Raw genomic sequence first — 72,089 nt, 5'->3', positions numbered from 1 at the left:
TGTGAATATTACTTGCCACTTGTCAGCCTGGATACTGTCCAGATCTTGTTGCATTTGGACATGGACTGCTTCAGTATCTGAGGAGCCACAAATGTTGCTGAATATTGTGCAATCATTGGCGAACATCCCCACTTCTGACCTTAGAATAGAAGGAAGGTCATTGATCAAGCAGCCCTGAAGATGTATGGGCCTAGGCCACTGCCCGAGGGACTCCTACAGACTTGTCCTGGAGCTGAGTTGACTGACCTTTATCAACCATGACCATCTTCCTATGTGTCAGGTATGATTCTAAGCAGCAGGGAGTTTCCCTCTGATACCCATTGATTCCAGTTTTGCTAAGGGCCCTTGATACCACACTTGGTCGAAGGCAGCCTTGATTTAAAGGGCTATCTCTCTCACCCCACCATTGTAATTCAGCTCTATTGTCCATGTTTGAACCAAGGTAATGAGATCAGGAGCTGAGTGGCCCTGGTGGAGCCCAAACTGGGCGACATTGACCAGGGTATTGCTGGGCAGGTGCTGCTTGAAAGCACTGAGATCTTCCACCACTTTACTGATGATCGAGAGTAGACTGATGGGGTGGTAATTGGCCGGATTGGATTTGTTCTGCTTTTTATATACAGGAGATACTTGGGGTAATTTTCCATGTAATCGGGGAAATGTAATTGTTGTAACGGTATTGGAACAGCTTGGTGAGGGCAGTGACAAGGTCTGGAGAATAACATTTCAGTACTATTGCCAGAATGTTGTCAGAGTATGTACCCTCTGGGGTATCCAGTGTCTCCAACTGAATCTGGATATCGTGTGGACTGAACCAAATTGGCTGATGACTGGTAACTGAATTGTTGAGGGCCACTGGAGGAGGCCGAGATGGATCATCCACTCAGCACTTCTGACTGAAGATTGTTGCGAATGCGTGAATATTATCTTTTGCACTGAAGTGCTGGGCTTTTCCATCATTAAGGATGGGGATACTTGTGGAATCTCCTACTCCGATGACTTGTTTAATTGTCCATAACTATTCTCAACTAGAAGTGGAAGGACTGCAGAGACCTGAACCGTTGCTTGTGGAATCACTTAGCCTGTCTGTCACTTACGGCTTGTGCTGTTTGGTGCACAAGCAGTCGTGGTTGGTGGCTTCATCAGGCAGACACCTCATTTTCAGGTATGCCCGGTGCTGCTCCAGCCCTCCTGCACACTCCATTGAATCAAGGTTGATCCTCTGTCTTGATGGTAATTGTTGTGAGGGGGATATGCCAGGCCATGAGGTTGTGCTGGAGTACAGTTCTGCTGCTATTGATGCCCCACAACACGTTATGGAAACCCAGATTTGAGCTGCTAGATTTGTTTGAAGTCTGTTCTATTTAGCACGGTGATAGTGCCACTCAGAATTATGGAGGTTATTCTCAATGTGAAGGTGTGACTTTATCTCCACAATGACTCTGCAGTGGTCACTCTTACCCGATACTGTCATGGACAGATACTTCTGCAGCTGGCAGATTAGTAAGGCTGTGGTCAAATATGGCTTTTCCCTCTTGTGGGTTCCTTCACCACCTGCCATAGACCCAGTATATCAGTTATATCCTTTAGGACACGGCCAGCTCAATCCGTACTGCTGCAGCTGAGCTACTCTTGATGGTGGACATTGAAATCCCTCACCCAGAGTACGTTTTGTGCCCTTGCCACCCTCAGAGCTTCCTCCAAGTGTTGATCAGCATAGAGGAGTACTGACTCATCAGTTGGGAGAGGCTGGTACATGGTAATCAGCAGGAGGTTGCCTTTCCCATGTGTAAACTAACACTATGAGTCATCATGGGATACAGAGACACTGTTGAGGACTCCCAGAGCAATTCCCTTCCAACTGTATCCCACTGTGCCGCCATTTCTGTTGTGTCTGTCCTGCTGGTGAGACAGGAGATACCTTGGGAAGGTGATGGGGTGTCAGGGACATAGTCATACTCACAGATTCATACCTTAAATACAATGTCAGGCTGTTGCTTCACAAGTCTGTTTATTTTTATTCACTGTTTCCTGCCAGCTGTCCCATTCTAGAAACATGGCCATACATTAGCCCCAATCCACTAAGATTTGATTTTGGAAACTGGACTTGGAGCTTGACCAAACCATTTCTAAAAATCCACGTGTTTTACATCCATTGCTTCTCTTTCATTTGTCTCCCAGTCTGTTTCTCAAACGTAATTCCCATTTCATAACATAATTTGACAAGCTATAACAGTTCACTCTTATAACCTTTGTGAACATTATCTTCAGAAACCCATCAACTCCTGTCTTAAGCTGCTCAGCTCCACATCATAACGCACAGGAGCGTAGTCTCTGTACCAACAGAAATACAGCACGATCTATATTAGTCCCACTTTCCAACACCACGCACATAGCCTGGAATGTTATGACACTTCCAAGTGCTCGACCAAGTACTTTTAACGGTTGAGATGTACCTCTCAGGAAGTACATTCCAGACCTCAACACGCTCTGGGTGAAAAAAATGTAATCTTTAAATCCTGTCTGAACCTCAAACCCTTCACTTTAAAAGTGTGCTCCCTTGTTCTTGACCCTCTGACTAAAAGGAACAGTTGCTGTCTGTCCACCCTGTCCATGCCCCTTGTTAACTTATCCTACTGAATCACATCTCCCTCAGCCTCTCTGTCCAAAGTAAACAACCCGAGCTTATCCAGCCTCTCTCCACAGCTGATATGCTCCATCCCAGGGAACATCCTGGTGAATCTCCTCTGCAATCACTCCAGTACAATCACATCCTTCCTGTAATGAGGCTCCCAGAACGACATACAGTACTCCATCATGGACTAAACCAAGCCCTGTATAACACTTATAATCTACTCCCTGATTATTAAACGCTCCACCCAAGGTTCAATTCTTAAATAGTGCATTACCCTGTTCAGTCACATTCAGGGATGTGTGGAGAAACACCCTCTGAGCTCCCTAGTGTGCTGCCAATCATTGTGTATCACAACTCCCACCTCTCCACCCACCACCCCCCCTTCCCCCCGCCTCCAGATTCACATCTATACCATTTATGAATGCTACAAACAATAAGGGACACAGCACTGATCTGTGGTACACCAGGGGACACTGGTCTCCAATCACACAAACAGCCTTCTCCCACCACCATCAGCCTCCTGACACTAAGACAATTTTCGCTGTAACGTTTCAAGTTATCCTTGATACTGTGAGAATTTACTTTTTTTTTCAGTTTCCCATGCGGAACTTTGTCAAAGACTTTGCATCAAAACTAAATTAGCGACCTCCTCAAACTAATTGAATCAACTCCATTAGTGTGACTTCACTCTGATAAAGTCATGATGATTATCCCTGATCAAGCCTTGCCATTCTGATTGGAGTTCAATTTTCTCCTTCTCTATTTTCTCCAGTAGTTTCCCGAACAGTGATTTAATACTCGCTCGTCTATAGTTTCCTGGTCTATCTCTACCACCCTTACTGTGAAGTGCAATCATAATAGCTGTTCTCCAGTCCTCTGGCACCTCCCCTATTGTCAGATTCTAATTAAAATTTCCAGTCAGCGTCTTTCCTCCCTTGACTCCAACAGTATCCAGACCTGCAGATTGGTCCAATTTTATACCAGACAAAGACTCAAACCGCCGCTCATATTTTACATCAATCTTTTTTTTTCAAGAGCTTTCCAGTACATCTTCTCGAATTTTGTTCCTGCATCCTCCTTCTCCCAAGTAAAACAGCTGTGATGTTTACATGTAACAATCTATCAATGTTCTCCGGGTTGACACACTGATTGCCCCTTTGGTTTCTAATGGAGACTAACTGTTTGCTGATTATTCTGTTCTACTTGTCCGTGTAGAATATCATGGGATTCTCCCTCATCTCTCCTGCTTGCACTTCTTCATGTCCCTCGGTTGTTCTCTCCCCTCTATGTTTCTAAGTTTCACTAAAATCACCTCTCATCTTTTAAAACTCGAGATCACAGGCTGAGTTTCCACATCAGACAATCTTGCCATTTTAGGGATTAATCTGGAGAATACCTTTTGCAGTTCGTCTGTAGTATATGTTGCTTATGTTTAGATTACATTGCATTACAGTGCAGTAAACAGGCCCTTCGGCCTAACAAGTCAACGCCGACCCGCCTAAGCGCAACCCAACCATACCCCTACATTTACACCTTACCTAACACTACGGGCAATTTAACATGGCCAATTCACCTGACATGCACATTTTGGACTGTGGGAGGAAACCGGAACACCCGGAGGAAACCCATGCAGACACGGGGAGAATGTGCAAACTCCACACAGTCAGTCACCTGAGGCGGGAGTTGAACCCGTGTCTCTGGCGCTGTGAGGTAGCAGTGCTAACCACTGTGCCACTGTGCCGCCCAATTCCTATCACTTTAACTTTTCTTATGATGTTAGTGGGAGAGTTCTTAAAAAAGATCCTCTTGAATATCCAACTATACGTTATCCATTATCTCCTCATTGCCTACGTCCACAAGAATCATCTTCAAACCATTCCAGAAAATGTTTGCCACTTATGGTTTTCGTTTCATCGATGCATTATCATCCTCCCCAGTTTTCCCATTACCTTCTATATATCCAGTAACACGTTCTTTATAATCGAGCCAACAGACACCCGACCGCGGATTACAAGTTACTGATCTGTAGTTCACCACTCTCCATCTTCATCCTTTCTTAAACTGTTGGATAATATTTGTAACCTTTGCCTTATCCAGATTGGCTAAATATCTTTCGGGAATGTATTGGAAAACAACGTGATAATCTACGATGCAATCAATACGTCAATTGCTGCTTCCTCTGAAATTCTTGTATGAAGTACATCTGATCTGTCAGATTTATAAATACTCAATCCAGCTTTCTTTTCAAAGATGACCTCAACACTGATAAGAATGATCTCAGACTTTACTTCCACAAGTCCCATGGTCACTTGTTATTTCTGGGAGAATTTCTGGATATTCTGCCTTGAAGATAGACACAAAGAAACTGTTTCTTTTCCCTGTGATTTCTCTGTTGTCTTCAATAAATTATTCTGTCCACACACCCACTGTTCCACATTTGACCTTGTTTTTATTTTTGTTTCATACACTGATGTAGTTTTTTTTAGCAGTCTTTATATTTTTCTTTTGTTTGTATGCTTTTTCGCTGTTTGCTTTTCTTTTCTTTATCATCCGTTGCTGGGTCCTATATTTCTCCGAATCCACTGGCTTACTACAGTACTTGACATTTTTCTAAGCTGATTCCTGTGATCTAATAGATAGTTGAAGGTGAGGCTGAAAGGGTTAGGTCGAAGAGGCGGGTGGACCACATTGATCGGAAGGAAGATGAACACATAGGAACGTTCAAAAGGGGGGAGGATGCTGAGTTGGAAGATTGGACTGGGATAAGGTGGAGTTAGGGTAAATGGGGAAACTGGTGAAACCTACATTAATCCCCTGTGGTTGGAGGGTCCCAAGGTAGAAGAAGAACCTTTCTTCATCCATGCTTCGGGTGGTTAGGGTTTGGTGATGGAGGAGGCCCAGGACTCTCACGTCCTTGGCAGAGTGGAAAGGGGAGTTAAAGTGTTCAGCCACAAGGTGTTGGAGTTGGTCAATGTGGCTCTCCCAGATATGTTCTCTGAAATGATCCACCTGCCTTACCAATGTAGAGAAGACCACACTGGCTTTAATGTATGTAGTAGATGAGGCGTTCTGTCTCCCTTCATCATCTTTCACTTTCAACCCCACCTTCATCTACCTATCGCATTCTGAGCTAACTCCCTCCTGCCACACCGCCTTCTCATTTATCTCTCAGCCCCGTTCATCATCAGCCTCATTCCTGATGAAGGGCTTATGCCCAAAACGTTAATTCTCCTGCTCCTAGTACGCTGCCTGACTGTGCTTTTCCAGGACCACACTCTTCGACTCTGATCTTCCAGCACCACACTCTTCGACTCTGATCTTCCAGCACCACACTCTTCGACCCTGATCTTCCAGCACCACACTCCTCGACTCTGATCTCCAGCACCACACTCCTCGACTCTGATCTCCAGCAGCTGCAGTGCCCACTTTCTCCTCACACCTTCAGGTCCTGCATGATTCAGATTGATGACAGTTACTTCAAATAAAACAAAAACTACCGTGTACTCAAACAGCATAAAAGAAAACCAATGCATTGTGGTCACTGTTCCCAAAAGGTCCTTTACAGCAAAGTTTTCAATTAGTTCTTTTGATCATCCAACACCAATTCCGAAATAACCTGATCTCTAGCTCAGTGCTCGACAAAATGTTAATGCCGCCATCAAACACATGCTCGTAAAATCCATTTTTCCCAGCATGAGCATTCAGTTGGGTTAACACAGTTTAGATATAATGTAAACAGGACATTATTACTGCAGTACCCACAAATGTGTATATCTCATTTCCCGTTTTTAAACATGTCCAGCATTTGTATTGCAGCTTTCACTTTGATATATAACTCCCATCAATGTTTCCTTCTCCTTGCTGTTTTTGCACTCCACCTTACTAGATTCTGGAGAATCTGAGCGATATGGGATTTGGGGAGATTAATGGTAAAGATCATCTCGCCACATCATTTATGATCTTCTTAAGCATCATTGTGACATTTTCTCCAGATTTCCCGTTATGCTAGTGGGGTAGAGAAGGACAATGATCGTTCATAAATGCTCTGTATTCCTCAGAGAGCTGAGACTGCTCTAACCTGGGTGGGAACATTACAGCAGGCTGGGAAAGCATTGCTGCTGCTGTACAGGATCTTAGTGATACCACATCTGGAGTAGTGTGTACAGATTTAGTCTCTTCAATGAAGAAAGGATGTTGTTATATTGGAAGCAGCTCAGAGATGGTTCCCTCAGCTGATTCCTGCAATGAAGATGACAGGAAGGAGTCAACAACTGAAGAGAATTACACAGATAGTGGGGTAATCCATTCCGTTCTCCAGCCTGTTACACAGGAACAACAGGAGGATATTCAGGCCTTCGAGCCTGTTACACCAGAAGAGGACGACACTGTTCAGCCCCTCGAGCCTGATATATATTCGAGGCCAATCAGCCCCTCGAATCTATAACACTGGCCCCAGAGTAGGCCATGCTGCACCAGTATCCTATTACACAGCAACAGGATCAGCCCATTCAGCCTCCTCAAGTCCGTAACAGAGGAACTGGAAGTGGTCACACAGTGACTGGAGATTGTTACACTGGGATAACAGGAGGCCATTCAGACCCACCGAGTCTGTTGCAAGGGAAATGTGTTAGGATAAAAACTATCTGAGACTTTTTTCATGAGAAAGGAAGAGGTAATTCAGACACGTGTCTGTTGTATGGGAACAAGACAAGACCAATCGCTCCCTCGGTCCCATCTCTGGGATACATGAGGAGACCGTTCAGTATCTTCACCTATTATGGAGAAATATGAGAAGACCCATCAACCCCTCAAAATGTTACACAGCAACAGGAACATTCCATAATCCCCCACGCCTCTAACGCATCAACAGGAGGTGGTCATTCTGGCCTTGGAGATGACAACATGGGAATGCCAGAAAGACTTCATCCCATCGATTTTGTACACCAGCAGGATGATGAGTCCAGTCAGCCACACATACCGCTTATGCAGCAATTGGAGCACATCTATTAAAACCTTTTGTCCATCAAACAGGAATTCAAAGAAAATGTAAAGGTTTTAGAAAGGGAAAAACTTATAATAACTGAATACATTAGGGAGTAAAATGTAACAATAAAGTATTGTAATTTTAAGGCAAATTATTAGAATCCATTGTTGAGGACATTTGCAAACGTAAACCACAATCCATCGGACTCAACATGGTTTTACAAAAGATAAACCATGATTGAAGTGTTTTCCTGAGTTATTTAAAGGTGTGACAAACAAGGTGGATAGTGGGAATCCTGGAGATGGAATACATCTGGTCTTCGTGAAGGATTCAGATATGTCCCTTCTCCAAAGAGTGAGTGGTAAGATCAGACAGCATCGGTTTAGGAGTAATTTATTGGCTTGGATGAAGGATTGGTTAACGAACAAAATGCGGTCAAATGAATTAAATGTATCATTTTATATTGGAAAATGCAATTTGTTGAGTGCCATAGATTTCAGTTCTCATGCCTCAACCATTTGGGATCGATATTATTACTCGGTTGACGGGATAGAAAATACAATAGCTACATTTTCAGATGACACTAACATTGGTGGGAAATTACTTCGGAATGATGATGCAAAAGATTTAAAAACTATATGAATAGGTTGGGTGAATGGGCAAACATTTGGCAATGAAAATTAAAGTGGATAAATATGGGGTTATTCAAGTTGGCCAGCCTAATAAAAAGGCACATTATTATCGAAATGGAGAGAAACTTCAAAGAGCTTAAGTGCAGAGGGATCTGGGTGCCTGCTTGCATATCACAGAAAACTTGCTTGCGGGTACTTCAAATACTGAGAAATGCAAGTATAACTTCATCGTTTATTTGTAAAAGGATAGAGTAGAAAGGTAGGGAGTGTTGCTGTAGCTATGCAAGGCATTAGTGAGGCTGCAACTGGAGTACAGTTTGGGTGTCCTGCAGAATGAGGTATTTCCATTGGAGGCAATTCAGAAGAGCATCATTAGATTGATTCCATATTTGAAGTGTTTGTCTTATGAAGAGAAATTGAGCAGTTCAGGCCTATACTCTCGATTTTATAAGGACGATAGGAGAGCTCATTGAGGTCTGTAAGTTGCGAAATATAATTGAAAGTGTAGATGTGGAGTGGATATTCTTTTCATCAGCCACAATCTCCAACAAGAGACTAGAGTTTGACGATCAAGAGATAGCAGGGATGCGGAACAGAGGCCGCGATGTCATCAGCTATGATTGTATTCCATGGCGGAGCAGATTCGAGGGGTTGAATTCCTGACTGATTCTCCTCATTTATATTCAGCTTTTCCACTGTGTTACACACTAATGGGAGAAGACTGTGTATCAAACAGGAAGCAGGCGCTCCGGATAAATCAGTCTTAATCAGTTTGACCGAACGTCACCAGTGGAGTCACACAGTGACCAGTGCTGGGTCCTCAACGATTTACAATCTATATCAATGATCAGGAGGATGGAACAGATATAGAGATACTGAGTTTGGTCATGTTGCTGTGATAAGCAAGAGATTAAATTATCAAGAGAGGTAAAGGCAATGGATAATAATTTGGCAGCTGCAATATAACATGATATAATCTGTCATTTCATTTACATGAATAATGGAAGGCAGTATGTTTCTGAAATGGAGAGGGATTACAGGGATTAATGATACTGTGTACTGGGGGGTTCTCTCAGACCCGTTCAGACATGGGAGGTTTTGCTCCATCCCTGATCGTCTGCTCCTTGATGCTCCAAGTGACACCATTGCTCTCCGTACACATGGAATGTTTTGAAGTGTTTGGTTGGTGATGGGGATGCTGTTTTCAAACATGTATTAAGGGGATGTCCATTATCCAAGATAAATTCATTCTTTTCTACATGGAGACCCGAAGACGATGGGATTGCTGTGTGCTTGTGAATGAAGGAACTGTGGCTGCTGTCAGGACAGGGGTATTCACCAACATAGTGTACTGTGCATGGACACACGGTAACATTAAGAGAGAGGGAGCTCCTTCAGTTCCTCTACCTCTCCCCATTGACATGGGTCCTCTGCAGATGCCATGTACACCATCGGGAATCCCATTATAATGGATACACCCGGCAGCTCCCTGCTGTGGGGGAAACGATGTATTTACCTCATCCACCATATATATCCTCCATCACCGAATGGTTACATTGATGGCAACATACTGGGAGATGATGGCTATGTCACCCAGGACTGTTTGGAAAGTTCCAGAACATAGAAGCTGAATGAAACTGTGACCCGAACAGCCACTGGCAGCACCGTCCTTTCCCCGGGGGGGAAACTGCAGGATGCGTTAAAGGAGGTGACACTGCTCTGTGACCAGCTCCTTGTTCAATCAGTGTCCCCTCACACTCTGCTCCTGGATTAAGTGTAGCTTGCGAGGCTGTTAATGGAAAACTCGGGTGGGTCCAACAGATCCCTTTCCACACATACACTAACTCTGTGTTTTCAGAGTTTCCCCACTCTGTAACCTTTACTCCATTTGTTGTTCATGTTACAGACCCAGATGCTGTAACTACAGTCCCCAGGCTCCACCCAAAGTTGGGTCAACAAATCCTCATGTCTCCCTGAATGTCTCAGGCAGCTCCCAGCACAACCTCCAGCAAACCATCCCCAACCTCTCCACTAAATTTTCAATAAGAGTCAGTCAGAAACTCCTCAACTATAAGTTTTGTGGACCAGACCAGATCCCTGAAAAATATTTTAAGAAGGTCGCTTAGACCCAAACCTTTCCTTATTTTAAAAATAGATGTGAAGTGTGCGTTCCAGATATGTTGTGACTGGTCAAACCACTTGACATTAAGCAAAATATAATATATTCAAATGCTTTAGTAAAAATACAATCAAAGAAAAGAACATTTTGGGATAGCTTATATGTTTGAACACTTACACAAACAATAGATACCGTACCTTCTTGGTATACACCGCTTGGCTCAAAGATATATTCAAATACAGATCCTTACATGCAGTTTTCCGATCGAAGAGATATCAACATCAACAGAGATCTCAGAGAGAAAAGCAGCTGGGGATCATGTATTGAAACATCCAACCCTTTACGGGATCCCCAACAGCTTCTGAATGCTGCAGCTAAAAGCAAACCGAGATAACCTGGTCTGGGAGAGCTGGCCGCTGCCCTTCCATTGTTACCAATGTTTTAATAAACCCTAAAGGTTTTCTCAATTATTTACTTAAACTGTTTTCAGACAGCAGTTCTGCACCTCTGTCTTTATAACCTCTCTTCAAAAAAAATTCCAATAGAAAATCACCTTTTTATAGTGATAGTATACTCACAACTCCACCTTTAATAAAATGATCCATCAATATACAAAAAGGGATTCATTTTAGACCTCCTAATCTTCCTCTATGAGTAGACTGGCGGGAATGGCGGATTACCTTACACTGAAAGACTGAAGTGACTGGGCTTGTATACCCTTGAGTTTAGAAGACTAAGAGGGGATTTGATTGAGACATATAAGATTATGAAAGGATTGGACACTCTGGCAGAAGGAAACATGTTTCTGCTGATGGGTGAGTGCCGAAATCAGAGGACACATCTTAATAATACGGGGTAGACCATTTAGGACAGAGATGAGGAGAAACGTCTTCACCCAGAGAGTGGTGGCTGTGTGGAATGCTCTGCACCAGCGGGCAGTGGAGGCCTAGTCTCTGGATTAATTTAAGAAAGAGTTGGATAGAGCTCACAAAGATAGTGGAATCAAGGGTTATGGAGATAAGGCAGGAAGAGGATACTGATTAGGAATGATCAGCCATGATCATATTGAATGGTGGTGCAGGCTCAAAGAGCAGAATGGCCTACTCCTGCACCTATTGTCTATAGTCTATTGACTGCAATGCATATATATTACATTGACTCTGAGCATACAAATGTTCACAACGAGATTCGATTTTAGTCATTTTACTCCTGCCACAGAATGCCTTTGTCTTTCTTCACTCAAGTTTCCACAATGTGTCAAAACTTAGGCTTTCTAACCCTGTCACATGTATAATTTCATATTGAATGGCGGAAATAATAAGCTCAGTCGACACAGACTGGTATTTTTCTCCCAAAACTTCTCCAAAAACTTTAAGGGGTCACGATCAGTGAAAACGATTTGTCTCAGATACGTTATTCACAATGTAAATCTGAAATGTTGTAACGCCAAAACCAAGCTCAAGGCCTCCTTCCCCATTGTGGAATAACTCTGTTGATGTTTCCACTGGACACTCCAATCACACGTTGCATAATGGAGCACTTCTCATCTCTCCAATAGTCCTTCTGAATGACATTGCTCCTCATGTCTCAGCATAAAAAAAATTACATCCTTCTTTACCTCTTAATGCTGTAACCTCTTTACCTGCTACTCCTGGCCTTAGCCAGTAAACCTTACTCTCAAAGGGATATGTTCCAAGAAAATCTCACACAATCTTCTCAATCCCTCACAGATATCAAACTTTGATTTCTGAACTCAATCATCATCATCAGCCATTTTAGCTTCTAACCTTCCCATTGTTACTCTCTGCTCTTCCACATGAGGTTCTCATGACTGCAGGAAGTAAATTGTTGAACTTCTCGAAAATAAGAATCTCTCTAAGGGTCATAGGTTTGCTCTGTTTTAACACCCTTCCCCACCTTTCAAAATTTGTTTGATCCTTTCAAACACAACGTGCGTTTAACCAGGCATGCTATTTTAGATTCCTGAAACACTGTCTGTCAGCTTCTGGTACAAGATCATATGCACTTCAAATGGCTTTATTTACCTCCTCATACTCAGCAGATACCTCCTCTGATAGGGATGCAAATGCCTATTAGCTTTGTTTGAATCAACTAAATCCACATGTTCTCTGGCAACTGCATTTGTTTAGCCACTTTCTGAAATGATATTAAAAAGTCTCCCTCCATCATTCTCATTAAATTTAGATAATACCTGGATGTATTTAAACAGATCCCCATCAGTCCTTTGGCGATATAGGGTTGCTCATTCTCACTATCCTCCTTATCCAGCCGACTGTCCGCCTTCATCTCCACCTTCTATGTCAACTTTCCTCTCTAATTCCTAACTTTTAAAGTTGAAACTCTCTGCTTTTCTTCTCTCTTTTTCTCTCTTTGGTCTTCATTTCCTTTTCTTTTATTTCTACTTCCCATCATAATTCAAACTGTTTCAATTGCTTCTCATGTTCAAGGTGCCTCATTTGAAATTGAATTCTAGCCATTTCCAAATACTCTGATGGCGGTTCCACCAAATGCAATTGCCAAGCTATAGCTGTAATTATCTCTCATTTTCTCACAGACAAACACAATTCCAACTCCAGCTTGTCTGCCAATTCCTACAGCTTCCCTTCATTACCTTTTGTAAAACCCCTAACTGTCTGTCACTTACTGCTTATGCTGTCTGGCGCACAAGTAGTCCTGTTTGGTGACTTCATCAGGCAGACACCTCATTTTCAGGTATTCCCAGTGCTGCTCCTGCCCTCCTGCACACTCCATTGAATCAAGGTTGATCCTCTGGCTTGATGGTAATTGTTGTGAGGGGGATATGCCAGGCCATGAGGTTGTGCTGGAGTACAATTCTGCTGCTATTGATGACCCACAACATATTATCGAAACCCAGACTTGAGCTGCTAGATCTGTTCAAAGTCTGTCCTATTTAGCATGGTGACAGTGCCACCTAAAATGGTGGAGGTTATTCTCAATATGCAAGTGTGACTTTATCTCCACAATGACTATGCAGTGGTCACTCTTACCCAATACTGTCATGGACAGATACTTCTGCAGCTGGCAGATTAGTAAGGCTGTGGTCAAATATGGCTTTTCCCTCTTGTGGATTCCTTCACCACCTGCCGCAGACCGAGTCGAGAAGTTATATCCTTTCGGACCCAACCAGCTCAATCAGTAATGCTGCTGCTGAACCACTCTTTTTGTGGACATTGACGTCCCTAACCCAGAGTACATTTTGTGCCTTTGCCACCCTCCGTGCTTCCTCCAAATATTGGTCAGCTTGGAGGAGTACTGACTCATCAGTTGGAAGAGGCTGGTGCATGGTAATCAGCAGGAGGTTTCCTTTATCATGTGCAAACTAACACCATGAGACTTCATGGGATACAGAGTCACTGTTAAGGACTCCCAGAACAATTCCCTTCAAACTGCATCCCACGGTGCCACCACTTCTGCTTTGTCTGTCCTGCTGGTGAGAGAGGAGATATCCGGGGAAGGTGATGGGGTGTCAGGGATATAGTCATACTCACAGAATCAGACCTTAAATACAATGCCAAGCTGTTGCTTCACCTGTCTGTTTATTTCTATTCACTGTTTCCTGCCAGCTGTCCCATTCTAGAAGCATGGCCATATATTCACCCCAATCCACTAAGATTTGATTTTGCAAACTAGGCTTGGAGCTTTACCAAAATCTTTCTGAAAATCCACATGTTTTACATCCATTGCTTCTCTTTCATTTGTCTCCCAGTCTGTTTCTCAAACATAATTCCCATTTCATAAATCTATGTTAGTGTTGTCTATGACCATTATTTTCAGTCCCAATCATTTCTCCCAAACGATTTACGTACTATGTTCTATGTTCCATGTACTATTTCATTTTCCATACCGGACTTGGTTTTCCTGGTATTGTCAGGAAGTTCTGTGAAGACAGAACTGAAGTAGTGGATTCATAGTTTTGCCATTTCCCTGTTTCCCTTTCTCCATTCTCTGGTTTCATTTTTGAAAATACCTGCACTTTTTTTTCATACTTCTCACATTGACATAATTTGACAAGCTATAACAGTTCACTCTTATAACCTTTGTGAACATTATCTTCAGAAACCCATCAATTCTTGTGTTAAGCTGCTCAATCATTGACCTTCCACATCATACACTCACAGGAGCATCGTCTCTGTGCCAACAGAAATACAGCACGATCTATATTAGTCCCACTTTCCGACAAAAGGCTCATAGCCTGGAATGTTATGTCACTTCCAAGTGCTTGTCCAAGTACTTTTAACAGTTGAGAGGTTAACCTTGATAACCCCCCTCTCAGAATTTACTTTCCAGACCCCAACACCCTCCGGGTGATGAAAAAGTCATCTTTAAATCCTCTCTGAACCTCAAACCCTTCACTTTAAAAGTGTGCTCCCTTGTTCTTGATCCTCTGTCTAAAAGGAACAGTTGCTGTCTGTCCACCCTGTCGATGCCCCTTGTTAACTTATCCTTCTGAATCACATCCCCCTAAGCCTCTCTGTCCAAAGTAAACAACCCGAGCTTATCCAGCTTCTCTCCATAGCTGATATGCTCCATCCCAGGGAACATCCTGGTGAATCTCCTCTGCAACACCCTCCAGTACAATCACATCCTTCCTGTAATGAGGGTCCCAGACCGACATACATTACTCCATCATGGACTAAACCAAGCCCTGTATAGCACTTATAATCTTCTCCATGATTAATAAACGCTCCACCCACGGTTCAATTCTTAACTAGTCCATTACCCTGTTCAGTCACATTCAGGGATGTGTGGAAAAACACCCTCTGAGCTCCCTAGTGTGCTGCCAATCATTGTGTACACCCCATGTCTGGTTCCTCCTTCCAAAGTACATCACCTCATATTTATCAGGATCACATTCCATCTGCCATTGATCTGCCCGTCTGATCATTCCACTTGTATTTTCCTGCAAAATCAGAACTTCCTCCTCACTACCAACCACCCGGCCAATCTTTGTGTCAAACACAAACTTACTTAGCACAACTCCCACCCCTCCCCCCACTCCCCCTCCAGATTCACATCTATATCATTTATGAATGCTACAAACAATAAGGGACACAGCACTGATCCCTGTGGTACACCAGGGGACTCTGGTCTCCAATCACACAAACAGCCTTCTCCCACCACCCTCTGCCTCCTGACACTAAGACAATTTTAGCTGTAACTTTTCAAGTTATCCTTGATACTCTGAGATTTTACTTTATTTTTTTCAGTTTCCCATGCGGACCTTTGTCAAAGGCATTGCATCAAAACTAAATAAGCGACCTCCTCAAACTAATTGAATCAACTCCATTAGTGTGACTTCACTCTGATAAAGTTATGATGATTATCCCTGATCAAGCCTTGCCATTCTGATTGGAGTTCAATTTTCTCCTTCTCTATTTTCTCCAGTAGTTTCCCGAACAGTGATTTAATACTCGCTCGTCTATAGTTTCCTGGTCTATCTCGACCACCCTTACTGTGAAGTGCAATCATAATAGCTGTTCTCCAGTCCTCTGGCACCTCCCCTATTGTCAGATTCTAATTGAAATTTCCAGTCAGCGTCTTTCCTCCCTTGACTCAACAGTATCCAGACCTGCAGATTGGTCCAATTTTATACCAGACAAAGCCTCAAACCGCCGCTCGTATTTTACATCAATCTCTTTCCAAGAGCTTTCCAGTCCATCTTCTCGAATTCTGTACCTGCATCCTCCTTCTCCCAAGTAAAACAGCTGTGATGTTTACATGTAACAATCTATCAATGTTCTCCAGGTTGACACACTGGTTGCCCCTTTGGTTTCTAATGGACACTAACTGTTGCTGATTATTCTGTTCTACTTGTCCTTGTAGAATGTCATGGTATTCTCCCTCGTCTCTCCTGCTTGCACTTCTCCATGTCCCTCGGTTATTCTCTCCCCTCTATGTTTCTAAGTTTCAGCAAAATCACCTCTCATCTTTTGAAACTCGAGATCACAGGCTGAGTTTCCACATCAGAAAATCTTGCCATTTTTGGGATTAATCTGGAGAATACCTTTTGCAGTTCGTCTGTAGTATATTCTATCTTAGATTGGGACTCCAAACTGTACACAATACTCTCAGTGTAGTCTCAGCAACACTCTGTGCAGCTGGCGCATGGCATCTTCTACATTTCAATTACATTCACATGAATGTAAACCTAATTTTTCGTTTCCTATTTGCTTGTGTTTAGATTACATTGCGTTACAGTGTGGAAACAGGCCCTTCGGCCCAACAAGTCCACACCGACCCGCCGAAGCGCAACGCACCCATACCCCTACATTGACACCATACCTAACACTACGGGCAATTTCGCATGGCCAATTCACCTGACCTGCACATTTTGGACTGTGGGAGGAAACCGGAACACCCGGAGGAAACCCACACAGACACGGGGAGAATGTGCAAACTCCACACAGTGAGTCACCTGAGGCGGGAGTTGAATCCGTGTCTCTGGCGCTGTGAGGTAGCAGTGCTAACCACTATGCCACTGTGCCGCCCAATTCTTCCCAATTCCTTTTACTTTAACTTTTGTTATGATGTTAGTGGGAGAGTTCTTAAAAAAGATCCTCTTGAATATCCAACGATACGTTATCCATTAGCTCCTCATTGCCTACGTCCACAAGAATCATCTTCAAACCATTCCAGAAAATGTTTGCCACTTATGGTTTTCGTTTCATCGATGCATTATCATCCTCCCCAGTTTTCCCATTACCTTCTATATATCCAGTAACACGTTCTTTATAATCGAGCCAACAGACACCCGACCGTGGATGACAAGTTACTGCTCTTTATTTCACCACTCTCCATCTTCATCCTTTCTTAAACTGTTGGATAATATTTATCACCTTTGCCTTATCCAGATTGGCTGAATATCTTTCGGGAATGTATTGGAAAACAATGTGATAATCTGCGATGCAATCAATATGCCTATTGCTGCTTCCTCTGAAATTCTTGTATGAAGTACATCTGATCTGTCAGATTTATAAATATTCAATCCAGCTTTCTTTTAAAACATAACCTCAACACTGAAAAGAATGATCTTAGACTTTATTTACACAAGCCCCATGGTCACTTGGTATTTCTGGGAGAATTTCTGGATATTCTACCTTGAAGATAGACACAAATAACCTGTTTCTTTTCTCTGTGATTTCTCTGTTCTCTTCAATAAATTACCCTGTCCGCACACCTACTGTTCCACATTTGACCTTGTTTTCACTTTTGTTTCATACACTGATGTACTTTGTTTCAGCAGTCTTTGTTTTTCTTTTGTTTGCATGCTTTTTCGCTTTTTGATTTTCTTTTCTTGGACATCCGTTGCTGGGTACTATATTTCTCTGAATCCACTGGCTTACTACAGTACTTGACATTTTTCTAAGCTGATTCCTGTGATCTAATAGATAGTTGAAGGTGAGGCTGAAAGGGTTAGGTCAGAGAGGCGGGTGGCCAGATTGATCGGAAGGAAGATGAACACATAGGAACGTTCAAAAGGGGAGAGGATGCTGAGTTGGAAGATTGGACTGGGATAAGGTGGAGTTAGGGGAAATGGGGAAACTGATGAAAACTACATTAATCCCCTGTGGTTGGAGGGTCCCAAGGTAGAAGAGGAAACTTTCTTCATCCATGCTTCGGGTGGTTAGGGTTTGGCGATGGAGGAGGCCCAGGACTCTCACGTCCTTGGCAGAGTGGAAAGGGGAGTTAAAGTGTTCAGCCACAAGGTGTTGGAGTTGGTCAATGTGGCTATCCCAGATATGTTCTCTGAAATGATCCACCTGCCTTACCAATGTAGAGAAGACCACACTGGCTTTAACGTATGTAGTAGATGAGGCGTTCTGTCTCCCTTCATCACCTTTCACTTTCAACCCCACCTTCATCTACCTATCGCATTCCTAGCTAACTCCCTCCTGCCACACCCCCTTCTCATTTATCTCTCAGCCCCCTTCATCCATAAGCCTCATTCCTGATGAAGGGCTTATGCCCAAAACGTCAATTCTCCTGCTCCTAGTACGCTGCCTGTCTGTGCTTTTCCAGCACCACACTCCTCGACTCTGATCTCCAGCAGCTGCAGTGCCCACTTTCTCCTCACACCTTCAGGACTTGCATGATTCAGATTGATGACAGTTACTTCAAATAAAACAATAACTACCGTGTACTCAAACAGCATAAAAGAAAACTAATGTATTGTGGTCACTGTTCCCAAATGGTCCTTTACAGCAAAGTTTTCAATTAGTTCTTTTGATCATCCAACACTAATTCCTAAATAACCTGACCTCGAGCTCAGTGCTCGACATAATGTTCATGTAAACCATCTCGCACGTGGTCATGAAATCCATTTTTCCCAGCATTAGCATTCAGTTGGGTTAACACAGTTTAGATATAATGTAAACAGGACATTATTACTGCAGTACCCACAAATGTGTATATCTCATTTCCCGTTTTATAACATGTCCAACATTTGTATTGCAGCTTTCACTTTGATATATTACTCCCATCAATGTTTCCTTCTCCTTGCTGTTTTTGCGTTCCAGATTATAAGAATCTGAGCGACGTGGGATTTGGGGAGATTAATGGTAGAGATCATCTCGCCACGTCATTTATGATCTTTTTAAGCATCATTGTGACATTTTCTCCAGATCTCCCGTGATGCTGATGGAGTAGAGAAGGACAATGATCGTTCATAAATGCTCTGTATTCCCCCAGAGAACTGAGACTGCTCTAACCTGGGTGGGAACCTTACAACAGGCTGGTAAAGCATTGCTGCTGCTGTACAGGGTCTTAGTGAGATCACATCTGGAGTAGTGTGTACAGATTTAGTCTCTTCAATGAAGAAAGGATGTTGTTATATTGGAAGCAGCTAGAGATGGTTCCCTCAGCTGATTCCTGCTATGAAGGTGCTAGCTTATAACGAAAGGATGATCAGGTTGATCCAATAGCCATTGGAGTTTACAAAAATAAAGGATGATCTTATTTCAACATAGATGGCAGGAAGGAGTCAACAACTGAAGAGAATTACACAGATAGTGGAGGAATCCATTCCGTTCTCCAGCCTGTTACACAGGAACAACAGAAGGATATTCAGGCCTTTGACCCTGTTACATGAGAATAGGACGACGCTGTTCACCCCCTCGAGCCCGATGTATATTTACAGGAGGAGGCCAATCAGCCCCTCGAATCTATAACACTGGACCCAGAGTAGGCCATGCTGCACCAGTATCCTATTACACAGCAACAGGATCAGTCCATTCAGTCTCCTCAAGTCCATAACATAGGAACTGGAAGCGGTCACACAGTGACTGGAGGTTTGTTACACTGGGATAACAGGAGGCCATTCAAACCCACCGAGTCTGTTGCAAGGGAAATGTGTTAGGATAAAAACTATCTGAGACATATTTCATGAGAAAGGAGGAAGTAATTCTCTTGTATGGGGACAAGAGAAGACCAATCGCTCCCTTCGTCCCATCTCTGGGATACATGACGAGACCGTTCAGTATCTTCACCTATTATGGAGAAATATGAGAAGACCCATCAGCCCCTCAAAATGTTACACAGCAATGGGAAGATTCCATAATCCTCCACCCCTCTAATGCATTAACAGGAGGTGGTCATTCTGGCATTGGAGATGACAACATGGGAATACCAGAAAGACTTCATCCTATCGATTTTGTACACCAGAAGGATGATGAGTCCAGTCAGCCACACATACCGCTTATGTAGCAATTGGAGCACATCTCTTAAAACCCTTTTGCCCATTAAACAGGAATTCAAAGAAAACGTAAATGTTTTTGAAAGGGAAGAACTTATAATAACTGAATACATTAGGGAGTAAAATGTAACAATAAAGTATTGTAATTTAAGGCAAATTATTAGAATCCATTGTTGAGGACATTTGCAAACATAAACCACAATCCATCGGACTCACATGGTTTTACAAAAGATAAACCATGATTGAAGTGCTTTCTTGAGTTATTTAAAGATGTGACAAACAAGGTGGATAGTGGGAATCCTGGAGATGGAGTATATCTGGTCTTCGTGAAAGCATCGGATATGTCACTTCTCCAAAGAGTGAGTGGTAAGATCAGACAGCATCCGTTTAGGAGTAATTTATTAGCTTGGATGGAGGCTTGGTTAACCAAAAAAATGCAGTCAGATGAATTATATGTATCATTTTTTATTGGAAAATGCAATTTGTTGGGTGCCATAGATTTCAGTTCTCATGCCTCGACCATTTGGGATTGATATTATTACTCGGTTGACGGGATAGAAAATACTATAGCTACATTTTCAGATGACACTAACATTGGTGGGAAATTACTTCGGAATGATGATGCGAAAGATTAAAAAACTATATGGATAGATTGGGTGAATGGACAAATATTTGGCAATGAAAATTAAAGTGGATAAATATGGGGTTATGCAAGTTGGCCAGCCTAATGAAAAGGCAAATTATTATCTAAATGGAGAGAAACTTCAAAGTGCTTAAGTGCAGAGGGATCTGGGTGCCCGCTTGCATATCACAGAAAACTTGCTTGCGGGTACTTCAAATAATGAGAAATGCAAGCATAACTTCATCGTTTATTTGTAAAAGGATAGAGTAGAAAGGTAGGGAGTGTTGCTGTAGCTGTGCAAGGCATTAGTGAGGCTGCAACTAGAGTACAGTTTGTGTGTCCTACAGAATGAGGTATTTCCATTGGAGGCAATTCAGAAGAGCTTCATTAGATTGATTCCATATTTGAAGTGTTTGTCTTATGAAGAGAAATTGAGCAGTTCAGGCCTTTATTCTCGATTTTATAAGAACGATAGGAGAGCTCATTGAGGTCTGTAAAATGCTAAATATAATTGAAAGAGTAGATGTGGAGTGGATATTTTTTTCATCAGCCGCAATCTCCAACAAGAGACTAGAGTTTGACGATCGAGAGATAGCAGGGATGTGGAATAGAGGCCGCGATGACATCAGCCATGATTGTATTCCATGGCGGAGCAGATTCGAGAGGTTGGATTCCTGACTGATTCTCCTCGTCCATATTCAGCTTTTCCACTGTGTTACACAGTAATGGGAGAGGACTGTGTATCAAACAAAAAGCAGGCACTCCGGATAAATCAGTCTTAATCAGTTTGACCGAACGTCACCAGTGGAGTCACACAGTGACCAGTGCTGGGTCCTCAACTATTTACAATCTATATCAACGATCAGGCGGATGGAACAGATATAGAGATACTGAGTTTGGTCATGTTGCTGTGATAAGCAAGAGATTAATTTATCAAGAGAGGGTGGAGGGTCTACAGATAGATGCAGAGAGGTAAAAGCAATGGATAATAATTTGGCAGCTGCATTATAACATGATATAACCTGTCATTACATTTACAGGAATAATGGAAGGCAGTATGTTACTGAAATGGAGAGGGATTACAGGGATTAATGATACTGTGTACTGGGGGGGTCACTCAGACCTGTTCAGACATGGGAGGTTTTGCTCCATCCCTGATCGTCTGCTCCTTGATGCTCCAAGTGACCCCATTGCTCTCCGTACACATGGAATGTTTTGAAGTGTTTGGTTGGTGATGGGGATGCTGTTTTCAAACATGTATTAAGGGGTCGGCCTTTATCCAAGATACATTCATTCATTTCTACATGGAGACCCGAAGACGATGGGAATGCTGTCTGCTTGTGAATGAAGGCACTGTGGCTGCTGTCAGGACAGAGGTATTCACCAACATAGTGTACTGTGCATGGACACACGGTAACATTAACAGAGAGAGAGCTCCTTCAGTTCCTCTACCTCTCCCCATTGACATGGGTACTCTGCAGATGCCATGTACACCATCGGGAATCCCATTATAATGGATACACCCGGCAGCTCCCTCCTGTGGGGGGAAACAATGTATTTACCTCATCCATCATATATATCTTCCATGACCAAATGGTTACATTTATGGCAACATACTGGGAGATGATGGCTATGTCACCCAGTCCTATTTGGAAAGTTCCAGAACATAGAAGCTGAATGAAACTGTGACCCGAACAACTACTGGCAGCACTGTCCTTTCCCCTGGGGTGAAGCTGCAGGACGCGTTAAAGGAGGTGACACCGCTCTGTGACCAGCTCCTTGTTCAATCAGTGTCCCCTCACATTCTGCTCCTGGATTAAGTGTAGCTTGCGAGGCTGTTAATGGAAAACTCGGGTGGGTCCAACAGATCCCTTTCCACACACACACTAACTCTGTGTTTTCAGTGTTTCCCCACTCTGTAACCTTTGCTCCATTTGTTGCTCATGTTACAGACCCAGATGCTGTAACTACAGTCCCCAGGCTCCACCCAAAGTTGGGTCATCAAATCCTCATGTCTCCCTGAATGTCTCAGGCAGCTCACAGCACAACCTCCAGCAAACCATCCCCAACCCCTCCACTACATTTTCAATAAGAGGAGTCAGTCAGAAACTCCTCATCTATAAGTGTTGTGGACCAGACCAGATCCCTGCAAAACATTTTAAGAAGGTCGCTTCGACCCGACCCTTTCCTTATTTTAAAAATAGATGTGAAGTGTGCGTTCCAGATATGTTGTGACTGGTCAAACCACTCGACATGAAACAAAAAATAATCTATTCAAATGCTTTAGCTAAAATACAATCAAAGAAAAGAACATTTTGAGATAGCTTATATGTTTGAACACTTACACAAACAATAGATGACGTACCTTCTCGGTATACACTGCTTGGCACAAAGATATATTCAAATGCAGATCCTTACATGCAGTTTTCCGATCGAAGAGCTATCAACATCAACAGAGATCTCAGAGAGAAAAGCAGCTGGGGATCATGTATTGAAACTTCCAACCATTCTGGGATTCCCAACAGCTTCTAAAGGCTGCAGTTAAAAACAAACCGAGAAAACCTGGTCTGGGAGAGCTGGCCGCTGCCCTTCCATTGTTACCAATGTTTTAATAAAACCTAAAGGCTTTCTCAATTATATACTTAAACTGTTTTCAGACAGCAGTTCTTCATCTCTGCCTTTATAACCTCTCTTCAAAAAAAAATCCCAAGATAAAATAACCTTTTTACAGTGATAGTATACTCACAACTCCACCTTTAATAAAATGATCCATCAATATACAAAAGGAGATTCATTTTAGACCTCCTAACCTTCCTCTATGTGTAGACTGCCAGGAATGGCAGGATTACCTTACACTGAAAGACTGAAGTGACTGGGCTTGTATACCCTTGAGTTTAGAAGATTAAGAGGGGATCTGAGTGAGACATATAAGATTATGAAGGATTAGACACTCTGGCAGCAGGAAACATGTTTCCGCTGATGGGTGACTGCCGAATCAGAGGACACAGCTTAAAAATACGGGGTAGACCATTTTGGACAGAGATGGGGAGAACCTTCTTCACCCAGAGAGTGGTGGCTGTGTGGAATGCTCTGTCCCAGAGGGCAGTGGAGGCCCAGTCTCTGGATTCATTTAAGAAAGACTTGGTTAGAGCTCTCAACGATAGTGGAATCAAGGGTTATGGAGATAAGGCAGGAAGAGGATACTGATTAGGAATGATCAGCCATGATCATATTGAATGTTGGTGCAGGCTCGAAGGGCAGAATGGCCTACTCCTGCACCTATTGTCTATAGTCTATTGACTGCAATGCATATATATTACATTGACTCTGAGCATACAAATGTTCACAACGAGATTCGATTTCAGTCATTTTCCTCCTGCCACAGAATGCCTTTGAGTTTCTTCACTCAAGTTTCCACAACGTGTCAAAACTTAGGTTTTCTAACCCTGTCACATGCATAATTTCATATTGAATGGTGGAAATAATAAGCTCAGTCGACACAGACTGGTATTTTTCTCCCAAAACTTCTCCAAAAACTTTAAGGGGTCACGATCAGTGAAAACGATTTGTCTCAGATAAGTTATTTGCAATTTAAATGCTGAAATGTTGCAACGCCAACACCAAGCTCAAGGCCTCCTTCCCCATTGTGGAATAAATCTGTTGATGTTTCCACTGGACACTCCAACCACACGTTACATAATGGAGCACTTCTCATCTCTCCAATCGTCCCTCTGAATGACATAGGTCCTCATGTCTCAGCACAAAAGAATTACATCCTTCTGTACCTCTTAATGCTGTAACCTCTTTACCTGCTACTCCTGGCCTATGCCAGTAAACCTTATTCTCACAGGGATATGTTCGAAGAAAATCTCACACATTCTTCTCAATCTCTCACAGAAACAAAACTTTGATTTCTGAACTCAATCATCATCATCAGCCATTTTAGCTTCTAACCTTCCCATTGTTACTCTCTGCTCTTCCACATGAGTTCTCATGAGTGCAGCAAGTAAATTGTTGAACTTCTCCAAAATAAGAATCTCTCTAAGGGTCATAGGTTTGCTCTGTTTTAATACCCTTCCCCACCTTTCAAAATTTGTTTGATCCTTTCAAACACAACGTGCGTTTAACCAGGCATGCTATTTTAGATTCCTGAAACACTGTCTGTCAGCTTCTGGCACAAGATCATATGCACTTCAAATGGCTTTCTTTACCTCCTCATACTCAGCAGATACCTCCTCTGATAGGGATGCAAATGCCTATCAGCTTTGTTTGAATCAACTAAATCCACATGTTCTCTGGCAACTGCATTTGTTTAGCCACTTTCTGAAATGATATTAAAAAGGCTCCCTCCATCATTCTCATTAAATTTAGATAATACCTGGATGTATTTAAACAGATCTCCATCAGACCTTTGGCTATATAGGGTTGCTCATTCTCACTATCCTCCTTATCCAGCCGACTGTCTGCCTTCATCTCCACCTTCTATGTCAACTTTCCTCTCTAATTACTAACTTTTGAAGTTGAAACTCTCTGCTTTTCCTCTCTCTTTTTCTTTCTTTCTTCTTCATTTCCTTTTCTTTTATTTCTACTTTTCATCATAATTCAAACAGTTTCAATTCCTTCTCATGTTCAATGCGCCTCATTTGAAATTGAATTCCAGCCATTCCAAAAACTCTGATGGCATTTCCACCAAATGTAATTGCCGAGCTATAGCTGTAATTATCTCTCATTTTCTCACAGACAAACACAACCCCAACTCCAGCTTGTCTGCCAATTCCTACACCTTTGCCTTCATTACCTTTTATAAAACCCCCAACTTCACTTCTTCCACACCCAGAGAACTCTGAATGACTGAAATAATCTTTATACATATAACACTGTCTAAACCAACCGAATTCAACATCCGGAACCAAAGACACGAACAACTACCATACACGAACTTTGAACCCAATAGTCTCTCGGTGCATACTCTCCAGTGTCTGCATGAGCTTATTTTGGATGCTCTGGTTTCCTCCCATAACCCAAAGATGTGCATGTCAGGTGAATTGGTCATGGTTAGTTGTTCATAGTTTTCAGGGATGTGTGGGTTAGGTGTCTTAGTCGGTGTAAATGTGTAGTAATAGGGTAGAGGAATGGGTCTGGGTAGGTTACTCCTCGGAGCGTCAGTGTGGACTTGTTGGGTCGAATGGCCTGTTTGCGGACTGTAGGGATTGGAATTCTAAACCCAATTTGGTATTATCGATGTATAACGAGACAAGAGCCCCCAGTTTGCTATAGACCAACCAGGTTGCCTCAAACTAGTTTAAGAAGGTAGCTTGGATGCCAACCTTTCCTTATTTTAAAGGTAGATGTGAAGTGGGAGTTCCAGATGCGATGCTACTCGTCAAACCACTCACCATTAAGCAAAACATAACATACTTAAAGACTCTAATGAAAATCCATACAAAATGAAGAGGAATTTAGAATGATTTAGCTATTGGACACCATAACCGAATAATGGATACAGTACCTTCTACAAATGAACTGTTCCAATATACCAACATCCCACAAACACATCCCTTGGAAAAATGGAACATTCAGACATACATTCTTGCATACAGTTCTCCAATTCAGAAGGAAACAGCATCAAGTCAGGTTTCAGAGAGAGTAGCAGCTGGGGATAAGTATTATAAACACTAAAAGCATCGTAAGTCATTTACTTGTGCCGTTTGAAGTAGGCAGTTTGGCCTTTAAGATCTCTTATTTAAAGAAATGATAAAACAATCTTTTTTTTTAAGTGACAGCATTGTCACACACTTTAGATCCCTGGCCCGTTACTTGAGGGACTTCCTTGTTCGGAAGATCACCTGAGAGGGACAAATACAGGTACAGACCAAGTTACAAGGTTGTATCTCATAACTTCTGAAACACCCCTGTCCATGGACTTTCACATGGGACATATAGGGAAGTGAACAACAGCCTGGCACACACCATTTCAGTATTTCTGAGCTACACAATGTCAGCACTCGATACACTAGGGAGCAATAAACCCATAAACAAAGGCCAGGGAAAGATACAGAGGGACAGAAAGATTCACATGAAAGACAGAAACAGACAATTAATTGACTGAAAAGATGTTGTGGAAATATGCTGAAACAGACAGGGCAGTGGGAACAACTGGAGAAGTGAGAATCTTCGATTGTAAACTTACAAGAATGAGAACATTAAATAAAGGCATTGTCAGATCAGTGGAAATGGTTTGTTTGATCAAATTCTCAATCTGCTTGACAGAACACCACAAACAACATAAACTGGGACAAGATGACAGGCCAGCATGGAGATCTGTGCAGACCATGCTAGTGTGTTGCTCAGTAAACTGCACTCTCTGCTCAGCATGGAGAGTATTGCAAACTTTACTGTCATATGCTAACTATACTCGCAGTAGATTACTACAGTGTGGACAATGAGAAGATTTGCTGTGTGTGTGTTCATCAGAGACTGAGGGAGAGTGTGCGATTGGTCTGGTTAAATGTGAAACTTATCGTTTGAGAAGGAACGCACATGGAGGAAATTATTTTAAATTTGAACAACTGGCAGGATTTTTGTTAATCGACAGAGAGAGAACGAGAGAAGTTTCATGGACAGATGAGATAAAGTGTTTGAGAATGTCAGAATAAAGGTATTGCCAGACAAAACAGCAAGATACATCGGCATGCACATGAATGACAGATGAATGCGAGTTTGGTGTGAGCTCGAATCAGATTTGCTTCGGCAGGTTTGAAGTCGGGAGAGTCAGTAGCAGATTATTGGCTTCCTTAAGACTGTATTTCACAGCTCAAGTATCAAACAGCAAATGGAATAAACCAGTGAGATATATTCTGGAGTGGCGAGCATTTCAAGTTAGAAATGGTCAGGATATGGTGTCATGAATCAGCTCATGGTCAAAGGGATCTCCCACAGTTTTGACTTATCTGCTTCAGCTGCAGATATTGGCCAGGGATGGGATGGAAACAGTGGAAGGAAGTGGAGTTTGTAACCAGAACAGTAGAGAGTGACCTCCCTGCTCTTAATATTTAAATAACAAAGGCAATGATACAATAAATTGTAGTTCTCCGCTGAAACTGAGTAGGTCAACATAGAGAGCAAAGAGGGAGACAGTAATTGAACACATTCATTGATGTAGTTAGTAATGGGCTGTAGTGTGATATATGGATTGAGAGTTTCAACAGGAAAATAATAGTGACAAGAAATGTAACCTATATAAAAGAACAATAATAGAGTCATAACCGGTTTGTAGAACAAAAAAATCTGGACAGTGACACTTACCAGGAACACCAACGATAGCCAGGAAAGGATAATGAAAATATTGTATAATGAGAACATTATAATAGATCCGCAATGATAATGGCCAACAATAAAATGCAGAAAGACGCCAAACATAACTGGATAAACTCCTATGTATTGTTGGAACATGCCAGTCTAATGTTCCCAGATTCGGATACATTTTTGGAACATTCCAGTCTAATGTTCTCAGATTCCGATCTCTCCGCTCCCTCTCTAAATCTGCTGATCCCTATCAGTGCTGTCGGTGATGCTCCTGCTCATCTTATGGGATAACACATTGAACGGCGCCCATTTATCATTAAAAGATGGAAACCCTCAACTGGGATAATTTGCATCCATGGAGATTGGCATTAATCACAATCACTGAACAAACACTGGGAAACTGAGCAAAGGCTACAACAACGGATGAATGGGCTCCACACAACAATCAACAGACAGCAGTGTTCCCTCCCAGTTCTGGAACACTCCAGTGGTCCAGGACATTCAACCTCGGACCTTCTGGTGACCATCCATCAAGATGGGACTTCGGGACAGGCAGTAGCGAACAGTGGCCGAGCAGAGGCTCATAGCTAATTTCGGTACCCATAGGGAGAGCCTCAACCGGGACCATGGGTTCATGTCACATTACAAGTGACAACCATTGCACTGTACACACACACACACACTCACACACACTCTCACACACACACACACACACTCACACACACACACACACAAAGACACACACACATACACACACACACAGGCACTCCTATACACGCACATACAGACGGACACAAATGTACACAGACACGCACACAAACACTCACACACAAACTTACAGACACCCACACTCACACAGGCATCCGATCAGAGACTTAGACCACTCTACACTCATGCACATAGCTATACACTCTCTCCCAATGATACTCAACTCCCCCCACCCAGACACGCACACACTACCACACTCACACATGCACCCCCTCACAGACTTAAGAAACTCTACATCACTACACACACAAATACACTCCCTCTCACACTCACAACCCCCAACCAAGACAAACCCACACACAGACAATGACCCACATGCACACCTATATATTTTGTGAGTTGAATTTGTACTTGCAGAGTTACATTGTACTTTGCTCAAAAACTGCATTAATTCATGTAAAGCTCTGAGCTCAAAAACTGCATGAATTCGTGAAAAACTCTGTTATCTCACCTTTCAGATTATAATCAATCTAAGCATCACGGTATAGACAGAGAACACAGGGGGCGAACACCTTCAACATATTGTCTAGCTATCACTCATTGTTACAGCTAACCTGAGAATGCAACTTTAAAAGAAAAAGGTTTTATGATTTACACATGTAGGAAATGAAACTATCATGGTGTTCAAACAGATGAAATACTCAACAGACAATCATGGTATTTTTCAATGTCTAATTTCCGTTACATCACACTGTAAATCTTTGCGATAAATTCTGTGCCCGAGAAGTGTGTCCTCCACTATCACCTGATGAAGGAGCGTCGCTCTGAAAGCTACTGTGCTTCCAATTAAACCTGTTGGACGAAAACCTGGTGTTGTGTGATTTTTAACTTTGTACACCCCAGTCCAACACCGGCATCTCCAATTCATGACTGAACAAACAGGCTCAATTAACCAGTTCCACACATCACTTTTCATATCACTATAAAAGGGAACATTTCCCGGGTTTGGATGGAATGGATGAGGGTTGCTGAGGGATGGACCATAAATCTTCAAATCTTTTAAGTCTTTTTTTTTTAACTTGTATATGAAAGTATTAACAGGACACTACAGGGGTCTATATATGTTCCCCTCTGTTTATGAAAGGAGGCAATTATAAAATAACAGACCGGTTGCATAAAAAAAATTAGGTGGGCAAGTTTCGAGATACCTTAACCCAAAGTATAATACTTATTGACCACTGTGAAGCTCCTCCTGGTTTTAAGTGACCTGTTATCAAATTCTTTCATAACCTTGCGACAGAGCATTGAGATTATTGATCAGCAACTGGCCGAAGCAATTCTGTCAATATGGGCCTCTTACAAAGGGATAAGAGAAAGCCATTCAGCCCATATTAGCGTGTTGCTACTTGAAAAGGTAGAAATCTAGAATATTGGCACATTTTGCCAACAGAATCGTTCAAAATGAAGAGAGGTGTCGCTGCTGCTCTATGAAGTGCTACTGAGAGGCCACCTGGAGTACATTGTGTTGTTTGTGTTTCTGGGAAGGAATGGACCTCCATCAGATACAGTTTAACGGCTGCTCGTAATCCACGAGTTGTTGTCTCATTTAATGTCTCGGGTCTGTTACACAGGGACAGGAGAGGAGGCCATTCAGCTTTTCCAGTCTATTACAGAGGGCCACGACTCTCGAGTCTGTTACAGAGGGGGAAGTGTTTCTTTAACTTTCTGTTACACATAAATATTAGTTTTAAATTAGTTTGGGAATAGGAAAGACCTGATGTAAACATTAAAGTTCTAACTTTGAACAAGGCTAATTTTGAAAGTGTTAGGCGAGCCCTGTGAAAGGCTGATTGGAATACCCTATTCACAGGTAAAGGGATGGTTGGAAAATACAAGGCCATCAAAACTTGCTTTCAGAGAGTCCAGAACCAACGTGTTCCCATTAGTGAGAGGGGCAAGGCTGGTGGGTGCAGGGAGTGCTGGATGGCTTGATATATTGATGCTCTGATCAAGATAAAGAAGGAGGCATATCTCAGGTAAACAGAGCTGAGATCAACTGAAACCCGAGAGGTGTATAAGACAACAAGTGTATAGTAAATGGGGAAATCGGGCCAGAAAACTGTGGACATGAGATGGCTTTAGAAATAGGGTTAACGAGGGATTGAAGAAATTCTACAAATCCTTTAATGGCAATAGATTAACTAGGGGGAGAACAGGGCCCCTTAAAGATCAGTAAGGGTACCTTTGTGTGGAACCACAGCAGATTGGAGGGATACTAAACCAGTATTTCTCCTCAGAATTTAATGTGGAGGAGGTAACAAGAGCGAGAGAATGAAGAAATATATAGTGATACCTTGAAAGTGTCTATATTACAAGGAGGTGTTGGACATTTTAAAACATATAAAGGTGAACAAATCCCTGAGACCTGAGCAGTTGTATCCCAGATGTTTGTGGGAAGCTAGGAAAGAGATTACTCAGCATTTTGCTGACACATTTGTTACATTGATTTCCACAGCTGAGGTGGCAACAGACTGGAGGGCTGCTAACATAGTGTCATTATGTAAGAAAACATGGTAGACTGGTTAGCAAGGTTAGACTTTCTGGAATCCAGGGAGAGCTCGCCATTTAGATCCAAACTTCTCTTGAATATTGGAGACAGGGCGTGACAGTGACATTTGTTCATTAAACTTGGAGGCCTGTGACCAGTGGCGTGCCGCAAAGATCAATAGGGGGTCCACTGCCTTTTGTCATTTATACAAATCATTTACATTTGAGGATATGAAGTATGGGCAGTAAGGTTGTAGATAATTCCAAATTAGTAGGTTTAGTCGACAGTGAAGAATATCTCTCAGACTGTAATGGGACTTTGCTGAGGTGAACCGAGGAGTGGCAGATGGAGCTTATTTTAGTTAAATGTGAGGTGTTGCATTTTGGAAAGCCAAATCAAGGCAATACATGTAGTTAGGGTCCTGTCGAAAGCTGCCAATCAAGGAGAACTCCGTAGAAAGTATCGAATCCCTGCATTGAGGAAACAGGCTATTCGACCCATGGAGGCCACACCGAACCTCTAAACAGTATCCCACTGGACAAACCCAGACCTTATCCCTCTGAGCCTGCATTTCCCATAACAAATCCACCTCGCCTACACATGCCTGGGTACTTTACGCAATTTAGCATGGCCAATCTACCCTTATCTGTGTATCTTTATACTGTGGGAGGAAAACATAACATCCGGAGGAAACTCATGCAGACACGGGGAGAATGTGCAAACTCCACACAGGCTGTCATTCAAGGATGGAGATAAACCCCGATCGCTGCGCTCTGAAGCAGCAATGCTAGTCACTGAGGTACTGTGTCACCTTGTGGTGCAGGTTCTCCGTTCCTTGAAAGTGCCGTCACAGGTAGACAGTGCAGTGAAGACGGCACTCGGTGATCTTCCCTTTATTGGTAAGTGCTTTGAGTCTAAGTGTTTGCATGACATGTTGCATCTGTACAGGACATTGGTTTGGCCACTTTTGTAATATTGCCTTTCATCCTGGTTCCCTGCTGTCGGAAAGATGTTGTCAAATTTGAAAGGGTACAGAAGAGATTTAAAAGAATGTTGCAGGTGTTGGAGAGTTCGAGTTACAGGGAGAGTTTGAATAGGCTGGGGCTATTTTCAAGTGTTGAGGCTGAGGGGTGACCTTAAAGAGGTTTATAAAATAATGAGGGGCAAAGATAAGGCAAACAGTCCACGTATTTTACCCAGGATAGTCCAAAATTAGAAGACAAAGATTTAAGGTGAGACGGAAAGATGTAAAAAGAGACATGAGGGACAACATTTTCACACAGAGACTGCTGTATGTATGGATTGAACAGACAAATGAGGTGGTGGAGGCAGGTACAGTTAGACCATTTAAACGGCATTTGGATAGATACATGCATGAGAGATGTTTAGAGGGAGATGGGCCAAGTGTTGGCAAGGGAGACGAGATTAATTTAGGATATTTGGTCGGTATGGACGATCAGATTGAAAGGTATTTTTCGGTGCTGTACATCTCTGAGACTCTATTCCCTCTTGAGTGTATAACACAGGAACAGGAAGAGGCAATTCAGCTTCTGAATTCTGTCAGTCAGCTTGTTTATTAAATTACTGAGAGTAAAATACAAAAATACATCATTCAGATTTGATGATATTTCACAGAAACAGGGGAAAGGCTTTTAGTTAAGAAAAGCTGTACAGAATGTGAAGAGGCCATTCAGTCCCTCACCTCCATTCCACAGGAGCAGCAGGTGAGCCAAGAGCTGTTGGAGCCTGTTACTCAGGAGCAGGAGGAGGACATCTACTTTCTCAAACCTTGGATCAGGAGGGAGTCATTCAGCTGCCCAAGATTGGGACACATAACAGGACACAGTCATTCAACTCCTTGAGATTGGGGCACAGGGAAACGTGGGAGTCACTCAGAGCTCGAGACTGGGACACAGGAACAGGAGGCAGTTACTCAATTGCTTGAGACTATGACACAGGAACAGGGCGCATTCATTGAACTGCTTGAGACTGGGACACAGGGACAGGAGGGAGTCACTCAGAGCTCAGAACTGGGGCACAGGGAAATCTGGAGGTTAGTGAGGCCCCAGCATCCTGTTATGCAAGGACAGCAGGAGGTGACTCACTCCCCACCAGTATGGGACACTGGGAGAGAAGGGGAGTTTGCTTGAAACAAACTGAAATATATGAGTTGCATTATTGGTCCGTTCAATCCTGCCCCAACATTCACTGTGACCATGGCTGATCTGATGGTGATTCCCTCATTCCATTATACAGAGACTCCCCTCTCTGCATCCTCTGCTCCGTTTCTTGGTCATGTTGCAGACTCAGATGCTGCAACAACACTCACCATGTCTCATCCAGAAGGATGGGACTAACAGGATGAGTCAGGATTTGAAGAGTCCAATCACAAGAATGAAAACTCAAAATAAAGGCATTGCCAGATGTTTAGTACTCTCACATTCGCTATCCAACTCACATAACCAGCCCATCCATTATACTTTCAGGATGGAGCACTGTGTAGATCCGGCTATTGTACTGCTGAATGCAACCCAGCAATGTCCAGAATGGACCTCTGTGCAACCCACACCAAACTTGATCTATAATCCTGGGCTAAATGTCCAGCGTGGGGGGCTGTGCAGTCCGCGCTGGTTCATTCGTATATAAACTCAGGCTGTTGCATTGTTCGGTAACACTGTGTTAGATCACTGCCCAGTGTGGGGAAGCATGTAACCAATGCTGAAAGTGACAGGATGTGCAGCTCCCATCCGTTTACTGCTCCATATATCCACTGTAACTTGACAAGGTGTGCTGCGAATGTGAAAATCACTGCGAGGAAGAGATGTAAATGGAAACAATTTAAATACCAATAGTTCTAATTAAGGCGCATATCACTCTAGTATTTAAAGTTGAAATAACTGAGATAATATCCAATGAGGTTTTGTGAATGGTGCAAAGAAGTAAGAGAGAGATGGTGATGTTATAGTGGTTGCACTATAAACCTCCAAATAATCAATGGGAATTAGAGGAACAAATATTCAGAGAGACTGGCTAGACTTGCAGGAGCAATAGGGTTGTCATAATAGGTGATTTTAATTTTCCTAACATAGACTGGGGCTTCCAGAGGGTTAAGAACTTAGATGGAACGTAATTTGTTAAGTATGTTCAGGAAAGCTTCCACAACCAGCATGTACTCGGGAAGTGGTTAGAGCTTTATTAAATATAAAGCAGTTATGGCAGGGACAAAATTGGTCCACAGATTCAAGTTCTAAATTGGGGCAAGGCGTATTTTGTTGGAATTAGACAGGGGATTGCAGGGGATGATTGGAGTAGTTTGTATCGAGGTAAAAGGATCCCGGGCAAGTGGGAGGGCTTCAAAAGTGAGATAGCTCGAGGTCAAGGTTTATATGTTCCTGTGAGAGTGAAGGGAAAGTGAGGCTTGAAGAGAGAACCGTGGATGACAAGAGATATTGAGGTTCTGAACAGGAAAAAAACGTGTGGCTCAGATACAGGCAGCTCGGACCAAGGGAATCCCCGGAGGTACACAGCGGATAAAGGAGTTTAATGAAGAAGGAAATCAGCAAGGCGAAAAGCGGGTATGAGATAGCCTTGGCTGAGCAGAATAATGTGAATCCAAATTCAGTATAGGAAAGAAAAAGAACAACTACAGAGAGATAGGACACCTTAAAATCCAAAATGGGCATGCATGTGTAAAATCTCAAGAGATGGGTGAGGTCCTCAATTTCCCCTGTGTGTTTACCATGAAGAAGGACATGAAGACCTGTGACCTTTGTGAGGTTAGTTGGCATATCTTGGTACCGCTCGTATCACAGTAGAGGTGCAGATGGACAAATTAGAATGCATAAACTCAGATAAAACTCTTGGTCCTGACCAGATATATCTAGAGCACTGCAAGAGGCGAGAGAAGACAGTTCAGGGGCCAAGGTCCCGGAAGACTGGTGGTGGTGGGCGGGGGGGGGGGGGTGTAACAAATGTGCCCTTATTCAAGAACGGCTGCAAAGAAAAGCCTGGGAAATATAGACCAGTAAGCTTCACATCTGTTTCGGGAACCACTTGAGAAGGTTTGGAAATATAAGATATGGATGCATTTGGGAAGAAAGTGTTTGACTTGGAGCAGTCAGCATAGCTTTGTGCGTGGCAGATCATGCCTGACAAATTTTGTTAGAGTTTTTGAGGAAGTGACCAGGAAGGTTGACAAGGGCAGGCTGGTGTACATAGTCTATATAAAATTCAGTAGGGCCTTTGATAAGGTTCCACATGGTAGGCTGCTCTGGAAGGTTAGATCGCATGGACTCCAATGTAAACTGGCAAATTGGTGACACAGTTGGCTTGACGTTATGAAGCAAATGGTGGAGGGATGCTTGTTGGACTGGAGGCCTGTGACTAGTGGAGTGCCTCAGTGGTCCGTCCTGGGCCCATTGCTGTTTGTTCTCTATACCAATGATTAGGATCAGAGTGCTCAATGCAAGGTTAGTAAGTTTGCAGATGACTCTAAATTAGGAGGCATTATTTATAGTGAGGAACATGATCAGGAATTGCAGAATTACCTTGGTCAGCTGAGGAAGTGGGCTGAGAAATAGCAAATGGCGTTTAATATAGATAAGTGGGACATCTTGTATTTTGGAAAGTCAAATCCAGGTATGAGTTTAATGATGAATGAGAGGGCCTTAAGGCGTATAGTGGAACAAAAGGACGTTGGAGATCAGGTGCACGGTTGCCTGAAATTTGAGTCACAGATACACAGGACAGTGAAGAAGGCTGTGACTAGTGGACACTGGCCTTCATCAGGGCATTGAGTATAGACGTTGGGACGTTATGTTGCAGTTGTACAGGATGTTGGTAAGGCTGCAGATGGAGTATTGTGTTCAGTTTTGTTCATCTTGCTCTAGAAAGGAGATTATTGAACGAGAAAGAGCGTAGAAGAAATTTACAAAGCTGTTTCGTGGGCTAAAGGCTCTAAGTTATAAGCAGAGGTTGGACAGGTTAGAACTTATTTCTTTACAGCGTAGGAAACTGAGAGGGTTCTTATAGAAGTGTAGTTCTTATAAAATCATGAGAGGTGTGCATGGGGTGAATACTTCGAATTTTTTCCTAAGGTTGGGGAATTGAGGACTGGAGGACATCCATGAATGTTTGGAAAGGAAAAAAAATGTAAAGAGGAACCTGAGGGGCAACGTTTTTACACAGAATGTAGTACGCATACAGACTGAGCTGCCAGTGGAAGTGGTTGAGGTGGGTACAATAACATTGAAAAAACATTTGGACAAATACACAGATAAGAAAGGATTAGAGGGATACAGAGCAATGGCAGGGAAATGGGGTGAGTGTGGATGAACATTTTGGTTGGCATGGACCAGCTGGGCCAAATGGCCAGCCATACTGGCAGTCTCGTGCAGTATGACTGTAAATGAGTGTGTTTTGTAGTGGAGGCAGAGTGGGGGAGACTGAGAAAAAATGTCATGGAAGGATATGTTCACAGGTTTCAGAATGCTGAAATGAAGACATTTCGATAGTATCATGCAACACGGGTCAGTATTATGAAGAATTATAAGTGAATGGGATATTGCTGTGAGTTCAGACGATGGAGAGTTTTGGATGAGCATTTGTTCTGCAGCTTTGTAACTGCAGAGTCTTCGCCTCACTGGGCTGAATCTAACAAAAAACTGTCTCAGTGACATTTTCATTGAGTGTGACAGAGGGGTTGTCTGTACAAGGCCGAGCTAGTTACCTGGAGCTATCTTATCGAACTCACCTCATTAACTACCCACCCCACTCCATGGTGTCCCTCTCATTCAACGCCAGCCCGATTCTCCCACCCATCATGACTGGAGGTACTCAAAGTCGCCCGGATGCCTCTGGATTTTCCATTATCCCTGACACTGGTGCCATCTTTATAAGCTGAAAATGTGTTGTTGGAAAGATGTTTTGCCGTCTTTATCAGGCCAATGGGCACACGGTTGCGCTTTCTCAGTTTGGAGCTGTCCTGCACATTTTCGCCAAGCATGGCAGCTAAGGGGAAATTACACTACGGTTTATCGGCAGCAGCACGGAGGTCCTGATGGATGGTCTAGTACAAAAGGGGACCATTCTCTTCCCAGAGGGATCACACTACCAGACCCACCGAGCCTGGTCTGAGCTCACCACCCAACTCAGTGCAGTATCTGCAGTCTGAAGAAATGTCCAGCAAAACAGGACAAGCATCAATAACCTTCCCCACTCTGTCAAGATAAGGGTCACCAAATTTTTTTCTCTGCTCCCTCACACTCACTGTGTATCTGTTATAGCACCGGCCCCCGAACAAGGCTCATGCTCCACCACTCTCACTATTTCATACAACCACTTCCCTCTCTTTCTCTCTTGCCTTTCTAATGCCCCCCCCCCCACCTCCACATAGTTATTGAATATTCTGGAGAATGCCAATTATGGAATGTTCCAGATAATGTTCCAACTTATTCCCAGTTTCCCAGTTTTCATCACGGATGTAAACAATTTTGATGTGATTATCGGAGGCATGGTTAGTAAGCTTACAGATAACATCACCAACGTGGTGCAGTGGACAGTGAAGAATATAACGGGATCCTTGACGATCAATGAGCCAAGGACTGGCAGATGGAGTTTAATTTAGATATTTGTGAGCTTTTGCATTTTGGTAAGCTAAAGCAGGGTAGTGCCCTGGGGAATGTTGCTGAACAAAGAGACCTACGGGTGAAGATTCATAATTCCTTGAAAGTGGAGTTTAGGTCGGTAGAGTGGTGAGGAATGTAGTTGGCATGCTTGCCTTAATCGGTCAGAACATTGAGTATAGGAGTAGGGGTAGCGTGTTGTTCTTGTACAGGACGTAGGTGAGGCCACTTTAAGAATACTGCATACGTGTCAGTTGACTCTGCTAAAGGATGAATGTTGTTAAGCTTGAACGGGTGCAGAAAAGATTTACAAGGATTTTCTGGAACCTGAGGGTTTAAGCTACAGGGAGATGATGAACAGGTTGAGGCTTTTTCCCCCCTGGACTGTCAGAGGCTGAATGGTGACATGACAGAGGTTTATAAACGTCCTGAGGGGCATGGATAGTCTGAATGGACAGAGGCGTACAGAACTTGACCGCATAGTGTGAAGGTGAAATGGCAAAGACTTAGAAGGGACCTGAGGTGAAACATTTTCATACAGAGGCTGGTGGGTGTACTGTCAGAGGAAGTGGTGAAAGCGGTTACTATTACACGTTTAAAATATATCTGGAAAGGTACATAAATAGGAATGGTTAAGAGGGATGTGGGCCAAATGCTGACAAGTGGAACGAGATCTGATTAAGATGCCAGATTGGCGTGGACAATTTGGACAAAACGATCTGTGTCCATGCTGTATGACTCTCTTATTCTCCCAATGCGATGACGGAATATTCTTAAAGGGCCATTCGAATGGGAATTCTCTTCCCCAGAAGTTTGTGGTGTCTCTCTGATTACAAGTATTCACAGCTGAGTTAGTTAAAGATTTGACAGAGAAGTGTTTCACGGATAATGGGACACAGGCAGGAAAATGAGGCTGAGACCACAATCTGATCAGCCACAATCTTAATGCCTGGTGGAGAAGGCTCAAATTCTCTAATGACCCACTCTTGTTCCTCAGTACCATGTTTCTGTGTTCCATTCAACCCCTCAAACCAGCTAGACAGGAGCTATTGGAGTCCACTAACTGTTATAGCATGGTGCACATAAACAAAGGAGACCATTCCGTCCCTCCAGACTGTCCCACACGGTTTGGGAGCTTTGGAAAATGTAACTGGAAGACACAGGCTAGATTTAAAAGAGGCCCCTCATCTCTCTTTACAGGACTTCCGCTCTCTGTAACTTGTCCTTCATTTATTGATCATGTTGTAGACCCAGATTCACTGTGAATATAGCCCCAAAGGCTCACCCAGCGATGCCTCACAAAATCCATTGGTCTCCCTGATTGCAATATTCCATAAAAGACCTTCCAGGAAAATAACACCAACTAACTTTCCAGTAACAGAATGGGAGAACATCAGAAACAGGGGCAGGTCATTTACATCCCAAGCCTGCCTTGCCCTTCACTAAGATCAAGGCTGACCTGCTCCAAGTCTCAAATATTCCTCAATGTCCAAGTCTTCATGAGCACTTCCATGGAATACAGAACAAGGAACAGTATTGATTTGGAGATGTCGGTGTTGGACTGGGGTGTACAAAGTTAAAAAGCACAAAACACCAGGTTATAGTCCAACAGATTTAATTGGAAGCACACTAGCTTTCCTTCATCAGGTGATGGTGGAGGGCTCAATCCTAACACAGAATTTATATCAGATATTTGCAGTGAGATGTAACTGAAATTATACATTGGAAAATTGATTGCTAAGCCTTTCATCTGTTAGAATACCATGATAGTTTCACTTCCTTCATATGTAAATCACAAAAACCTTTTTTAAAAGTTGCATTCTCAGGTTAGCTGCTATCAATGGTGATAGCTAGACAATATGGTGAAGGTGTTGCCCCTGCGCTCTCTGTCTAGGCCATGATGTTTAGTTTGATTTCAATCTAAACAGTGAGATAACGCAGTTTTACAAGAATTCATGCAGTTTTTGAGCTCAGAGTTCTACATGAATTCATGCAGTTAGGACCTTCAGCCCTCGACGTTGTGCTGTTTATCCTTCTCTAAGATCAGACTAATCTACATGCTTCCGTTCACTTTGTTCCATGTGCCGATCCAAGAGTCTCTTAAGTTTCCCTCACGTAGTACTACCACCGCTGGCAGTGCATTCGACACAGCCCACCACTCTCTGTGTAAAAACTCTATCGCTGATATCTCCCCTAAACCTTCCTCCAATTGCATTAAAATTATGCCACTTAGTCACAGACATTTCTGCCCTGGGAAAATGCTTCTGGCTATTCACTTTCCATGCCTCTCATCATCTTGTACACCTCCAGTGAGAAAAGCTCTCGCTCCCTCATGGTTTCTTCATAAGACCTGCCCTCGAGACCAGGCAGCATCCTGATAAATGTCCTCCTGGTCAATCGCACTTAATGAGAATTAACTAAGACCTCTACACTTTTTGGAGTCATTCATTGCACATGGGAAGATGATTATCATTGGTGGGCATCAATCATCTCAGCCGTGGGACACATCTGCAGGAGATCCTCAGCGTAGCTTCCTCAGCCCAGGCATCTCCAGTTTGTCATCATAGAATCCCTACAGTGTGGAAGAAGTCTATTCAGCCCACTGAGTCCAAACTGAGCAGATTAGATTCCCTACAGTGTGGAAACAGGCACTTCGGCCCAACCAGTCCATACCGACCCTCCGAAGAGTAACCCACCCAGACACATTTCCCTCTCACTAATGCACCTTGCATATTGGACAACTTAGCATGGCAAATTGACCCGTCCTGAACATCTTCGGACTGTGGGAGGAAACCGGAGTACCCGGAGGAAACTCATGCAGACAAGTGGGGAATGTGCAAACTCTACACAGACAGTTGCCCAAGGCTGGAATCGAACCTGGGACCCTGGCGCTGTGAATCAGCAGTGTAAGCTACTGAGCCACCGTGCCAGCAGAAGAGGGGGCATTCACTGAAGTTAACAAAGTTTTCAGGACAAGTTGTCCCTCTTCAGCTCTTGAAACAATCTGTGACCATGTGCAGCAAGACTTGGATAACATTCAAGATCGTGCTGTTAAAGTCTGGGTAACTTTATGTAACAGCACAGTACATTTACACAGTAAGAGGAGGAGTTTATTCTGCACCTCAATCTGGTTTCACAAGAATGTGAGGAAGCCATTCATCCCATCCCATCAAAACTACTGGACAAGAAGAAGGACAGACCACTCAGTCCCTCTTGTCTGTTGCACAGGAAGTCAGGGAGTCTACTCTCTCCCACATGTCACATACATGGGAACAGACAGAACCATTTCACACCCGGAGTCACTTACAAAGGATCAGGAAGAGGTTATTCAGCTTGTCAAGCCACTAACACAGGAACAGGAAAGTGTCAGAGATGCTCCAACATCACAAACAAATGGAGCAGGGGCTACACAGACAGACTGCTCCAAATTGATCCACATGGCTTAATTACTCATGGTACATATGTGTTACTTTAACATGGATTTCTGGCAGTCAGAATGAATCCAACATTTTTTAGCCATTCTCCAAGTTACCTTCCATCTCCAAGAAGGCAGACCCATGGTCTCCGTGGAGGTCAGAAACCGTTAGGGAATACATAACTGTTTCAGAATGAAGGTATTTTGGCTGCTGACAGGATTGTGTACAAAGTGACATTCAATGCAGTGTCACACAGTAACTGTGCATTAAAGTGCTCAGAGTTCATTCAGAGCCTGTACCTCGCTGTCAATCGACATGGCGGCTCTGCAGATGCACATAAACTGTCGTGAATCAAACATCCAATGAAAAGTATGAAATGTTCACCCTATTCAGCTGTTTGGGACATAATGAATTTCTGTCCATATCCATCAAGCTTCAACTTCTTATTCTCTCACAGCGCGACAGATTAAACACAGTTACTGCAACCTCTCCTCATGGTACCATCATGCCAGTGTTTAGTCTGGTCAAAATACTTTCCACTCTCTCAGTGACAAAGGGATCATTGTTTATAAAGCAGACCAAATCTTTACAAAATGCACCAAATACTCTCTCAAAAAACACGATCAGTTGGAAAGATATTATAACTTTGGTACTTCGATCATTTTGCATGAAGAACCACAAATCATTTACTTCCTGCCCCCGTATGAATTCTGTCAGGACACCCAGGTCCTTTTCAACAAAAGCACTCGCCCACCTCTCTATCATTTAATAAATATAAATGTACGTGATGATATCGGTTGTTCACATCTGAATCATTTTTATACCTTGTGAACAGCTATTGCCCAAACACTGATCCTAATGCCACACATCAATCCTTCAGTCCAGAGAAAAACAGTATTCTTCTGGTATCTCCATTACCCAATTTTGAATCCATGTGGTATATATTCCACGCCTACCTACCCATGGACTCTAACATTCTCCACTCACCTGTATTCAGACATGTCAACCGTCTTCTAAAAATACAAATACTCCAATCCCATTGGTTCTCAAATGTCAATCTCACAACTGACAATGTCCACAAACAAGTTTATCAAAGATCATTTCCCTTTCCTGAATCTAGGCCGAATGAACCAAATCAAATCATTATTCTCCAAGTATGTAGTTGTCACTTTCCTTATAAAACGTTCCAATATTTTTACTCACAGCTGACATCAAGCTATTTAGTTTTCTGTTTTCCCTCTCCATCCTGTTTGAAATATTTAAGTTTACAATAGTTGTTTTCCAGTCTGCGGCATCCTTTCCAGAATCTAACTAGCTTTGAAGAATAATCAGCAATTCTTTCACTAGCTCTGTTCTGATCTCAATCACTTTGGGATGGAGCTCATCAGATGCAGCAACTTATGAAACTTCAATTCAATTGGAATTTCAATAACATACTCTTCATTATTTCTGATTTCCTGCAGTTTCCCATTTTTACCAATCACTCTGTTCCTTAATATTTCTGCACGTTAGTTTCTGTATCCTCCCCTGTGGAGATGGAACCAATGCATTCCTCTCAACAGGCAGGTGGTTTCTGACTGCTTGTGAATACATTGGAGGACTGCACTTCTGAGATGGATATATTACCCACTGCTGCCTGCAAAGTTCCAGAATCAATCCAGTTTAATTCATCGTGAGTGTCAGCACAGTCCTGTCCCTGGTGTGAGATGACAGGTTATACTGAAGGACGGGATACAGCTCAATGACCACCTCAATTTTGAGACAAACTGGTTTTATACTTTACACCTGAATAGGTGCAGCATAGACAAATTTTCCTGGAAATCCCAGAGAGTATAGTACAGTGGCCTGCTCCTCCCTGTTTACACAGCTTCCCTTCTTTGTAGTCATAGCTCTATTTGTTTACCATGGACCCAGACACACTGCAAATGCAGTATTCAGAGTGGGGTCCCCAGACTCTCGGGGATCCCTGAATGAACCCAGTAGTTGACATCACAATCCTGAGAGCACCATTCACAGACCCTCCACTGACTTTCTAGATGACAGCAGCAAGTCAATTCCACACACCCACAGTGCATTCACTCAGTGTTGAAAATGCTTCGGTCTCCTCAGTTTCTTTTCCTGGCTGAGAAAGCTGTTACATCTCCAAACAGTCGCACAGTAACAGTTCCTCTCTCCAAAGAAGCAGTTGACAATGGAACATTACGTTTCTCTCTATCTCAGTGACTATAAGTATTGCTAATGGAGTTGATCACCACACTCAGAGAGGAGAGATAGAGGAACATAACTCACGGTAAGCAGGGACATCCCATAATAAATATGATATTCAGGAATATGTGAAAAGGGGAATTGTTAGAATAACATCCCATTCTGTTTTCCTTCCAATCCATCATCAGCAATCCTTTTCCTTACTTTTCCTTTCTCTCTCTCTCTCTCTCTCTTGCTGCACATCATCCCCTCAACACAAACCGCCCGCTCACCCTTCCTACCATCCCTGATATCATAATATTATTTCTCAGTTGCATTCAGTTTTGATAGGTTCACTGAACTCGAAACACTATTTGTGATTCTTCAGACAGACTGCCATACCTGCTGAGATTCTCCAACATTCTTTCAGACGGTGGAGAATTTTATTTCAGATCGCCAGCATTCACATTTCCTTGGTTATTTCACCTTTAATGTTGTTGTTTCGCGGGATGCCAGCATCACTGGCAAGGGCAGCATTTTTGTCCATCCTAACTGCCCTTGACCATGCGGCCATTTGTCAAGGCAATATGGAGACAACCAGATTGTTGTGGATCTGAGGTGACACTTAGTTCAGACAGGGCAAACATGTTAGGTTTCTTTACCAAAGTTTATTAATAAAATAAGAAAAGAAATCCTGATGGTTTATGGTTGCCATGAGTGAAATTAGGTTTCATTCCAATTTTTGTCATTGGAATTTAAATTTAGTCATCGACTGTGGTAGGATTTCAGACAATGCTTTTAGAGTCATAACCCGTGCCTCTGAATTACACAGTCAGTGATATTATTACTCTCTTTAAGAGTCCCTGTTGTGAAGTGACTGTATAGACAAGAACAAGTTTGTGGTCAAACTATTTGTAACTGGAAGGGAGGTCAGAAGAGAACTGAGACCAAAAAATCTGTCGTTAACGAAGGGGTAGGTGATGGCAAAGTCAGCAACAGAACTCAGGCAGAGCTGGAAATTGTGGATATTATGAAGGGGGTGTCAGCAGGTTTGATGACAGAGAGAATATGGAGACATAAAACAGTTCACGGTAAATGGAGATTCAAGGTTCCGAACAGTCTTGATCCTTCTCAGATGTTTATGAGTAAGTACTTTGGAAATGCATGAGAATGAAGTGGCGTTTGTGACTGAAAGTTTATGTATTTGTTAAATATAATCAACCAGAATAGCAATAACATTCATCATCATTTATAGAATTGACAGAGATAGACTTACCAGGAACACCAATAATAGCGAGGATGGGATAGTACCCAGCTTGAATAATGTAAAGTACAGATCGTATCCGCAACTGTAACCATGCCCAATCCTGAGAAAGATAGTAAAGACCCCAGGATAAAGCCCTGTCCATTGTTGGAACATTCCAGTCTAATGTTCTCAGATTCTGATCCATTGTTGGAACATTCAAGTCTGAAGTTCTCAGATTCTGATCCATTGTTGGAACATTCCAGTCTAATGTTCTCAGATTCTGATCCATTGTTGGAACATTCGAGTCTAATGTTCTCAGATTCTGATCCATTTTGGTAAATTCCAGTCTAATGTTCTCAGATTCTGATCCATTGTTGGAACATTCCAGCCTAATGTTCTCACATTAAAATCCATTGTTGGACCATTATAATGTTCTCAGATTCTGATTTTTCTCTCTTTCTCTGTAGCTGCTGATCCCAATCTTGTTGAGGTTGCTCTGCGCCGAATAATATGGCATAACAAGGTGAAAGACGTCCCTAATTATGGAAGAGGGAAATCCTCCAGTGACCCAGTTAGGTCCAGGAAGACTGATATTAATCACAGTCACTGAACAAACAGCTCCAGTTAACCCATTTCACGGCAACTCTGATATATCACAATAATATTTGGTGTGGGTGGGATTTTGATATCACTGATTATTGGTCTCATGGCATATCTCCAGTTGTAAACATAGAGGTGAGGGAGCGACATAATTCTTTCTCTTCACAAGCTCGACAATTCTACTGTGTTTTGGCAGTGTAGGAATTGCTGGGCTCCCGAGGCCGTCTGTGTCTGATCACCAGGCCTGCTGCATCTTTTCGTTTTATTTATTTATGGTTAACTTTGACTTTTGTCTGTCCAGCATTTAACCGCTTAGGTGGGTTTAGGCATTTTTGAGAGACACCTACAGAGCCATAGACGATGTAGATACAGTCCATTCCTTGTGTTCTTGCAGCCACGGCCTTGTCCTGTGGAGTGATGGTCAAACTCTCACAGAACCAGGATTCTTAGTTTTACCTTTCGGTAGTTATTGCTGGGGTCTCAGCAGAGTTGGAAGTCAGGAAATCTCTCCCGGGTGCTACACACTCTCTGTGTGATTTCTCTCGGAACTGCCTTTTGATGTTCTTTCCTCCTGGATTGAGGAACTGCATGTGAGACAATCTGTTTCCTGCATTTGTTTTTTGACATTTGTGTGCTTATTGAACGATACCATATTGGAGCAGTTACTGTATAGCTATTAAGTAAACTCTTATTCTGCTAAGTTTTCTAACAGAATTAAGTTATTGGAAGTTCCTCTTCCTTTTGCTGTCTTTTATCGACAGTATTCGAATAAATTGCGTTTTGCTTAATGTTGAATGTTTTGACCAAGTAAATTTTATCTGAAAAATATCACCTCACATTTACCAGCGGAATGGCCAAGCTGGAGGAGTGATAGTCATGTCAGGAATTATATCAGATACTCAATCCATCTCTCAGATCCAGCCCGGACACGTATAAGCCCAGATGAGAAACCTGCTCAGCATGAAGCACTGCGTAGACCAGGCTGGTGCACTGCTAACCAATCCGTCGAGGGTCGAACACTGTTTAGAACTCTCCAGTTCACTACTTATCGGTCCAACAGTGCACTGATCTATAAACTTGGATAGATAATCTTTTCAGCACAGGGCGTTGTGCAGGACACACAAAGGCATTGTTCTATACACATGGACTGGATATCTTTGCAGTATGGGGAGCTATGCAGTGAATTTATCTATTAATCTAGAGCAGTTACCTACCCAGTATACTCAGCTGTGTACAGCAATCACTGCATTGCTCAGTAACACTGTGTTAGATCACTGCCCAGCGTGGGGAAACTTGCAGCTCCAAGATAGATGGCGGGGGAATCAGTTTTAATACCAACTAATGGGAGGAGCTTGGTTTAAAGCAAGGCGGAGATTGAGAGAGAATTTCAGAGAAGGATCTGATGGTAGGTTTAAAAATTGTGAAATGAAAACATTTCGATAGCATCTTGCAAATAGGTCACTGTTTCCAGGAATGATGGGTGAGCAGGATATTGGTGTAAGTTAAGATGATGGAGAGTTTTAGATAAGCATTTGTCCTGCAGCTTTGTAACTGGGAGTCGGATCAGCAGAGTCTTCGACTCATTGGACTAAATCGAACAATAATTTGTCTCAGTGCCATTTTCATTGAGTGCAACAGAAGGAATGTCTGCACGAGGCAGAGCTACTTTCCTGGTGTTATCTTATCGAACTCACTTCATTAACTACCCACCATATCCCATGGTGTCCCTCTCATTCAATATCAGCCCGACACTGTGGGGCACTGCTGCCATCGTTAAAAGGACAATGGGCACACGGTTGAACTCTCTCAGTTTGGAGCTGCCCTGCACAGTTTACCCCGAGCATGGCAGGTTAGGGAAATTACACCACAGCTTGTCGACAGGGGCACGGAGGGCTGGGTGAATGGTCTGGTAGAAAGCGGGACCATTCTCTTCCCAGAGAACGTTTTTTTATTTGATATGGGAAAACTCTTGCGGTTAGTTTCTTTTCATATTTCTTGCCAGTTTTGGAAGATTTTTCATTCTATTTTGTTTTATACAATCTGCTTCTGGTTCCAAAAGTAAACTTCCCAACTGTGGCCGACGCCAGAGCGCCCCAATCTGCATTCTTCTTTGTGATTGATTCGCATACTTTACAGTCTTTTTACATCATGGGTAGTTCATCTTCACATCTTCATATCATCTTCTTTTTGATAGGAGTCAATCGTTACTGAGCGTTATTAAGCAGTACCTGCTTAAATCTTCCTCCCCCCCCCCACCCCACACACACACACACACATATCTGCTGACCTTCACCTATGTCTGTTTTCACACTCCGTGTTTGACCAGATATATGACATATATCTGCATTTGAAATGCCTGGCTCTTTTCAATCATTGAGGGGGAACCTATTATGTGGCTGAAAACATGATCAGCTGAGGGTGTCTCCATTCTCCCAGTTTCCCTGCCTCTGTCATTTCTGTAATATGATGCGGCATTCCTTTGGGAAGGTTCATACATGTCATCCTTTTCACTCAAACGAGAAATCCCTTCACACTGATGTACTGAGCTTTCGGCTGTGCCTGTCCCGTCTCCATCACTTCTGCCCTCACTCCGTCCCCTCCTTCGCAGAACAATGATAGATCTCCCTTGTCCTCACTTCCTACTGCACTAGAATCTACATTCGCTGAATCATCCTCCGCTGCTTCCACCACCTCCAGTAGGACAGCACCATCAAACACATCTTCCCCTCCCGTCCACTGTCAGTATTTCACAGGGACCACTCCTTCTGTGGCACCCTCCATCACCCCGAACACTTCCCAAAACCCCCATGGCACCTTCCCATGTAAATGCAGCAGCTGCAACATTTGCCCATTCACCTCTTCCCTCCTCACTGTCCAAGGCCCTAAACACACCTTCCAGGTAAAGCAGCATTTCACGTGTACACTTTCAATCCAGTTTCCTGTTATTGCTGCTCACAATGCAGTCTCCTTTACACTAGTGAGCCAAAGAGAAACTGTTTTGAGGAATATCTCCTCTCTGTCTATAGAAATGACCCTGGCCTTCTGATTGCACCCCATTTCAATAACCTACATTGCTCTCATGATTATGAGAATTCTTTGAGAAGTTAATGATGGGTTGGACCAGAGAGAGATACCTATCTGAACTTCCAGAAGGCCTCTGATATGGTACCACACAGGAGGCTGCAGAGTAAGATAAGGACCCATGGTGTCAGAGACCAGGTACTAGCATGGATAAAAGGTTAGCTCTCTGATGGATGCAGAGTGAGGATAAAATTGTCCCTCTCAGGACGGTAGCCGGTGACTACCAGTGTTCCACAAGAGCCAATATTGGGACCACAACATTTCACTCTTATAGGTTAATGATCTGAGTGGCGGGGCAGAAGGCATTCTGGCTACGTTTGCAGATGATGCAAAGATAGGTGGAGGGGCATGTAATATTGAGGAGACAGGGAGCCTGCAGAAAGATTTCGACAGTTTAGGAGAGTGGGAAAAGGAGTAGCAGATGGAATACAATGTGGGAAAGTGTGAGGTAATGCACTTTGATATGAAGAATACAGGCATGGACTATTTACTAAATGGGAAAAAAGTTCAGAAATCTGAGTAACAAAGGGACTTGGATTCCAAGCCCAGGATTCGCCTTAGATAAACTTGCAGGTTGAGTCAGTTAAGAAGGCAGACACAAAGTTGTCATTCATCTCGAGAGGAGTAGGATATACTGGTGGGGATTCTGAGGCTTTCTAAGGCTCTGGTCAGACCACAATTCCAGTATTTTGTGCCTCATACCTCAGGAAGGGTGTATTAGCCTTGGTGTGTGTCAAGAGAAGGTTCACCAGAAATGAAAAGCTTAACACATGAGGAACGTTGGAGAGCTCTGGGTTTATACTCGATGGAGATTAGAAGGATGAGGGGGGATCCAACTGAAACTTACAGGAAACAGAATGACCTGGATACAGACAAAATTGGGAAGCCGTTTGCGCTGGCAGGAGGACACAAGCTTAGAGCAAAGGGAAAATCCATTAGAATGAAGATAAGATTAAACGTCTTTAACCAGAGAGTGGTGACATTGTGGAATTCCTTACCACAGAAGGCTGTGGAAACCAGATCATTTAGCACCAACGGTATAGCCAGGAAAGGGACTGAGGATCTGAAAAGTGACTACAGAGAGTTAGTTTGGAAGCTGAAGAGCAAGACGAGTAGAGTAGTGATCTCTGGTTTGCTACCAGTGCCACGAGCTAGTGAGAAGATTAACACTCAGCGAATGCCGATTTACACGTGGTTGCGAGGCTGGTGCAGGAGGGAGGGCGACAGATACCTAGACCATCAGGATGCCTTCTGGGTAAGGTGGGACCTGTACATGAAGGACGCGTTGCACCTGAACTGGAGGGGCACAAATGACCTGTTTGGGATGTTTGCTTGTGTGATTCTGGCCGGTTTGAACTAATTTGGCAGGGGTGTAGAAATCAGACTACATGTCTGAGAGGGGGTTAGTTGCAGACGGGACAGTGACAGGGTATATTGAACCTCTCAGGAAGATTTCTCACGCGATGAAACAAAGGGATCAGGTAAAGTGCGTCTGCTTTAATGCAAGGAATGTCTCAAATAAGAGTGACAAGCTTCGAGCATGGATCAGTACTTGGGGCTACAATGTCGTGGCCATAACCGAGACGTAGATTTCACGGGGGCAGGGATGGTTGCTTGATGTTCCAGGGTTTAGAATGTTTAAAAATCTTTAGGGGTAGCGCGGTGGTGCAGTGGTTGACACTGCTGCCTCACAGCACCAGAAAACCGGGTCCAATTCAATTGGAGGACAGTGTTGAGAGGGGCTATGTCCTTGGGCCTCTGCTCTTTTTAGTTTTTATAAATGACTTAGATGAGGAGGTTATGGGGTGGGTTAGTAAATTTGCTGATGACACAAAGGTTAGAGGTGTCGTCAATAGTATTGAGGGCTTGTGTAGGCTGCAGCGCGACATAGACAGGATGCAGAGCTGGGATGAGAAATGGCAGATGGAGTTCAACCTGGGTAAATGCGAAGTGATGCAATTTGGAAGGTCAAATTCGAATCCTGAATATAGCATTAAATACGGGATTCTTGGCAGTGTGGAGGAACAGAGGGATCTGGGTGCGCAAGTGCATAGATCCCTCAAAGTTGCCACCCAAGTGGATAGGGTGTCAAGAAAGCATATGGTGTTTTGGCTTTGATTAACAGGGGGATAGAGTTTAAGAGCAGTGAGGTTTTGCTGCAGCTGTACAAGTCCCTGGTGAGACCACGCTTGGAATATTATGTCCACTTGTGAACCCCATACTATAGGAAAGATACAGAGGCTTTGGAGAGGTTGCAAAGAAAGTTTACCAGGATGCTGCCTGGACTGGAGGGCTTGCTTTATGAAGAAAGGTTGAGCAAGCTTGGACCTTTCTCTCTGGAGACAAAGAGGAGAGAGGAGATCTGATCGAGGTGTACAAAATAATGAGAGGAATACAGAGAGTCAATACCCAGAGACTTTTCCCCAGGGTAGGATTGACTAGTATGAGAAGTCATAGTTTGAAGATATTAGGAGGAAGGTAAAAGGGAGACGTCAGAGGTAGATTCTTTATGCAGAGAGTTGTGAATGCATGGAATGCATTGCCAGCTCTGTTGGTGGAAGCAGAGTCATTGGGGACATTTATGCGACTGCTAGACATGCACGTGGATAGCAGTGAGTTGAGGGGTGCGTAGGTTAAATTATTACATTTTACATTAGGATTAAATCTCAGGACACCATCGTGGCCCAAATGGCTTGTTCTGTGCTGTACTATTCTATGTTCTATGTTCTATTTAGTATACTTAAAACAGACTCAGATAAGTTCTTGATTGACAAGGGGATCAAAGATAACTGACAGGAAGTGCAACCCAAGCTCAAGTAACAGCTCACTTTACACTTTGGTACGTTACAGTCTGTAGGAGTTAATATTCAATTCCATAAATTCACAGCCTGAACCCACTATGGCTGTTCTCCATTTTCCGTACACACTCCCTCCTGGGGTCCCTAAGTTCGTGTCTTATTTATGTTCCATTCAACAGAGAAAATCAATTTCTAATATTTACACATTAATTTACACGCATTATATACCTGTGTCTCTGTCACCACAATTTCAAGCCAATTTGTCTTTCACACTGGGCCTCCAAACACTCTTTCCCACTTCTGCCAAGATACTAAAGCGCTCACTTTCCAATCCTTTACACGTCTGAAGAAGATTTACACTGGACTTGTAACACTAACATTGTTATACTGTCTCTGCAGATGGTGCCAGACCCACTGAGTTCCTTCGGAAATGAAAAGTTACAGAATACATTTTCAATATAGCTCAATGGGTGCTTTGAGGAACAGTCACAGAATCCGAAAGATTACCTCGCTTTCACTCCACAGATGCTGTGAGACTTGTCAGTGTCTTCAGCAATTGCTGTTTTTGAATAAGTTTCAAACATGTGTGTCAAAGCTGCTCATACGCCCTGTCCAACATGGAGCGCTATACACCGGGAAGTGAATGATAATGCAAGGTATACACATTCATTTGTTCTGAACGACATAAGGCTGTCATTACCGACACTACAGAGCTCTTATCCATGGTCATGGAGAGAAATAGAGGGAAACACATTCGCTTTAAAGAGAAGATGGCATTACTGGAGGAGAAAATATTCAGGTGAAAACGTTAAAAGCGTTTGAGGATTGCAACAAATTGGAGGCATGGCATCATGAAGATACCCTAACAGGATGAGAACCTAATAAATATGGTAGCCTTCCCACATCAGAAACCAGGATAGGGCGCTGTGGACAGGGGAGAAGGGTGATTGGGTCCCCGTCCGAATTGAGGACAGGCAGCAGAATTGTATTGCAGATATTGCAGCTCAAACTGGGCATTCATGTGATGCTGTAAATCATAGCAGCTGTAGTAGCAGCAGCAGTAGTAGAATTATAGTCAACCACAATATAATCTCCCAGTCTACTATTACCATAAAGCCGATCTCCGCCTCAGTGATGAGTGCAGGTGAACATGCCACGGTCAGAACTGTGTGTACCTAAACCTGAAGACAATCCATTCAAGCTCCTACAATTACTGCTTACATTAACAAACAGCAGAACTAACATCTTGTAGAGAGGGCGCCATGACCCCAATACTGTGACCACTTCTTTTAAAAACAGATGTGATTTACTGCTGGCCTGTCTACTCTTCCTCTTATCTGTTAGAAAAATCCTTGTTCCTTTTGTAGAGACGGTTCAAGAACTTCCCTCCTATTACCATTTGGTTTACATCATTGAGACACTTACTGTACCTTCCCCTGTGAGGGAAGATGTAAAACATGGGTGTAAATTATCTCTCTGCTCTCTGTAGCCAATTATTCAGTCACACCCTCCAATTATGCGCAATATACTTTCCTGTTTTAATTTCTACCTCAGGTCATCTTGAACTTTTTTTATATGCTCAGAAAAGCTCAATCTACTTGTTTATGTATTTCTTGCCAATTTAGTACATCATGTCTTTCCTCCCCTTTTCCTCGCTTTCTAGATTGATACAGTCATATCGCACACAAACAGACCCTTTGGTCCAACTTGTCCATGCTTACCAGGTTTTCCAAAGTAAACTAGTCCCATCTGATTGCATTTTGTCATTACGCCTGTACGTTTTTCCCATTCGTATGTTTGTCCTAATGACTATTAAATGTTGTAGCTGTACTTACACCTCCCACTCTTCCTCTGACTGCTCATTCCATATACACACATCACCCTCTGTGTGAAAGCATTGACCCCTCGTCCGTTTCAAATCTTCCCTCTTTCACCTTTAACCTATGCCTTCTATGGTTGAACTCCCCCATCCCGTGGAAAAAATAAGACCTTGGCTGGTCACTCTATTCATACCTCTCATGATTTTATAAACTTCTACATTGCCATCCCTCAACCTCCTACGCGCTATCTGACACCAGTTTCACGAACAAGCATTTAAAGATAAGCACTGCAAATTTGAAACAGTATTCAAATGACAGGTAAAGAACACTCAGCCCAAGCATCATACTGTGATTTGTTTTTCTCCATGTTACAATACAAAGGCAGCATGAAACTCTTACGAGTACCAATAAGAGGTAAATCACGTGAATTGCTTTGTCCAAATCGTGTGATTATCTCTACATTGAAAGCGCATCTCTGGCCTGAACCAGAAAAGAAGGGGAATTCTTGGACCACACGGTCAGCGTCGACCTTTAGCAGAGTGAGATGAAGGCTGAGTATACTTTTTGAAATTTGGATCACAGTGTGAATTCAGTGCAAAGGGGGAGAGATGTTTTCAATAAGGTTTACGCCAAGAAGGAAACTTTCCTGAGTGAGATGTGAGTGGGAGGTGTAAAGCAGCACGAATGGAGAGGCCGAGCCATACTGAGACCAGAGGAAAGTGACATTACAAAACGCAGCTTGATGCTACAGCAGAGTAGGTAGACTTGATCAAAGAGTTTCAGGTGAAGTGGGTTGGGGACCATAATGTGAGAGAATGTACTCTGTAGTTTGAGACTAAGATCCTGGAATCAGGCAGGGGAGACGGACAGGAAAGAGGATGGAGCAGCAATGGCAGTGTTTTCTGGAGAGTAAATCAGGAACCACCGCTGAAAGTCATGCATAACGTCAGGTTATGGTCCCTGAAATAAACATTATAAATCTGGACCTCCACTAATGCTCATCAATAGTATCCTTGAGAGCTTTTGTCAACCATGGGTGGTTCATTGCTTACCGAGTTCTTTGTTTTGAACAGAAACAATAATTACTGAGCGGTTTGGGATATCTGCTTGAATGTCTGCTCATGTATACTCACTGACCTTCGTTTGGGTCTATTTTCACATTCCGCTTCAGATCAGATGTGAGGCAGAAATCCTCAATTTAGATGCCTGGTTCTTTTCAATCATTCAGGAGGAACTTCTGCATGTGGCTGAACACATGATCAGTGGAGGCTGACTCCATTCTCCAAGTTTTTCCATTTCTGTTTGATGATGCCACATTCCTGTGAGCAGCATCTAACGTGACCTCATTTTCCTTCAAACCAGAAATCCCCTAACTCTGGTGGACAGGGCCTTCATCTGTCACTTTCCCATCCCCCACGGTGTTTCCCTCAATCCGTCCCCTCTATCCCAGAACAATGATAGATTCCTCCTTGTCCATACTTCTTCCTGCATTAGAACCCACATTCACATAATCATCTTACGCCATTTCCACTATCTCCAACAGGACAGTACCATCAGACACATCTTCCCCTCCAGCCCACTGTCAGTATTTCGCAGGAACCATTCCCTCTCTGTCCCCTCCATTACCCCGAACACTTCCCCACTCCCCGATGGCACATTCCCATGCAATTGCAGAAGCTGCAACACCTGCTTATTCACATCTTCCCTCCTCACTGTCCAAGGAACCAAACATACCTTCCAGGTGAAGCAGCTTTTCACTTGTAAACTTTCAATCTGGTCTCCTATCATTGCTGCTCACAATGCAGTCTCTCTATATTAGTGAGACCAAACAGAGATTGCTTTGAGGAACACTCCCACTCTTTCTATGGAAATAACATTCACCATCTCATTGCTTCCCATTTCAATAACCTACCTTGCTCTCATGCTAACATTTCGGCCCTGGGCTGCTGCAATGTTCCAAGGAAGCACAACCCAAGCTCGAGTAACAACTCACTTTACACTTTCGTATGTTACATCCTGTCGGAGTTAATGTACAATTTCACAACTGCACAGTCTGACCCCATTATAACTGTTCTGCAGTTTCCGTACATTCTCCCTCCTGGCCTCCCTATGACCTTGTGTGGTTGTATCTTCTTTCTCGTTCACTCAATAGAGAGAACCCCTTTTCCCCATTCACATTTTAATTATGAGACTATTTCACATGATCTTCTCGTTCTTGCCACACCCTCTTTTACCCGTCAACCCACTCCCCACATCTGTCAATGGATTATTAAGCTCATTTTCCAATCCTTCTCAGTTCTGAAGAAGTATCATACTGGACTTGAAACGCTAACTCTGTTTCTCTGTCTCTGCAGCTGACACCAGACCTGTTGAGTATCTTTAGCAATGAATAGGCTCAGAACAAATTTTCAATTAAACAAATTACTATGTATACTGGAAATGAAAATGCAAAAATTGCTGGAGAAAATGGGAGCTTTGTCGAAAGTTCACTGGCACTGAAAGATTAACTCTGCTTTCACTGCACGAGATGCTGCCAGACCTGCTGAGTTTCGTCAGCAATTTCTGTTTTTGAACAATTTCCACAAACGCCTTGCCTAACATGGAATGCCGTGCAATTGGAAGTGACCAATAATGCAAGGTGCACAAATTTCTTGATCTGAAACTACATAAGGCTGGCATCTCTGACACTGCAGAGCTCTTAATCTTTGTCAGGGAGAGAAACAGAGGGGAACGCATTCACATCAAACACAGGAGATGGCATTGGGGGAATGGAAAAGATTCAGATGTGTATGTGAAGGGGTTTGAGTAAAATAACAAATTGGACACGTGACACCAGGGAGAGTAGAATGAGAATAGGAAAATGGAAGTGTTACCACATCAGAAACCAGTTTAAGTCACTGAGTACATGGCTGATGGATGAATGGGTCTTGGTATGAACTGGGGGATAGTCAGTAGAAATGAATTGAACATCTTGGAGCCTAAAGTGGGCATTAATGTGGTGCGGTAGAATCACAGCAGCAGCAGAATTGTATTCAACTGCAATTCGTAACATTTTCCCCAGGATAATCCCTCAGCCTACCATTACCATCAAGCTGATCTATGGTTCAGCGATGAGTGCGGGTGAACATGATAAGGTCGGAACCATGTGTACCTAAACCTGATGACAATCCATTAAAGCTACCGCACTTGACTGGTTACATTCAAAACAGCAGGACTAACATCTGATACAGAGGGCGAAATGATCCCAAGACTAACACATCAGATCGAGGTTCTGCAGTGCTGCCACATCCAGACATAAATGTCGATGGTCTATTAAACAACTCACTGGAGGAGAGGACTCCGTAAATATCGCCATCCTATATCACGGGACAGCCCTGTACATTAGTGTAAAAGACATGGTTGTATTATCTGCATTGTCCTCAGCCAGAAGTATTGAGTTGATGATCCACCTCACCCTCGCCATGCTGCCCGCAGAATCACAGATGCCAGTCTTTAATCGATCTGATTTTCTGTATGTGACATGAAGAAACACCTGAACACAGTAAATACAACAAAGGCAATGGGCCCTGATCCCATTCCTGCAATGGGACTGAATACTTGTGCTGCACAACAAGCTGTCTCCCTGTGGAAGCTGTTTCATTCCAGATCCAACTCTGACATCACGCTGGCAATGTGGAAATTTACTCAGCTATGTCCAATCCCATAACAAGGGAATAACTACAGTCTAACTATTTACGACGCCCTGAGTCCCGTCGCGATAGTCACATTGGTGGGAGTTCTTTATGACAGAGCTGTCAAGCAGCACAGAAATAACCATCTCTGTGTGGTTCAGATATGATCCCATGTGGAGATGGTCCTGTTGTGGAAAAGTCACTGGATTACTAATCCAGATCAGGCTAATGCTGTGGCAGCTTGTGGACGTTATAATTAATGAAATATCGAGATGTAAAACTTGGAGTCATTAACAGTGACCTTGAAGCCAATGTCGATTGTAAATGCCAATTTCGTTCCTCAATGCACTTTCAGGAAGTGAATCTCCCGTGCTTTCCTGGTCTGGCCGAAATGTGACTCCATAGAACATAGAACATAAAACAATACATAACAGAACAGGCCCTTTGGCCCATGATGTTGTGCCGAACATTTGTCCTAGCTTTAACACCCATCCATGTACCTATCCAATTGCCGCTTAAAGGTCACCAATGATTCTGACTCTGCCACTCCCACAGGCAGAGCATTCCATGCCCCCACCACTCTTTGGGTAAAGACACAGAGATATGTGAAACACTCTTCAATGGTCTCGGAAACGGCCAAGCAAGACACTCTATTGTATCAAACTGTTACGGGGTCTGAAAGGAAAAAGACTGTACAGATCAGCCGGCACCAGCCTCAGTACTGGAACGGGAATCACTACCGTGTTGACCCTGCAGAGATTTCCTTCCTAACATCTAAGAGCAGGTGGCAGGATTTACACAGCTTTCCCACCGACTGCACAGAAACATCGGGAGTGGAGTAGGTCATTCAACACACTGAGCCTCCTCCATTCTAGCTCATGGTGAAAATCTCCTCAATTCAGTTTTCCCCACAAAGTGTTCATATTCTTTAGTATGTTTAAACATCGAAACATATAAAGTAGTAACTAGGTTATTCACTTTGTTCCATCAATTTTGATCCTCTATTTAATATACAGGCAGTTATCCAGTAAAGGTGTATTTATTAAACGCAATTTCGCTGCAACACAATTAGTGAATTGGGCCCCTTTCTTTATAAAGCGAGCTCCCGTTCACTGTTATGGGAGTCCGTCTCTGGCACCAGCTGAACAGTAAATCCCAGCCTCAGGATCCCTCTGTCTGCCAAATGTACCCTCAGTGTACTTAGCTAAGGCAGGAATGTAATCCGTTCTGCAAGCCTTGAAACTGAGCCTGAACGTGGGATTTGTAGTCTACATTTAGGAGGAAATTAATTTCAAACCAGGAGGGGAATATCTTGGAGAGAACTGGAATTCCGCATCGGCATCATGTGGTCAGTCAGTTCGCCCACTTTCTGAAGAAGACCTTGGTGAAAGGTGCAGGGCTGTAGTCAGTGACTGTAGTGTTAAAGTGTGACATTTACTGTACTAATTCATTACAATATACAGTTTAAAGATTTATGCAGCCTCGGTTTGGATGGAATGGATGAGGGTTGCTGAGGGAGAGACTATAAATCTTTTACTCTTTTTAATCTGTCTTCCCTGTATGTGGGAGTATTGTCAGAACACTGCACTGTTGCATATGTTTCACCCTCTTTATAAAATGAGGCAGGAGTAAAATAACAGACGGGCTGCATAAAATGTTTGGTGGAGAAGTTTCTAGATACCTTTGTCTAATGCTGCTCCAAGTTTGAAATTCCCTGTTATCAAGTCCTTTCTTAAGCTAGTGACATCATTCAGAGCATTCAAACTGCTACTCAGGACCAGGGAGAAACAGGAGGTAATCACTCAAATGCTCGATTCTGGGACATAGGGACAGGAGACAGTCTTCCAACTGTTTGAGATTTGGACACAGGAAAACAGGAGGTAGTCACTCAACTGCTCAATACTGGGACACAGGAACAGGAGGCAGTCACTCAACTGCTCTCGACTGGGATACAGCAAAACAAAGAGGCTAGTGAGGCCCCAGATTTCTGTTCGCCAGGAACATGAGGAGGTGACTCACTACCCACTAGTCTGGGACACTGGTAGAAAAGGGAAATCGGCTTGTTACTAACAGAAAAATCTGAAAAAGTTGCATGAGCGAGCCATTCAATCCTGCTCCAACATTCTTCAAAACCATGACTGATCTGATTGCAATTCACTCATTCCACTTTACAGAGATTCCCCTCTCTGCAGTCTCTGCTCCATTTGTTGGTCATGTTGCAGATCCAGATACCATAACTACAGTCACCATGTTTCATCCAGAGTTGGGTCACCAAAGCCTCTGGGCTTCCTGAATTTCCGCAGCAGTTTAAAACATAGAGTCCCGGAAACCATCCCCAGCACTTCCACGAATATACAAAAATTAGAGTTAAGTCAAATGTCAGTGAAATGCAAGTGAGAAGCCTGGTCTGAATCACTAACAGTTGTGGGGATTCCTCATGTTACTGAGCACATGAGCAGCAGAGAATGATTAACACAGGCGTTCAATGATAGGCACAGAGCAAGTTACAAAGATGTGCCTTAAAACTGCTAAAACCCCACTCTCCAACATGGAGCACAGTGCAGGACACTGGGACACACACAGAGACAACACATGCACACAGACCCACACGGACACACAGACACATTAGCATCTTTAGGATATAACTGGATAAGTTATGCTTAATGATGGGATCAAGGCTTGTTGTGAGAAGGCAGGAGAATGGCTTGAAAAGCATGTCAGCCATGATCAATAACTCAGTAGACAATATGGGCCAATGGGCTTTTATTCTGCTCTAATTATTTATGGTCTACGGTACATGCATTTGTCTGTGTTTGTGCGCATACTTGTATGTGCATGTGTCTGTGTGTGTGACTGTGTTTTTGTGTGTTTGAGTATGTCTGTGTATGCATGTCTGTGTGTGTGTCTGAGTGTGCTTGTCTGTGTATGTATCTGTGTGTGTGTCTGTATATTTGTGCTCCTCTGTATTTTCAGAAATGGAAACATGAATGTACATTTTTTAAAAATTTCTATTCTGTTTCACATTCACCTTGCCATCATAGTTTGAGGAACTTTGTTTGCGTCATGAATTTGTTGTTTTAACAAATGAAGGAAATCAACCTGACCTCTTCTGACGATGACCCTGATCCAATGTGAGACCGATAACATTGGCCATATCATCAAAATGGTTACACTGATAATTTGCTGTGACCAGTGGAGTAGTGGCAGTAGAAAATAAAACAGTTACGCAACAACCCAGGGAACTCTGGACCAGTGGGCCTGACATCAGTGGTGGGTGAGTTGTTGGAGGGGAATCTGAGGGATAGCCAATTGCATGCATTTTCAAAGGCAAGGATTGATTGGGGATAGTCACCATGGCTTTTTGCAGGAGAATACGCGTTGTACGAATTTGACTGAGTTTGTTAAAGAGCTGACAAAGCAGATTGATGAAGGCAGTGTTGTAGATGTTTTCCATACTGATTGGAACAAGTTGTTTGACAAGATTCTGCATATTAGGCAAGTTACTAAGATTAGGTCACATGAGAACCAGCGCACCCAAGCCAATTGAATACAAAATTAGATTGAAGGGAGGAGACAGAGGTTGGTACAGGATTGCTTTTCAGACTGGAGGCCTGTTTTAAGGCACGAGGGGAAGTAATTTAGAGGGAACTTAGATACAATGCTTTCATACAGAGGGAGGTGTCAATATGGAATTATCTCCCAGAGGAAGTGGTGGAGACTGGCATCTTGATGGGTACCTGAACAAGGAGGCTTAGATGAATATGAGCAAAATACTCTCAAATCAGACTCGATCATAATGGGATATCTGGTCAGCACTTACACATTTACATGCTTTATGACTCTATCAGAGGGATGAGCAGAAATTCCAAACAGGCATTTCATGTGGGAATTCCCTTCACCACAAGTTTGAGATGTCTCTTTGTTTATATTTAGTCAATGCTGAGTAAGTTAAATATTGGACAGAGAAGTGATTCTTGGATAATAGCACACAGACAGGAAAGTGGAGCTGAGACCACAACTTGATCAGCCACAATCTTAGTCGCTGGTAGAGAAGGCTCAAAGTGTCCAATGACCCACTACTGCTCCTCAGTGCCATGTTTCTGTGTTCCATTCAGCCCATCAAACCTGCTAGACAGGAGCAATTAGAGGATATTTACTCCTTTCTCAGAAACAGAGGTGACCATTCAGCCCCTCAAAACTGTCAAACCGAGTTTGGTCTGGTTTTAAAATGTAGTAGGAAAACTCAGGCAGGGCTATGAAAAAGGGTCCTCATAACTCCTAACTGAGCTTCCCCTTTCTGCAACCTGTGTTTCGTTTGTTGGTCAAGTTGTAGATCCAGTTTCACTGTGAATACAGCCCCCATTCCTCACCCATAGATGGTCCAGACAGTCTGACAGCATTCAATAACAGAGCTTCCAGGAAAATAACAGCCTCTACTTTCCAATAATAGAACGTGAGGAGGCCACAAACAGGGATATGTCATTCATCAACGGGCCACCCAGCCCCCCCGCCCCCCCCAAACCACAAGCACATCTTCTCCCACAATAAGCTCATAAGGTCTAATATCCTATTTCGTGTCCAATTCGTGTCTGAGCCCTCAACTCTGACTGGTCAAAAAGCACTCCCTGCCCTCACACTGTGACCTATAGATATGAGCAAAAGACGTGAACACAAAGGCTCAGGGAAGAATGACCGGCCCTGACATCAAGGCATCATTTAACTAAGGACGGTCTCAAGGAGTCTGACCAGGATTGCACTTAATGCGAATGAGTTGTAAACTTCCCTGTTTAGAGTGATTGAAAGCATAACGCAAAATGATTGTGGTTTGGGTACAAAAATCCATGCAGTCCTGGACAAATCTGCAAACGTTCCTCAAGGTAGCTTCCTCATCACAAACATCTTCAGCTGCTTTATAACTGTCTTGCCCCCACCATAAGATTAGAAGTGGGAGTGTTCACACAAGATCACACAATATTCAGGAAAAAATGTCCCCCTTCAGCTCCTGAACTAGTCTGTGTCCATGTGCAGCAAGACCTGGACAACATTTAGGCGTGTGCTGTTGGAAGTATCGGTAACATTCATGCAACAGCGCTGCTGGACACTGCACATTTCCACAGATAAAATGAGGAGATTATTCAGCTCCTCACGCTAGCTTCACAGGAATATGAGGAAGTCTTTCAGCTCAATGAAATTATTGGAGAAGTGTAGAGATAGCCTACTTAGTGCCTCCGACCAATTATACAGGAAGTGAAGGAGTCACGTGTTATGGACGACAGCAGAGCTCCTCAAAAATATTTGAAGGCGTTGGCCTCAACTCTATTAATAATTAAGTGTTCTGATACATGTACTTGGCAAAAAGGAAAGATCAGACACAGGTTCTCAGATGCAGTTCTCCAATCGAGGAGGGAAAACAAATCAAGTGAAAATTTAGAGAAAGTTGCAGCCAGGAGTCTTCCACTGAAGCTTCCAACTCTGTGAAGACCTCAATAATTTCTGGTGTTACTGAGAAACCAAAACCCTTCCTGTAATGTGACTGCCAGAACTGCCCACAGTATTCTATCTATGGCCCAACCAAAGGCATGTTTATCTCATAATTTGTCGCCTCGATAAATAAACACTATGCCTACAGTCCCGTGTGATTTCTTAACTGGCTATTATACTGTCCAGTCACGTTCACGGATGTGTGTAGAAACACCCTCTGACGTCCCTAGTGTTCTGCTATTCATTGAATTCTTCCCTGTCTGGTTACTTCTTACAAAGTGCATCACCTCATATTTATCAGGGTTGCATTCCATCTGCCATTGATCTGACCATCTGACCATTCTATCTGTATCTTCCTCTAACATAAGGCCTTCCTCCTCACTGCCAACCACCTGGCCAATCTTTGTGTCAAACACAAAATTACTTATTATGCTTAGCCCCCACCCCCACCACCCCCTCCACATTCACATTTACATCATTTATGAATACCACCAATAATTTGATACCCTGCACTGCTCGCTGTGGTACACCATGAGACACTGGTCTATCTCTACCACCTTTCCAGTAACTTGGGACCACATAGCTGTTCTCCAGTCCTCTAGCATCTCCCTTGTGTGGTCAGATTCGACCAAAACATTGAGGTCAGGGCATTTCCTCTCCTGTCTCCAACAGCATCCTGCGATACAACTCATCTGGACTTTACATTATCCAAACCATCAATCCCAACTTGCATCTTATATCAAACTGTTCGAGAGCTTCCCAGTCCATCATCTTGAATTCTGTACCTGCATCTTCCTTATCTCAACTAAAACAGATGTGAAGCTCTCGTGTTACAGTCTATCAATGATCCCCAGTTTCACATACTGATTACCCCCTTGGTTTCGAAATGGATCCTAATTTTACCCTGGTTATTCAGCAATGGAGGAGACCTGAACCATGCTGGAATTGATCTCAGCCAAGCTGCAGAAGCATGACCAGGAGATCCAGCATCTCGGGCCACATGTCGGGGAGGTGGAAGAGTGGAATGCGGCTTAGGAAACCATGGCGGAATCCTCAGCTGTTCGGGTCGAAGCCCTAGAATGGTAGGTCCAGGCCTTAGTACAGAAGGTCGAGGACCTCGAAAATTGGAGCTGTCAGAAGAACATCAGCTTGGTCAGGCTGTCGGAATGGGAACAAGAAAGTCAGCTCGTCAGCTTCTTGGAACAATGGCTCACACAATTTTTGAAACTGGAAGTCAGGGCAGACTGGGTGAGCGTCGAGCAGGCCCACCGGGTCGCAGTGTGCAGGCCCGGATCGGACCAGTATCCCTGTCCAGTCCTTCTGCAACTCCAGCACGATAGAGAACAACAGGTGCTGGAAACTCCTTGAGCCGTGGGACACGTCGTATAATTAAGGGGAGAATTTAACTGACGTATGGACCCCGAGGTGGATAGGAGCTCGAGGGGTATGGGAGGTTTTTCCCCGCCACCCAGGCAGCTGGTGGACCTGAACAGGTAGCTGGGTTGGTGAATGTGTGAGATGTCTTCACCCTGAAGATAGGGGCTTCACCTTTTTTTCTAACCCACATAAATGATTCACTAGGATTGGCATGTTGTTTGCCTCATTGGTCTTTTTAAATTAAATGCTGTCCTTTAGAATTGGGAACCATTTCGGATCATGTGGCAGTGTACATGGAGATCAAGGATGGTGGTGATGGGACAGGCCCACGGCACTGGCACGTGATCCTTTCCTCCTGAAGGATCGCAAATTCATTGAGTATTTTTTGGCGGAATTTAATTTGTTTTGGTACATGAACTTGGTTCACGACCAGTAATCCGACGGTGCTCTGGGAGACTGCCAAAGCCAATACAAGGGATTTGATTATTTCTTACTTGGTGACTCAGAAGCGGCAGGAGGGAGAACAGTAGCGTATGCTTGACACTCGGCTGAAGAGAGCTGAGACATCATATTTTGTCAGACTGTCTATAACTGAATTGCAGCAGATTACAGTCCTCCGGACTGCTCTGAATGCTGCACTCACCCAGAGAGCAAAGAGAGAGATTTCCTTTGTGAAACAGAAGGTATTCGAGCATGGTGATAACCAGGTAGATATGAGGCGTACTTGGCCAGAAAGAAGATTGCTGCTATTATCACCCACGATCGCAAAACGATTAATGCAGCGTTCAGGAAGCTCTACTCTGGGTTGTTCCATTCAGCGGGCTGGGAGGACAGATTGGCGACGATGGAGTCCTTTAATAAGACCTTGGACCTCCCAGGTGTAAGTTCAGAGCAGGCGTCTATTTAGAATGTCCTTCTCATAATCAGAGAGATACAGGAGACAATGAGGCAGCTCCAGAGCGGTAAAGCCCCCGGCCCAGATGGACTTTCAGAGTGAGCTTTAGAAGGAGTTTATAGACATACTGGCTGGGCCAGTGTTGGAAATGTACAATTATTTGTACAGTCAGGACTGCCTCCCATCCTCTTTGAGAAAAGGAAATATTCATCTTATTCTCAAGAGAGGGAAAGTCCCAGAGGATTGCACTTTGTATGTGCCTATTTCATTATTAAACGTGGACTTCAAAATTTTGTCGAAAATGCTGGCTTTGAAGGTCCATTGTGAAAGAGGACCATTTTTATTAGGGGCCGTAGGTCCTCTGATAATATTAGAACAGTGGCAAATATGGTTCCAGCCTGCCAGCAAGGTTCGATTCCAGGTACGGTAATCTCCCTGGATGCAGAGAAAGCACTTGACTGGATGGTGTAGATGTGCATCTTTTATGTCCTTGAATGGTTTGGTCTTGGAGTGGTCTTCACCAGGTGGGTGGCAGTGTTATATAGTGACCTGAAAGCAGCGGATTTCACTCATGGTATAAGGTCTGACAATTTTAGTATTGACAGTGGCATCCAACAAAGTTGCCCCCTTTCACTGTTATCATTGACATTAATGATTGAGCTGGTGGCATCCGGGGGGGGGGCGGGTAGAGGGGGACGCCAATATCACTGGCAAGGAGGTAGGACCAGGAAGGAATAAGATCAAATGGCGTTCCTCTCTTTCTAACTAACCCAATGGTATCTGTGTCCTGTTTAATACGAATGATTGATTTATTTGGATCTTTCCCTGGGTATAAAATCAATTTTATGAGATCGGAGGCCATCCCTGTTGGGGGTCTTATTGGAGTATCCGACCTTGGGATGGAATCTGATTCCCTTCCTGATGGTCACAAGGAGGTTTAGGTATTGTTATCATCCAAGCCTTCGATTAATTATATAAAGCTAACTTCGTGCAGTTGCTAGAGAATATAAGACAGAATATAAGACATATTCTGTTTGGGTTAGCTCAGGTTAAAATGAATGTCCTTCCTTGTTTATGATACCCCATGCCAATTCTCCCTTTGACGCTGCCTAGGCAGGCGCTACAGAGGATTAACAGTTGGCTTTGATCTGTCATCTGGCGTCACAGATGGCCTCCTATTAACCTGGACAAATTGCAGCTTCCACAGTGAATGGGGGCGTGTAGATTTTCCATAGTTTAAGAAATACCGACCAAGTTCCTTGCTTTCCGATGTGGCTGATTGGACTTGTCAGGACCCATGGTCCTTTTAGCTGGACATCGAGGCCTTCTAGGCAAATTGTCCCCTCATTAATCTGTTGTTCATGGACAAGATGAGGACTGTTATGGAGAATTGCAGAAACCGATTGTCCCTAACACAGTGAAAGCATGGAGAATGATGGGACAAGTTGAGGGCACTTTACAAAACAAAAACTTCGGCTTTCACTCCCATTGTAGGATTGGTAGGATTCCAGTGGGATTTATGGATTCCGGCTTTAGGCTCTGGGAGTCCAGATGAGTTTCCTGTTTGGGAGATTTTTTTGACAGGGAGGTCATGATGAATTTTGAGCAGCTGAGCCAGGAATATGAGGTATCCGGGAGGGACTTCTTTTGTTACTTTTAGCTTCAGGACTTGATACAGAAAAAAGACTATATTCATAGTTCATCTCTGTAAGTCAGATATGGAGACGAGAGTGCTTCAGAGTACAGGCACTCTCTCGTTCAGCGTCTTCTGTCATTTATTAGGAGGTTGTGCCTCAAAGGACATTGACCCTGTTACAACAGCACAGGAAGAGGCTATTCAGTCCCTGGAGCCTGATATACAGTTACGGGAGGAGGCCAGTTAGCTCCTCGAGTCGATAACACTGGGCCCAGAGTAGGCCATGCACACCAGTATCCTGTTATGCAGCAATAGGATCAGTCTATTCAGCCTCCTCAAGTCCGTAACATAGGAACTGGAAGAGGGACTGGAGATTGGTGCACTGGGATACCAGGAGGTTATTCAATCCCATCGAGACTGTTGCACGGGAATTGGAGAAGGATGCAACCTATAAGATTTCTTATAGGAAAGGAGAAAGAAGTTTACCTCACGTGTCTCGTGTATGGGAACAGAAGAAGGCCAATCATTCCCTCAGTCCTATATCCGGGATGCAGGAGAGACCATTCAGTATCTCCAGCCTGTGATGGAGGAATATGATAAGGTGTTTTCTGCCCCTCAAGCTGTGGCACAGCAACAGGAAGGTTGCATAATCCCTCACAACTCTTACGCATCAACAGGAGGAGGAAAGGCAGACCATCGAGAGTGTGATGTGGAACACCAGAAAGACATCAGCCCACCGACCTTGTGCACAAGGAAGAGAATGAGTCCATTCAGCGACTCAGACCTCTTACAGAGCAATCAGAGCAGGTCATTTCACGCCATGTGCCAATTACACAGGATTGGAGCAAACAAAGAGATTATAGAGCAGTAAGAATTTAGAATTATCACCTTCACGATGGAATATAGTAGTGAGAAAACTGTTCGAATTTAAGAAATATTGGTAAAGTCCATTATTCAGGAATTAATGACAAGACATTTGCAAAGTCAAAACACAATCCATCAGAATCAACATGATTTCGATCATGGGGATCCGAGAGATGAAATATTTGGACTTCCATAAGGCATTGAATAGCTCTGCACAAATGATAAATCTGCAGAATAAGATCGTTTATGGGTAAAAGTAATTTATCAACTTGGTACAGGCTTAGTGAAGCTACAAACTGCAGTGAGATGGAAAAATAGGGGTAATTTTCAGTTGGCAAAATTCAACTTTTAGGAAACTATATGTCTTGGTCCCCATGCCCCAATTATTTACAATCTATAGTCTTAAGTAGTTGAGAGGATAGAACATGTTATAACCAATGAACAGATGACACTAACTCAGGTGAGAAATTGCAATGAAGATGTAAGAAGTTAGAAAATGTATATGGATAGGTTGGGGCAATATTTGACAGAAGAAACTGAACAACGAAAAGTATGAGTGTATCCATTTGGATTAGTGTAGCAGAAAGGCAAATTATTATCCAAATTGAGAGAGACTTCTAAATGATTAGGTACAGAGGGATCTGGTTGTCCGCGTCCATTCGACAGAATATTCCGATGTAGGTACAGCAAATAATGTGAAAGGCAAGTGCAACTTTGGCATTTATTTCTAAAACAATGGATTATAAAGGGAGGGAGGTGTGAGATCGCAACTGAGTACTGTGTGCAGTCTTGGTGTCCTGACTGTAGGAGCGATGTATTTGCCATGGAGGCTGTTCAGAAAGTAGTTTACTCAATTTACTCCAGAGATGTGGAGTTTATCCTTTGAAGAGAGATTGAGCAGTTCAGGATAATACTGCCTGGAGTATAGAAAAATGAGAGGAGATGTCGGAGGTCTGGACGATGTTAAAGGTGATTGACAATGTAGATGTGAAGTTGATATTTCCTCATGTGGGACAATCTCGACCGATCCTAAAACCATAGTTTTAGGATGAGGTGGGGGAGAAGTGAAGCAGTGGTGAGGAGAACATACTTCTGTCACAGGGTTGGGAATCAGTGTAATTCACCTCCCCAGAGTGCAGTAGGTGCTGGGATATTGAGTAAATGAAGGAATCTGGAGATCGGACAGGAACGCGGAACTGAAGCCGCAATGACATCAGCGACGATTGTATTCAATGTCGGAAGAGGCCTAGGGAGCTGGATTGCCTAACTGATACTCCTCGTTCTTATTCAGCACTTCGAATTTGTTACATATAAATGGAGGAGGACTGGTTATCAGACGGGAAGCAGGCACTCCGGATAAATCAACCTTAGTCAGTTTGACAGAACGTCACCAGTGGAGTCACACAGTGACCAGTGCTGGGTCCACAGCTCTTTCCAATCTGAATCAATGATCAAGAGGAGTGGAACAAATGTACTGTAACTATGTATGCCGATTAAACTAAGGTAAACAGGAAACTAAATTATCAAGGGAAGGTGGAGAGTCTGTAATTGGATATGGACAGGTGAAGTCAATGGATAAAAGTTTAGCAAAAGGGATTAAAGATAATATATAATCTGTCATGTTCTTTAGGAAGAATAGTAGGTAGTATGTTACTGATACGAAAAAATACTACAGGACCTAGTGATGCAGTGTGTACTGGAGGGTTCATTCTGACCCGATCAGACACAGGAAGTGTTTCTCCATCTTCCTGATGTTCCCAGGGACCCCACTGCTCACAACCACCATATATATCCTCCGTCTCCAAATGGTGATGTTGACGTCGGCATACTGGGAGATGATGGATCTGTCACCCACTCCTGCCTGGAAAGTTCGGGATCATTTAAGCTGAGTGAAACAGTGACCCTAACAGCCACTGGCAGGACCATCCAACCCCTGGTGTGAAGCTGCAGATCGTGTTGAAGGAGGTGACACTGCTCTGTGACCAGCTCCTTGTTCAATCAGTGTCCGCACACACTCTGCTCCTGAGTTAAATGTAACTTGGGAAGCTGTTCCTGGAAAACCCGGTGTGGATACAGCAGATCCCTTTCCCCAAGGACACTCACTCCCTGGTTTCAGATCTTCCTCTCTGTGCAGGCTCTGCTCCACTTATTGTTCACCTTACAGATGCAGGTGTTGTAATTACAGTCCCTATGGTCCATCCAGAGTTGGGTCACCAAATCCTCAGGTGTCCCTAAATGTCTGAGCACGACCTCTGGCAAACCATCCACTAACTTTTCATTAACACGAATCAGTCAGAAGCCCCTCAGCTACAAGTTATATGCCTGCTCTTTTACAATTATACTCGAGAGATTTCCTCGTGTTACTGACGACAAAATCATCTGAGAGGGACAAGCACAGGTGTTCCGTGGACACGCACAGTCCAAGGTTCAAAGGCGTGTCTAAAGCTGCCGGAAACCCTGTTCATGGATCACCACATAGGGCACACTGGGAAGGGAAAAATAGCCCAGGACACACACACACCTGTCCATGGATCACCACATGGGGCACACTGGGAAGTGAATAACAGCCCAGCACACATACACCACTGTCCATGGATCACCACATGGGGCACACCGGGAAGTGAACAATAGCCCAGGACACACACACCCCTGTCCATGGCTCACCACATGGGACACACCGGGAAGTGAACAATAGCCCAGGACACTCACACCTCCCTGTCCATGGCTCACCACATGGGACACACCGGGAAGTGAACAATAACACAGCACAGACACGCCTGTCCATGGATCACCACATGGGGCAGACCGGGAAGTGAACAATAACACAGCACAGACATCCCTGTCCATGGATCACCACATGGGGCACACCAGGAAGTGAGCGGCAGCCCAGCCCACAAACACACCGCTGTCCATGATCACCATATGGGACACACCGGGAAGTGAACAATAGCCCAACACACACACACCCCTCTTCATGGATCACAACATGGGGCACACCGGGAAGTGAACACCAGCCAAACACACACACCACTGTTCATGGTTCACCAAACGTGGCACACCGGGAAGTGAACACTTGTCCAGCACACACACCTCCCTGTCCATGAATCACCACATGGGACACACCAGGAAGTGAACACTAGCCCAGCACACACACATGCATCTCCATAGATAACCACATGGGACACACCAGGAAGTGAACACTAGCCCAGCACACACATACATCCCTCTCCATAGATCACCACATGGGACACTCCGGGAAGTGAACAATAGCCCAGCACACACACAACCTCCCTGTGACGGATCACCACATGGGGCACACAGGGAAGTGAAAACCATCCAATCACACACCCACCCCCCGTCCATGGATCACCACATGGGGCACACTGGGAAGTGATCAGCAGCCAAACACATCCCCCGCCCGCCCATGGAGCAGTACATGAGATACACCGGGAAGTGAGCAATAGTCAAACACATAACTCCTGTCCATGGATCACCACATAGGGCACACCATGCAATGAACAACAGCCCAGCACTCACCTCCCTGTCTATGGATTACCACATGGAACACACCTGGAAGTGAACAACAGCCCAGCACACACACCGCTGTCTATGGAGCACCACATGGAACACACCGGGAAGCGAACAGCAGTCTGACACATACCATCTCATTGTTTCTGACCTTCACAATGCCAGCTCTCGATACACTAGGGATCCAAATGGGACCCACAGCCGGGACGGACAGGAGACCACGAGCCATACGTTTTGCACATTGTTTCTGAGCTTCATAATGATTTCCCCGGTATTCCAGGTATATGAGCACCAACGGCCAGGTTAAGGTACAGAAGGACGGATATTCATGTTATAATTGGATGATTACTTGTTCGACAAGTTCAGTAAACGTGGCTCTTCTCAGACAAATGGGATTAACCAGATGAGTAGTACTATCTCAGGTCCAATAACAAAAATAAGAATATAAAGTAAATGTGGTGACAAATCAGCTGAAATCCACATCACAGAATCAGACACCATAATCCAGGTGATATATCTGTGCAGCATGTAGCAGTGATCAGACCAGGCTAGTGTACTGCTCAATACAACCCAGCAATTTGTCCAGACCACGCCAGTCCATGAACTGCCTCTCTCGCACTGGGAGCTATGCATTGAACAGCAGTGAATTGTTATGTAAACCAGGAGAATTTACCCTCCCAGCATGTAGATCAGTGTATGCCACCCCAGGGCATGGATCTGTAAACCAAGAGGAGTTACCCTCCTACCATGTAGAGCTGCGTACACTGCCCCAGTGCATTGTTCAGTAACACTGTGTTAGATCACTGCCCAGCGAGGGGAAACCTGCAGCCCATGCTGGAAGTGACGGAGCTCCAATCCATTTGCAGCTCCATATCTCCGTTGTATCAATGGATGTAGAATATCTCAAGAGGAAGGAGGAAAATGACTTAGGGTTAAGTAGGCAAGGATCAGACAAGGCTCTAGAGGGTTACAAGGTAGTCAGGAAGGAAGTGAAGAATAATCTCAGGAGAGCGAGCAGTGGGCATGAAAAAGACTTGGTGAGTATGATTAAAGTAAAACTTAAGATGTTCTATACTTTTGTGAGGAACAAGATGATGGCGTTAGTGAGGGTAGGGCTCATCAGGATAGTGGAGGCAACTTGCGCCAGGAGTCGGAGGAGATAGGAGAACATAGAACATAGAACACTACAGCGCAGTACAGGCCCTTCGGCCCTCGATGTTGCGCCAACCTGTCATACCAATCTGAAGCCTATCTAACTTACACTATTCCATTTAAGTCCATATGCGTGTACAATGACGACTTAAATGTGCTTAAAGGTGGCGAATCTACTACTGTTGCAGGCAAAGCATTCCAAAGCTCTCTCTTTAGGTCTTTCCTGGCTACCTTGTAACCCTCAAGTACCCTAACTGAGCCTTCACATCCCATCCTAACATAAGTCACCGTCTTCCTCTTGACCAGCGATTCCAATTCATTCGTAAACCACCGCTCCCACACTCTACAGTTTCCTCCCTGTCTGACAGATACATACATATCAAGGACACACAGTAGCTTTTCATTGAATAAGCTCCACATTTCTAATGTGC

This window comes from Chiloscyllium punctatum, chromosome 47 (genome assembly GCF_047496795.1).
Source record: "Chiloscyllium punctatum isolate Juve2018m chromosome 47, sChiPun1.3, whole genome shotgun sequence".
Lineage (NCBI taxonomy): Eukaryota > Metazoa > Chordata > Chondrichthyes > Orectolobiformes > Hemiscylliidae > Chiloscyllium > Chiloscyllium punctatum.
The sequence above is the reverse complement of the archived record's forward strand: the minus strand, read 5'-3'. Positions refer to the sequence as shown.